At 37.0% G+C, this 72,089-nt stretch overlaps 3 protein-coding genes across 3 annotated transcripts; 1 reads left to right on the top strand and 2 right to left on the bottom strand.

Moving 5' to 3' along the window:
• Window positions 1–12,755: 12,755 nt before the first annotated feature.
• On the top strand, window positions 12,756–18,352 carry LOC131537231 (GTPase IMAP family member 9-like). The gene is made up of 2 exons (XM_058770544.1): window positions 12,756–15,504; window positions 16,569–18,352. The coding sequence occupies exons 1-2, from the start codon at window positions 15,489–15,491 to the stop codon at window positions 17,312–17,314; spliced, it is 762 nt and encodes a 253-aa protein (XP_058626527.1). The 5' UTR covers window positions 12,756–15,488; the 3' UTR covers window positions 17,315–18,352.
• Window positions 18,353–22,001: 3,649 nt separating this feature from the next.
• LOC131537245 (GTPase IMAP family member 9-like) lies at window positions 22,002–37,904 on the bottom strand. Its single transcript, XM_058770566.1, has 3 exons — window positions 37,865–37,904; window positions 37,287–37,425; window positions 22,002–23,590 (listed from the first exon to the last, which is right to left on the bottom strand). Exons 2-3 carry the CDS (start codon window positions 37,303–37,305, stop codon window positions 22,998–23,000), a joined length of 612 nt encoding a protein of 203 aa, XP_058626549.1. The 5' UTR covers window positions 37,306–37,425; window positions 37,865–37,904; the 3' UTR covers window positions 22,002–22,997.
• Window positions 37,905–46,403: 8,499 nt separating this feature from the next.
• LOC131537186 (GTPase IMAP family member 4-like) lies at window positions 46,404–68,042 on the bottom strand. The gene is made up of 2 exons (XM_058770482.1): window positions 67,979–68,042; window positions 46,404–49,290 (listed from the first exon to the last, which is right to left on the bottom strand). The coding sequence occupies exons 1-2, from the start codon at window positions 67,992–67,994 to the stop codon at window positions 47,750–47,752; spliced, it is 1,557 nt and encodes a 518-aa protein (XP_058626465.1). The 5' UTR covers window positions 67,995–68,042; the 3' UTR covers window positions 46,404–47,749.
• Between the last annotated feature and the right edge of the window lie 4,047 nt (window positions 68,043–72,089).

The following is a 72,089-nucleotide window of genomic DNA, read 5'->3' as shown; positions in this document are numbered from 1 at the left end:
TGCATTTGTTTGTTAAACAGATTAGATGTTCAAGCATGCTCATCAATGCTACTTTTCAGTCCCTCTACCAGCTGGATCATCACACACCCATCTTGTATCAGAGCACATTTCTAAAAGCACGTGCATCAAGATGTGCTGTTCAGATTTCAATGACCAATTAGATTTGGTTGGGCGGGACTTTGTTCATCAGTATATAGAGCAGTATTTGAGACAGATCTGGCCATCATTCGGCCAGACGCTTTTCACAAACTCATGGTATGTGAGAAAATTCTTACTTATTTTCTTACAAATTTCTTACAAATTTGGGTCTTAAATTATTTGACAGGGCAGATATTCCTTGTCAGAGCCCTAAAATTGGGGTGTGACAAAATCTTGTGCCTACACAGTAATGAAACCTAATGGACAGTCAACTTTGGATGCTAAATTTGGGATGTGTGAACTAAAAAAAAAAAAAAAAAAGTACTAACTCAGGTTAGACTTACGGCACCAGAAAAAGATTGTGTGTGTTACATTATAGTTAAATATGCAGATGACGTAATGCTTAAGGCAGTATTGAATCTATTTAACCCTTTCATGCATGAATTATGGAAAATATTATCTAGATTTTTTTTTATGATTCTTTTTATTACTTTAATATGATGATCAAATTGAAATCCATTTTCATTTTTACAAAATTTAGTTTAAAAAAAAAAAATTATTTAACTGTCCACATATGTGGACACCATGCAACAAAGGCATAAAATGGGACATAAAGCCACAGCTGACAATATGGAATATTGTGTTTTTTTATATCAGCTCAGTTATTAAAAACAATACTATTACAATATATTAACAATAGAACACATTGTAGGAACAATAACAGTAGTTACATATATGCGGAAACCTATTAGCAATATGGGTAAATCATGGAAAACATTCACTGCTGTCACTGCCACTTCCACTGTCCTCTGGGATATTCTCTATTATTCTGTACTGACTACTTGACCTATGCTGTCCCTGTTTGGAAGGCAAAATGTGTGTAATATATGTGTAAAGCTGCCATTTAATGCTGTAATATGTCATTTTAAATGGTTATGTTGATATATTTGTTAAATGTCTGTTTTATTACAATATAAGACAATTCATAACATCTTTGAAAAAAATAGAATAGATATACTTGCAGGTTACAGAAATCAGACTTTATACAATCTGACTCCACTGTTGTATGACGTCCACATATGTGGACAGTTGGGTTTGGAGAAAATTACCATGATAAATAAACCCTAAATTTAATTAAATTAATTGTCCACAAATGTGGACACCATGCATGAAAGGGTTAAAAAGGTGTGGATGGAAGGCAAATTACCAAGGAAATGGAAACAAGCTGTAATAATACCTTTAGCTAAACCAGGGAAAACCCCATCAATAGCAGGTAACTACTGACCCATTACTTATAATTCATGTAAATTAATGGAAAGAATGATTGCAAGACATATATTAGTAAGAAAATAATGAAAGGAAGTGTAAAAGTATAACTTCACTAGGTGTTTAGTAGGACAGGGGTGCAGATAAACAGTTGTTGATGGGAATGGACCAGGCACAGCTCATCTGTAAGGGCAGGTGGGGCAGAGCCCCTCCAAAATATTCATCCAAAACATAGATCTCTATATAAACTGTAAATATGTTTAGCGTTCTGCGATAAACTTTTATTTTTCTGATTTTCTTGACAATTTTAAGTCTTCACAGTGTGCAGGATATATTAAAATTCGTTGCAAGCTTTGGCAGGCACGTAAAATGGGTTCGGGTCCTCCCGAACTCAACCACAACTCCACAATGCCCCACAAATTTTACAAAGGCTGTATCCGAAATCACCCCTACCCTTAAATAGGGCACTATTTGAGGGGACAGACATTTGTAGTGGTGTCTGAAACCATAGTGGACATTCTTGAGTGGACTCATTCAATCCCACAATGCACCGCAAAAACGGTGCACACTCAACGGCTAGAGAATACCCATAATGCGCTTGCATTGTGAGAGTCGCGCACCGAATGAATTCCTGCATCTCACTGGAAGAAGGCACCTGCAGCTGAATCATCCATCCATTCATTTTCAAAGTGCTCATCCACTGCATAATACAACACAGGTACAAATTCATTGTCAATTGATTATTAAATTGTTTAACCATTGTTCTATACATTATTTTCATGATTTAATCTTACTACTGGAGCTGCTAGTTTGCCTGATTAAAATGATTATTAAACAGATTATTAAATAACTGCTCTCGATGTCTGAATTCACTCACTCATTTTCTCTTTCAAGTAAACTGAATTAGTGACCTAATGTAGGGAATACAGTAAATGAGGATTTAGGGGGATGAGTTCGGATACAGCCAATGTAAATCTGTGGTGAAAAGTGGAACAGCAGCACACTCTAATTGAGAGCCATTTGGGCAGTTTTGAGACTGCCCCGCTTATTTTCTCATAAACTTGTCTCGCTTCAGACAAAGATGATGTTAGTCAGCTTCAGCTATATGTCTGCATCAGGTCAGAAACTAGCTGGCATGTCTGTTTTTCCTATGTGGAGTACTGTTTAAATGAATGAAAGTGTTAATCCTTTAGTTTAAATGTGCACATGCGAAAAGCTTTTATAGAGTTCTGTCTTGTTTGTTTTGAGATGAGACATGATACATTAATTTCCTCACTTAAATTCTTCTACAGCTTGTAAATTAACATTTGGAGACAATAATTCTATAGCATTGATGTGTGTGTAATTCGAGCCAGTCAATCAAAATTAGCGTGCCGTCCACAGGCTGAATAACTGAAGGACATTAGATATCCGCCAAACACGTGTGTGTATGTGTTCAGCGATTAGACTATAAAGACTAAGCTTTCTTGCATTTATTATAAACTAGCATTATGACACAGAATCTGTCCCACCCAAATTTACGGTCAGGAGCCGCTACTAGAATATACTATGCACTTGTCCGATGCATATTAGATTATGGATGCATTGTGTGTGGGTCTGCAACCCAACTGTTGCTTAAGAAACTGGATTTTATTAAATCTAGAGGATTAAGAAGTATTTTGGGAGCTGCTAAACATGTCAAAAATTACTTATGACATACTGTATAAATTTAAAAAGTCATAATAAAGGATAAACCCAGTTCGGTGCACATCTCTTTAAATGATAAAGAGCTCTTCCGTTCTTGCATTAAAGTCACCATTCTTATTCATGCAGTTATAACTGCTCAAAAACGATTTAAAATACATCTGTAAATGACTTATTAGTCATTAACAAACACCTTTATAAACCCTCTACAAAAGCAACTTTAACCCTTAAATGCACAAATGTTTCACCAATCATTATTACATATTTGGGTCGTTAGCGACCCGGACCTATATATCCAGCACGGATGGATCTCTAACTGCTGCAACAGCCAAAAACTCTCTTGATATTTTAAGAACAATTAGAGAAGAATAAAATAAAGCATATTTCATTACTTTTAAAACTTAAAAAGGTTAAATTTGAGCAGATGACTTCACCATCGCTGTCATCGTCAGAGCGCACTTCCACAGTACATTCAGCATCTGCCTCATATTCACGATCTCAACCATATTCTCAAAATGATCCTTTTCATTGACTTAATATTCAATATTTTGATCACTGATTTAGTCTTAGTCTTTATCTTGAGATGAAAATGCTTAATAGTCTTAGTCACATTTTAGTCATTTGAGTCTTTCATAGTTTTAGTCGACGAAAAGTCATTGCATTTTTGTCAACTTTTAGCCATTATTTTAGTCAAACTGCAGTTATCAACATTTATTTTGGTAGCTATTTTATATGTAGTATTCAAACAAAAATAGTCATCAATTCTTCTCTCTTTAGACCAAATCAATTAAGCTTATGAGAAATTTGAATCAAGGATTGAATTTGGAAAACTGGAATACATTAAAATTTTTGGTAGAAATACAAATTAAACTCATTTTTTAGATACAGTAGTTAACAAGTACACATTTATTTAAAATCTTTATCTAAAATCGCTGAGAACTGATCGCGCGCTGTATAAGAACTGAAGAAGTGGAGCGTGCGCGAGAGAGCACTTCTATCAGCGCGATTCCGCCTATCCCGCCTTCACTAACTTTAAGTTAATCGACAACGAACTGTGACTCCCGGGAAAAACGGGACGTCTGGTTACCCAGTCCCTAACCCTTCAGGTGCTGAGGCTATTGTTTCAGATCGCTAGTTCGCGTTTTGTTAGCCTATCTGTCCACTGCGGCCGCCATATTGAGACTAGATATAGACCAATTTCCTGTTAGTAAACTTTGTGACGTTTTTCTGTGGGCGGAGCTTCGGTGGTGGCAGAAAGATCCCCCTGACCGCTTCACTAACACTAGCTATGAAGTCTGTTAGCTTGTTTTTTTTTAACAATAACTTGAGAAATTCCGATTTTACCTGCATATGTAAGGGCTGCATACCCTGGACCGCTTTATTTGAAAAGGTTAACTTCAACGGACGAAATTGGCCGACCTGTACTCACACAAAGGATGGACGATCTGACAGAATTACCTCCGGTTGAGTGACTCACAACTAACATGTATAGTAAAGACAAACTCACGGTGTATCTATGAAGATGTAATATATATTTAAATTTCAGCAGGCAACTATTTTTACAGCTACATTATTATTCCAGCCACAATTACACATGATTAAGAATATAAATCGTCAGTTTGTTGTTTTACACACATACACACAGACATTATTTCATTCACGACATAAGAAATATTTAGACGTGCCCATAATAACAAAACACAATACTTTATTGAACCTTTTCTGATAAGAAGTGTGCGCCTGCAAACACGAGCTTTTCTGATGATTTTTCAGATTTTTTTTTTTGATGCAAATTGGTATAGGTTTAAATACTATTTCATGCTGTAACTGTAGGACAAATATAATATATTCCCTATGAACTTTATATGTGAATATTATGTTGACCAATTGTTTAAATCAAATTTAAGCTTTAAAAGTAGAGTACAGGTGCTGGTCATATAATTAGAATATCATCAAAAAGTTGATTTATTTCACTAATTCCATTCAAAAAGTGAAACTTGTATATTATATTCATTCATTACACACAGACTGATATATTTCAAATGTTTATTTCTTTTAATTTTGATGATTAGTGCTTACAGCTCATGAAAGTCAAAAATCAGTATCTCAGAATATTAGAATATTTACATTTGAGTTTGAATAAATGACCATCCCTACAGTATAAATTCTGGGTATCTCTTGTTCTTTGAAACCACAATAATGGGGAAGACTGCTGACTTGGCAATGATCCAGAAGACGAACATTGACACCCTCCACAAAGAGGGTAAGTCACAGAAGGTCATTACTGAAAGGTGTGGCTGTTTACAGAGTGCTGTATCAAAGCATATTAAATGCAAAGTTTACATTTACATTTATGCATTTAGCAGACGCTTTTATCCAAAGCGACTTACATTGCATTCAAGTTACAGTTTTTACATTTTATCAGCTCTTGCTTTCCCTGGGAAGTTGACTGGAAGGAAGAATTTGGGTAGGAAAAGTCAGAGATGACAGAGATGACCGCAAGCTTGAGAATATAGTCAAGCAAAACTGATTCAAACACTTGTGAAAGCTTCACAAGGAGAGAACTGAAACTGGAGTCAGTGCATCAAGAGTCACTACGCTCAGACGTCTTCAGGAAAAGGGCTACCAAGCCACTTCTGAACCAGAGACAACGTCAGAAGCATCTTACCTGGGCCATGGAGAAAAAGAACTGGACTGTTGCTCAGTGGTCCAAAGTCCTCTTTTCAGATGAAAGTGAATTTTACATTTCATTTGGAAATCAAGGTCCCAGAGTCTGAAGGAAGAGTGGAGAGGCACAGAATCCATGTTGCTTGAAGTCCAGTGTGAAGTTTCCACAGTCTGTGATGATTTGGGCTGCCATGTCATCTGCTGGTGTTGGTCCACTGTGTTTTCTGATGTCCACAGTCAACGCAGCCATCTACCAGGAAATTTTAGAGCACTTCATGCTTCCTTCTGTTGACAAGCTTTATGGAGATGCTGATTTCATTTTCCAGCAGGACTTGGCACCTGCCCACACTGCCAAAGGTACCAAAAGCTGGTTCAATGACCATAGTGTTACTGTGCTTGATTGGCCAGCAAACTCGCCTGACCTGAACCCCATAGAGAATCTATGGGGTATTGTCAAGAGGAAGATGAGAGACACCAGACCCAACAATGCAGATGAGCTGAAGGCCACTATCAGAGCAACCTGGGCTCTCATAACACCTGAGCAGTGCCACAGACTGATCGACTCCATGCCACGCCGCATTGCTGCAGTAAATCAGGCAAAAGGAGCCCCAACTAAGTATTGAGTGCGTTTTTGACGACAGTATTCTATAAAAAATTATTTTCATTCCGATTTTTTTTGCACAACAGTACATTTTATCTCTTATTCTGTGGATCTTTCCCGTTTCACTCCGCTTGTTACTGTGTGTTTCTGCCACCACAATGCGCACGCAGCTGCGAGTGATGTAACTGTGACGTCTACATGAAATTGGCCTATACAAACGCCCATTATCCGATGACCGAGACGCTCATTTTGAAAGACAAGACAGTTAACTTATAGGATATATTTTGAATGTCCGGTAGTCCTCAAATAACATTCTAGTCCCGTTTGATGCTGCATAAATTTCGTCATAGTTTTTATCATCAGATATTAGTTTTTAGCTCCTCAACGTCTCGTCTTAGTCACACAAAAAAGGTTCGTTGACGAATATTTTTCGTTGTCGTTTACGAAATTAACATTGGTCTCTAGGGACCCTATACACTTTTTACAAAAAATTTATCAGAAAACTGGTATTCTTTCGTATTTTCCTTTTTTTTTTCTTGTTATATTGTTTATAATGAATAGATTGAGGAATACTAAGAAAGTTGATGTCTAACTTTAAAAGATGAAGGAGGGAGAGGGTAGAGAATTATGAATTATATTACTACGCTGCTCGCGTCTGGTGTAGACCCGGTGTGAGACTGTTAACTTTAGCCGTATTCGTCATGGAACTTGCTAACTAGCTCATTATTAGGAAAGGCGATTTGCAAAGATTCATAAAGAAAAAAAACTCACTTCTGGTGGTGAAGCTGGATCACGAACAGTTAGTACTGATCCATCCTTCAGGAACAACTTTTTAGCAAAACCTGCTTTGTACTGACCCTCGATCATTTACAAAGCAGTCTGGTGAAATGATTCGCGCAAACATAAACACATTTAGGCAGATCGGTAGGTGCATTTCCTTCTAAAACAAAAGTAATTCAATGCGTCTTCAGCAGCTCAGATGTCGGGAGTAAATGACGACTGCTATGTTCATTATTACATCTAGTGAGAAGAAAAGTGGTGACCCCTTTTTGGAGAGGCCCACATCATTGTTCATAGTGTGCTAACAAAAACAGAATCAGCACTAAAATTGTCTGTCAGTCAGCCAGTTCTTGTCATTTTTGTCTGTGATGTATAATAAGGTCACTGAATGGACTGTAGGTTTTTTGGGGGGGGGTCTATCTTTGTTGAGACAAATGGAAAAAGAAAGTCTCACAAACAGCAAGTCACAAAATAATTACTAAAAAGATTAATACAATATGCTACATAATTTTGTACTATTAAGGTACTTATAACGTAAATGACTTTGAGAATGGAAAGCAAACCAACAAAATCCTGTATTTTAAGTTTGCGTTCTTAATTTTCTTTTTCTGTTTTACTAACAGCTATAAAATGAGTACTCCAAAACAAAACACTAAGCTGAAGACTGAAGAAGAGCACGTGAGTACTCCGTGTCATCAACAGTGAGAATCATCCTGCAGGTGTCTGAAGTGTTGTTGATCTTTTTTTGGTGTTATACAATTAGTGACCCAGGGGTGTATTCCAGAAAGCATGGTTAACTTACTGTCAGATAAACTCTGAACTTTCGGTTGATTAACCTCAAACCTTGCTTACTCGAGGTATGTGATTCCAAAAACGCGTCCGGGAGTAAGTTCATTCAACTCGGAGTATGTTCCTGGTTAAGACTCAAGACATTCTCAACAGAGCGACAAATTGACGAGTCACTATGGAAACGGACACTAAGAATAAGCGCACCATATTGCTTCTTTCTTCTTCTGTTCAAAGGTCATGTAGGCCTTATGCTTAGTGCATATCGCCACCTAATTGATGGTTTTGCAATTGATGGTTTTTTTTCCGTTTAATCTTTAATCCTTGAGAATAAGAATTATATTGTTTTTTTGATGCTAATTATATATTAAGTCATATCAGATATGTATTTTTATTATAGACATACATTATAGAAAATGCAATCCATGTGTGAGATGATAATATAAAATGTAATATATATTAGTAGGCTATATACATAACTGTATTGTAATATTATATAATACTGTGCGCTATCTGTCACGCCCACTGAAGGCTCGTCAGTAGATCATACATGCTCTGATAGCGCTGAAGTGAACTAACCCTGGAGCATAACCTGCTCCGGAGCAGGTTATCTTCAGAGAGCAAGTTGCTATGGTTACTTACATACCCTGAAGGTAACCTCCGATTTTGGAACCGAAAGCTGAGGTTATCCGCTCACTTATCCTCAAACATACCCGGGTATGTCACATAACCTGCTTTCTGGAATACACCCCAGAAAAGCACCAGCTCTCTGGCTATAAAGCGGAAATATTCGTAACACTTTACAATAATGGTACATGAATAATCATGTACTAATGCCTAAATTAATACTTAATTCATCAAATACTAATTATTATTAAACATCTTTATGAAAAGGTGAGTTAAAATATTTAATTATTTCATACATTTTCATGTACAAAATAAGTCTCCTAAAGGCAGAAAATGTTTCAGACACCAGCACACTTCTTTTCTTTTTTTTTCAGTGCATACAAATTATTGATGACTTTAATGCAGCTCGAAATGAACTGAGAACCCTGGCTGAAGGTTTGGAGACGGTCCACTTCGAGAAAACCAAAAGGCAGAAAGACCGATTTAGGTTAGAATGTATAAATAACCTTAAAATAGCACATATCTCAAGCATCACATTTAAAAAATATATATTTTTAAATTTTTAAATATTATTTTGTTAATCTTATAATTCATAATAATGAATTAATCGTCTTGTTATCAGTCGTTTAAGTTAATTATATTACTCATGTATTTCTCCTTTGTCCAGTTTGTGTTGTGGTTGCCTGCTTTCCTCCAGTATCTCATAGTACTGCTCATTTGTTACCGACCTTATGTTGCCTGTCTCATGATTCGGAATTGGTTGCTTCTCAACTGACTTGGACTTCGACCTCTGCCTGTCTGCCCTGAGTTCTGGTGTTGCTGTGTGCTGTTCATCAAACAAAACCAATATTAAGCATCCTTCTGCATTCTCCTCCTCGAGAGATCCTAACAAATGCAGAAAGTATTTTAAGTACTTTATCACTTCTTTTATGCTAAGCCTACTTGTAATAATTAAACAACTGGTGTGCAGTTGATGGTGTTAAAGGAATAATTCACCCGAAATAATAATTATCCCATCATTTACTTACCCTCAAGTCATTCTAGGTGTATATGACTTTCTTCTTTCAGACAAACACAAACACTATATTAAATAAAATAAGCTCTTCCAAGCTTTGTAATGGTGGTGAATGGTGCCTGAAAAGTGCATCCATTCATCATAAACATAATCCATGACTTCAGTGGGTTAATGAATGCATTCTGAAGACGCCTTGGGGTTTTGAGAAAAAAATATCCATAATTAAAAATGTATGAACTATTATCACTGGCTTTCTGTCATGAGCCGGGTTTTATTTTACTCCTCGTTTCACTTTCTCCTCTCATTACATCTACTTAGACTCAGCTGTTCCCCATTGCAATTGGTGCTTGTGCTGATTGCCTTCAGACCTGCTCTCTTTTTACCTTGATTCTCTCTTTACTTTACTCTGTTGTTCCTTTAGTTTCTTTGCCAGATTATTGTTTGCATTTGCATGCCTTAAACTATAGTCTGTGCTTAGCACTGTTCTTGTAGAGTTGAGTTCTGGAGCCTCGTTTATAATTGTTGCATACGCACAAAAACTGCCCTGAAAGAGCAGTTTTCTACGCAAAAGGTGGGATTTATAAAAACAAACTTGACAGGAAAATTTGCGCACCTGCACGCAAGCTCTGACCCATGCGTAAACCCATGTTTGGAGACAGCAGTTTGGTGACACCTGATGGTGAGTCGAGGGACTGACGCCAGATGATGGAAATTTAACCTATTGAACTTGAAAAGTTGTTAATAAGTCCCTAATACCATAAACAGACAAATCAATTTGAATAGTCATTATGTGTGCTAATAATAAATACATGCATGTTCACAATACCAATTTGAAATAAAAAGCAATAAATAATAAAAGTACATCAATTGAATTTCCTTAACTTTAATTTTCTAATGATCTCAAGGTGTATGGGTTTACCAGTGCACAACAAGCAGTTGATCATGTATATACTGTTTATATATTGTCGCTATCAGACAGAAACCTTGTATGTCAAAAAACATTGCTTTTCAGGATCACTGACCGACCATAAAGGGTGACCAATAGTATGGAATACCAATCCTGCCATAATTATAAATAATATATATTTACAAGGAAATGTAAAAAAACCCAAATATAAATAAATAAATATACAAAGAAAAGTAAAAAAACGAAAATAAATAATTAATTATTTTTTTACACATTTATTTATTTCTACATTTCTTTGTCTGTAGGGTAATGAGGAGGGCGTGTTTTACCTCAGGAATAGCAATCGAGCCAGAGTAGGCGAGGGGTAAGCTTTGAGGCCACAGTGACACCTTGTGGTGCCCAAACGAAATACAAGAAATGTAGCCTACATAACGTGCCTGTTGATAGTTTGTGATGAATGACTTAGATGGGCAATATGGCCAAAATCCTATATCACGGGTCAGTGGCGCAACTACAGACATTGCAGCCGCACGAAGTGACTATGTTAATATACATATAAATATTAATAATACAATATAATTAGTGTCAAGATTCTTCACAGGAGTGAATAAATACATAAATTCACATATTTCACTCGTGTGCTTTGATAGTCTAGCAGTAGAACTTCTGTCAAGCATTTCAAAGGTCTTGTGTTCGAATACACCCTCATATGGATTTCATTTATTTATTTATTTCCCATTAAAACCAAAAGTGTTCATCAGTGATTGTATATCAAGAGCAGGGACACGTTTGTGTGCATTTTGGTTTGGTTTTGTGCTTTTACCAGAACGAAGCACTCGATCGTCTGTGTTGTGCACGAGCGCCAAGAGAGAACTGATAACAGCGGCAACAAGCGCTCGCCATGATTTAAAAAACAACACATTCCAGTGATAGATCTCCTGTTATTTGACACACACCAATGAATTTCTTATTGAATGGAGATGTTTCTTTCTTTAGGTAGGCTACATCCATGCATCACCGCAATATGTTGCAAAAAGTGATTGGGTCATGGGGACACGTCCCACCTGCAAATTACGCCTATTTAATAGGCTAGTACTTGGAGGAAACTATTTAAAATATTCCACAGAATGAACAGTCTTGTTTTATTTGTTATATGTCATTTCCATATACATATGATAAATTGATAATTATTCGTTGAGTTTCAGTTCATCTTTGAGACGTGTTTCAGAAAGAGTCTCAGAGACGGCTGAAAGCGCACCCTGTTTATAAATTCATTTTATTTTTACTTTACAAAAGCACAAGGTTTTGTTTTTATTGTGAGTGTACACAAATAAAAGTAGACAATTTAGTTTATAATGATGTCTTGCACTAATCTGTATGGCCAAAAATGACGGAGTAGGCTATTTTAAGTTGTTTCCTATTTAGTTTCATAGGCCTATTTATGTTTAAATATTAGGCTATATATATATATATATATATATATATATATATATTTATTTTTTCATATATGTTGATTGTGATAAGTGAACAGCATGACCAAGATAGGCTCATAAGATGCACAATATGTCGGGAGACATGGAGTGGGTCAGACATGATTTTGACCACTTCATTGAGTTTTGCCAGGGTTTCAGTCTCTGATTGATTGCTTCAGTCTGTTGTGCTGCTGAGAGGTTTGTGATTGTAGCTCCATGTACCTTCGCTTTTCGTTGAATCTCTACCTTACTTTCACTCCCTTTTGTCTAAAGTGATAATATTTTTCACGAGCTCATCAAACAACAGTGGTAAGTTAAGTTGGTATCATTCATCAATCACGGTGAGTAATGGCTTCTTCTCCTGCTATTGTTGTTTGCACTGTTTGCCACATGTATAGTTTATCTGTCTCTGTCAGCAGCGAGGATTCACATGTGATAAATGCAGGGAAATAGTTAGGCTGACAGAGAAGGTTTTAGAACTAGAGACACGCATCCAAACTTTAGTTGAGGATAGTAAGAATGTGAGGGCTGTAGATACTGCTTTGGATGCGACTAGCTCAGGAGTCCTGTACATTGTTCGGTTTCGGTTGAGCCCGTGCAGCAGGGCAGCTGGGTGACTGTGAGGCGGCCTGGTCGCGGGTCAAAACACCACTCTTCCGTTCGATCAAAACATCAAACAGGTTCTCCCACTCAGTGAAGCACCCACTGAGAAACCTGATGAAAGTGCTCTAGTTATTGGCGATTCTATTATGCGGAACGTGAAAATAGAGACACCAGCCACCATAGTCCATTGTTTACCAGGAGCCAGAGCGCCTGACATCTTGGCAAATTTAAAAGTGCTGACTAATGCTAAACGTAAATTCAGTAAGATTGTTATCCACGTCGGCACTAATGATGTTCAACTTCGCCAGTCAGAGATCACTAAAAATAATGTTAAAGAGGTGTGTGAACTTGCAAGTACGATGTCAGACACTGTAATATGCTCTGGTCCGCTCCCTGCTTACCGTGGTGATGAGATTCATTGCAGACTGTCGTCACTCAATGGCTGGATGTCTAAGTGGTGCCCGCAAAATAACATAGGCTTTATAGACAATTGGAAGAATTTTTGGGGCAGACCTGACCTGTTGAAAATAGATGGTGTTCATCCCTCCTGGGGTGGTGCCGCTCTTCTCTCTAGAAATATGGCACATAGTCTTAGAGTTCGTACTTGACTAACTGGAGCCCAGGTCAGGAAGCAGACAGACTGGCTAAACCGACCGTCTGCTAGCCGCCTCGCGTCACAGAAGTCAGTTAACTCTCAGCACATAGAAACTTTTTCACCTAGATATCACGCTATAGAGACTGTGTCTGTTCTCCAAACTAGAAAATACAGAAAACATCCAAACCAAAGTAATAGTAACAATTTAATTGATGTTCAACAAATAAAAAAACGATATAATACAGATAAACACATGATAAAGCTTGGCTTATTGAATATTAGATCCCTTTCTTCAAAAGCACTTTTTGTAAATGATATGTTCACTGACCATAAACTAGATGTGCTTTGTCTGACAGAAACCTGGCTAAAACCAGATGATTACATTACTTTAAACGAGTCTACACCCCAAGATTACGGTTACAAACATGATCCGCATCCAAAAGGTAAAGGGGGAGGTGGTGCTACAGTTTATAGCAATATTTTCAGTATCTCTCAGAGGTCGGGTTTCAAGTATAATTCGTTTGAAGTAATGGTGCTTCATATAACGTTATCCAAAGAAACAAGTGTTAATGATAAATCCCCTGTGATGTTTGTACTGGCTACTGTATACAGGCCACCATGGCATCATACATTATTAAAGAATTTTCTGCGCAGTGAAAGCACCCTTATAGGAGAAGGGACAGAGCGGTGTGGAATAAAGGTAAATTATGTGAAAAATAATGCGTTTATTTAAAAACAAAGCATTAACACATGTTAGACTGCACCCCATAAACACAATCAAGCCTAGAAAAAAAAACGGTAAACCACCCCTTTAATTTGTGTTCCGAAGATGAACGAAGGTCTCATGGGTTTGGAACAGCATGAGGGTGAGTAATTAATGATAGAATTTTCTTTTTTGGGTGAACTATCCATTTAAATAGTAAAAATCAAGTTCAATAATTAAAATGTCATGTAAATGCAGAAAATATTTAAACAGGAAACAACTATTCAATCCATTAAAAAAAAAAATCATGTTACAGACAGCATTAAAAAGGTCAGTCTTGTTAAATGTATAATAAAAACTGGATGACTGCAACTGAAAACCCATGAAGACTGAATTATTAAAAAATAACTAATTCATTTTTTATTTTTAATATTATTATTTATTTAAATTTTTTATTTTGGAGGGTAACATTTAAAAATGTGATTCTAAATAACAGTTGTAAAAAGATAAATAAATATAAACATTTATAACACAAAAGTGTTGTAACAGTGGTGGCTGCCCTAGTCTCTTTTAAAGAAAATGTTCGGGCACCAGCCAAGATGAATCCTGACAAAATTTAAATTAACCCAAGATAGCCAAAAAAAAAAAAAAAAAATAGAAACTGTTATAATATTAAGCACAAAAACAGTCCAAGGAAATCTCTGTTCAAAAGGGATGATTTATTGAATAATGTTCATGAAAAAAAAAAACTTGTTTGAAAATAGGGAACAAGCAATAACAATCAAAATAAAACAGTTCAGCACTTTGGACTTTGGTTCAATTCATATTTGAAATCTGTTTAGTAATTGCGTCACGCTAATTCAAGTTTCAAAAACAGGCAGATTCACAATCGTTCATAAATTGTACATTGAAAAAAAAAGGATAAAAAAGAAACATTGAATAAACATTTTGTTCATTTCGTAATTAAGAAACAACATTTAAACAACAATCTTAGAAAGCAAAAATAACCATTAAACAATCATGAAAATACAATAAGCACACGGAATGTGTGGATGTGAATGTTATGCTTGTGTGCATAGTAGTGAGTGAATGAGTTTGTGTAATGACGGTGTAGAGGTACTTACCAAGTTTAAAGGCACATTACTGATTTCTGTTTACTGTTTTTAACCAACAGAGGTCTCCATTGCCCCAGTTTATTATTAGGTTTCCTTTTTACCAGTGTATCTGTTTAAAATAATGCATTTTAGTTAATTTTATTCTTCAACCAGGCTAAATCTGATATTGTGTAACAAAATTATGTAACTAATAATTCTCTTTTAAGTTGTTAAATAGCACAAACACATTTATCAGCTTTACACTAGTTGAATTGCTCTTACCAGCAAAAATCCACAAACCAGAAACTTTTATTGATAAAGATAAATCAGTATGAAATATCACAATTAAATAAATTGAGAAAAGAACATTTCAAAAATATGGATGAAAAAATATCAATATGCATCAGTGTTATAGCAGATTTGCAGCTTCAGTCATGTGATCACATGTAAAAGGAGGTATTCACTGAGAAAGAAAGAGAAAGAGAGAGCACTGAAAATTAGCGGAGAGATTCTAGAGCTGACTATACAACAATACAAGGCTTTGTGTAGAAATGGCAACTATTACAGGTCAGTTCAATTTAATCAAGATATCAGCAAATAACAAAACACTATCATAACAGCTAAATGGAAAGATACTGTTATTTTTTCACATATTTTTTTCAGTTCTTGGGTGATATAAGAAAGATTTAGATGATTTAAACCTACTTAAATACACAAATAAAATGTCTAGATTTGTGCTTTTAATAAGTGACCTTGGACCACAAAAGTCGCTGGGGTATATTTGTAGCAATAGCCAAAAATACATTGTATGAGTCAAAATTATCCATTTTTATTTTATGCCAACAATCATTAGGATATTAAGTAAAGATCTTGTTCCATGAAGATATTTTGTAAATTTATTACTGTAAATATATAAAAACTTAATTTTTGATTAGTAATATGCATTGCTAAGAACTTAATTTGGACAACTTTAAAGGCTTTTTTCTCAATATTTAGATTTTTTTGCACCCTCAGATTCCAGATTTTCAAATAGTTGTATCTCGGCCAAATATTGTCCTATCATAACAAACCATACATCAATGGAAAGCTTATTTATTCAGCTTCCATGTGCTGTATAAATCTCAATTTCGATAAATTGACACTTAATACTGGTTTTGTGGTTCAGGGTCACATATATGTAACAGTGTAGGAAGCAGAAAGAAATTTATTGAAGTATTATGTAACATTAAGCAATATATTGAATCAAAATCATAAGAATTTTACTGTCACAAATATGGTTGGTTGGTTGGTTGTTTTGTTTGTTTCTTCAAAGTCCCACTTATAGAAATTTGTGAGTGGGTATTGAATCCTATCATTTGTTACCTGGAACATTTTACCTGTTACCTGACCCAGTACATACTCAGTAATTTATATTTGTAAATACAACCAGTTGAATTAATATTATTAAAATTTAAAACATGGCACCTGCTACGACATAAGTGTTGCACTTAAGACAATTGTAGATACATTGATTTTAAACTATTCTAAAATGTACATTTATATGGATATTTCAATCAAAGCACAACTGTGCAGTTGCAGACTGCATACTAAAATATATGATTTAATAAAACAAGTCTCTATCTTAACTTCAGGAAATCTAAGGATTGTGCTTTTGGGTAAAACTGGATCAGGAAAGAGTGCAACAGGAAACACCATCCTGGGCAAAAAATTTTTTTTGGAGGACTTCAGTCCAGAATCAGTTACTCAAGAATGTGAGATTAAAACCATAAGAAGAGTTTCAAGGACCGTCGCCATAATTGACACTCCAGGACTGTTTGACACATGGATGGGTGAGAAGAAGGATATGGAATCTGACATGATGAAAGAAGAAAAACTGAAAGCTGAAATAGAGAAGTGTCTGGAGATGTCTGCTCCTGGTCCTCACGTGTTCCTGCTGGTCATCAGACTGGATCAGAGGTACACCGATGAAGAGAAGAACGCAGTAAAATGGGTTCAGAAGAACTTTGGAGAAGAAGCCTCACATTACGTATTCGCTCTCTTCACTCATGCTGATTATCTGAAGAATAAAACACTGAAGGATCATATAGAAGAGAATGAAGATCTGCGACAGTTTATTATCAGCTGTGCTGGCAAATATCATTCATTAGAAAATGACAACAGAGCAAATCAGTCTCAGGTCACAGAACTACTGGAAAAGATAGATAAAATGGTGGAGAGGAATGCAGGAAAGTACTACACTCGTTCAGTGTATACACATGTCCAGAGAAAATTAACCTATGAAAAATTAACCAATGGTTTATGCAGTTACATTGGAATATTAGCATTAATGGTAGCACTAGCAGCTCTATTACTAGCAGCTATGATCAAAATGGTTTAAAAAAGAGGTTGAAAATTATTAGAAGCCTGTCACTTTTATTCAAATATGTACTTGTTTTTACCGATGTGTCAATTTGACAAATATTGAGCTTGCCATATACAATCAGGAGTGTTTCAAAAGAAAATGTCTTTTAATAGCATTGTTTGTTCACCCCATCCTCACTGAAGGCATTTATCTACGTTAAAAAAAAAAACTATCTTTGCTTTATAACAATTCTTCTGTAAAATGTTAAAACATTTATTTACAATAGAAATAATGAAACAAAAGTAATTAATTTGTGTTAATTTCACAATAACATGCAAAATGTAAACAGTTCTTATAATGCACAAATAACTTGTTTATAAAGTCTAAACAAATGAACATTTTAAAAAAGATCTTGAACGTGTTGCTTCCGGTGAGAAGACGTACAAGAAGTTGAGCTTGTGAGGTGCAAACAAAAGCATTCACTGCACTGATTATATATTGTTTTTACAAAGCAACACTGATATATTAACTTTTTTTTGTGTGTGTATTTAAATTAAAATGATGTTCTGATCTATTATTATATTATCCTTTCTGTAGATATATTATTTAAGGTTTAAAGCGATTTAAGCATTAAATTTCATGTATATTGATAGTGACAGCTGGTGGCCAAGGTTGGTACCGCATGCTAATGTTAGCTAGCTCTCATTTTTTTTCACGTGTAAAAAGGAGGAAAAGTAAAAGTTTTAAAGACAAATCAAAGTTTTTCAAGAGAGAGAGAGAGAGAAAAGTTATTCGGACTAGCGCTCAGGAAGGATCTTTTTTCTCTCCACGTTGAATTTGTATTTTATTTTTTTCCCACATTACAGTACAGGTTTTCTGTACAATTCTGTTAAGCTTATGAATGCAATGGCCAATCAGAGGCATTCAGATTAGTCATTCTAAAACGCTGAAGTTTTGCTCAGTGTGTTCTTGCTGACTGAATTCTGTACTTTCACAAATTCTCTGTTTATTTGCTGTTTTAATGGAAATAAAATATAATAATGAAATAATTAGTAACTTACAATGTTTTTTATTAAATTGTGATCATTTAAATACAATAGATTATACTAACATTACATGCCTGTAGACCTAGGGTGTTTTGGGTAGTTAGAACAACCCACTCCCCACTGCCAAAGTGGTTATTTTGTAATAAACAAGTGCTCTTTCTTGCAGTTGGGCTACCAAAATGTATAAGTGCCCTTAAAAAGTCTTAAATTTAGTTGCATCAAATTTGAAGCCACGAAAAATATTTAAATAAAAGTATTAATTATAATTTCAAGAGGTCTTACATTTGGAGATGGAAAAACGCATTATGGAATTATGAAAAAGATGGAAAATCGCATTATGGATTAATGTGACGATTAAGGCTGATTTAATTGAATAAATAAGAGCGCTGCATGTTTCAAAGTCAAAATGCCGTGTGGGTGTTTTTATATGAATGTACTTTGAAGGGAAGTGTCTTCAGAAAAATTTAGATGGCATTTTCATTTAATCTTTCCTATAATAACTGAGGTAGCACTTTATTTTACAGTATGTGTACTTCCCTGGTACATACATGGTAAATATCTTGTACCTACAGACAAATGAGTGGTAACACAAGGTACTTACCTGAAGTCTATGTACATGGTAACAAATAAGAAACACGGCTGTACTTATCAGTCGTACATGCATGGTAATTAGTTTGTACATGGTAACTAATTAGATAATTTACTGTACTTAGTAATGTATATGGTAAATATGTAGTACTTAAGGACAAGTGGGTACAAACAGGCACGTCCTTACAGTATCTGTATATGATAACTAATAATACACATTATTGTACATACTAATGATATGCACATGTAAATGTGTAGCACCTGCGGAAAAATGTGGGGTTACACTTTATTTCGATAATCCACTTTAGACATTCTACTAACTATAAGTAACTTTTTAACTACATGTCAACTAATTCTCATTAATTTGCAACTACATGTCTACTAACTCTCAGTAGGGTAGGTTTAGGGTTAGTAGAATAAGTTGAAATATACTTGCAAAGTTTCTAATAGTCAGTATGTACAGGTGCATCTCAATAAATTAGAATGTCGTGAAAAAGTTCATTTTTTCTTGTAAGTTATTTCAAAAAGTGAAACTTTCATATATTTTAGATTCATTGCATGTAAAGTAAAACATTTAAAAAGTTTTTTTTTTTTTAATTTTGATGATTAGAGCTTACAGCTCATGAAAGTATTAGAAATACTTTCAAAATATTAGAATATTTACATTTGAGTTTCAATAAATGACCATCCCTACAGTATAAATTCCGGGTATCTCTTGTTCTTTGAAACCACAATAATGGAGAAGACTGCTGACTTGGCAATGATCCAGAAGACGAACATTGACGCCCTCCACAAAGAGGGTAAGTCACAGAGGTCATTACTGAAAGGTGTGGCTGCTTACAGAGTGCTGTATCAAAGCATATTAAATGCAAAGTTGACTGGAAGGAATAATTTGGGTAGGAAAAGGTGCACATGCAACAGGGATGACTGCAAGCTTGAGAATACAGTCAATTATTCAGTCTTATTTAAACCTCAGTTAAAAAATACTCCTATGACTTGTTTTGTGGTCCATAGTCACATTTATAAAGTAACAAAAGTAAAGATATGTAAACCATATGTAGTCATGGATTTGAAATGGTGAAAGAAATTTGGTTTCACTTTATTTTGATGGTCCCTTTAACACATTCTATTGACTATTAGTAATGTTGCACCTACATTTCTACTAACTCTCATTAGATTGTTAGTAGTGTATTAGTTGACTGGTAGGGTTAGGGTTAGATTAAGTTGACACGTTCTTGCAAAGTTACTTATAGTCAGTAGAATATCTGTTGGGAGACCAACACAATAAAGAGTTAGTAGATATGAAGCAGACAGTCTACTAATACTCTTATGAGAGTTTGTTGACATGTAGTTGCAACATTACTTAGTGTCAACAGAATGTTCAAAAGGGACCATCAAAATAAAGTGTTACCAGAAATTCACTTGATTGACAAATGATCAGAAGGTTTATTACTATAGTATATTCTCAATATACTCCAATGCACCTGTACCAAGTTTTTTTCCATTAATGATTCTTTAATGTCCCGTACAGACGACAACGTTGCACTTGGAAATGTGGACTTCAGCCCTTTGGGCTGTCAATTATGAATGATTAAACAAATTATTAAAATTATCCTGACCAGCCCTCATAACTACACAAAAAGGTTCAAATGTCAAATAAATTTAGAGATGTTAACTACATAAAAAGTAACAAAATGTATTAAAATAATTTAAATTCATAAGTCGCTGCGAGACCGTCAAACCGCTAAAACATTTCATTGCATTTTACATTAACATTTGTGCAGTGCATTGAGAGTTGAAGCATGCACAGACAGTGGGCAGAGATGTTACTGATGGGTTTATTCCTTCCGCGTGCACTGAACATAGCAGTACATTCTTCCACCAGCTAACGGAACTGTCTGTGTATTAGTGCATGTACAAGAATAAAACTAATGTTATGCTGGTTTATCATGTCAGGTAAAAGGTAAGCAAAACATTCTGCAGATGATATTAATGTTGTGTCTGCTGACTTTAACAGCTTCAAGTTTAACGCACTTTAGTGTTCTATACGGTGTAGGTCATTCCCACAAATTCATACGAATTGTGCAACTCGTAAAATTCGTATGATTTAGCAAAAATGTTACGAATTTGTACGAGTGAGATCGTACGAATTCGTACAAATTAGCCACCTCGTAAAATATGTACGAATTGCTGTGAGATGGGGATAATATTACGATTTTTCGGCGATTCAGTCTTTAAGTTCATATAATTTGTGCTGTCATTGATGGAAAAAAACCCTGTTTACTTATAGTAGTATTTGTAACGGTATAGAACGACTACAAAGTAACCGCAGTTTATCACAACGCATGTCTGCATTGGTGGCACATGTGTGGCAGCGACCCGGGTTCGAATCCAGTGTTTCCATCAGCCAATGTTCAAATGTCTGTATCTGATGTTCTCTGGATAATTGAGTTCACTGGTATGCTGGGGGAGTTAGTAAATGGCAGTTTCTTAAGCTGTGCCATTATTTATAAAGGTTAATTTATTGCACTAAAAGCACACAATAATTGTGCTATTAGCACACTTCAAGTTTACGTGTGCAATGCATTTTAAAGTCACCAAAAGTAATGGATAGTATGACCTCAGTTTGTTATTAGTACAATATTAATGTATGTTCAACACTCTTACAGTGTAATTGAATTGCAATTGTAATGTCACCAAAATACATTTGAAGTTTATGCTGAATGATTTCTGCATTTCAAAAATTAAATAAAAGAGTGGATATTTAAAGTACACTTAAGTATACTTGGAATAGTTCCATTTTAGCACAAAAAAATATATTTAATACAACATTAGTTGAACTTTAGCACTGCTTTTGCGCAACTAAAATGCATTTAGTACAAAATTAGTTGTTCCAATTTAGCAGACTTTAAGTATACCAATTTATAGTGTGCCACAAATATATTTAGTTATATTAAAGTACATACGAATAAATTGTACTTAAGTATACTATTTTTTCACTAGGGTAGTGAATTATAACTATACTTAATACTACTAAAAATACCCAAGATGGCTTAAAGAACACAGATAATACTATATATTGTTGCAGTCAAGTGTTTATTGTCCTCATGTTTCATCATTCAAAATGTTTTATACGTAATTTACTTCATACAGTAGATCCTTTATTGTATAATTCTGCTTTCCTTTTTACTTAAGTTAACATCGTTCTGTTTCTATTTGTTGCATGGACCTGTTTATTAATGAGAGAGAGGGAATTCATTCACAAATTAAGAGTTATAAGTACATAAAGTATACATATTATCAGTCAATCTGTACCTGTAATTGTATGGTGTAACCTGTTTTTGTGCAATAAACAAAAATAAAGTGAGGGAATAAATTATCTATTGACAGCCCTAAAAATAGCAGTTAATTCCTGCACATTGATAAGGTAATGCCCGAGTAATTAAAGACAGGCTAACATGTTTTTCACTTTAAAATAATCGTCTTGATCACTAGTAGTTCTGCACAGTCACAAGGTAACGCTTGAGTAATCAATGAAGGGTTAACATACGTCATTATTTAATACCTTATTTAATCAAATACATGATAATATTGTGGTTAATAATTGATTGGTTTTTCTTTAAAATAGGTCAAAGTTAGTAAGTAGTTGTTAATGAGACTATTCTGATCCAGTAATTATAGATGGCCTAATAAGGGACTACCTTCGTCATAAATTTGCTGTTACTTAATATAAGTCTTGTGACTGAATAATTATCTTTGACTCTTTTTCCCATATTGAATTTATTTCAAACAAGACATGTTTGAATGTAAGAAGAAAAATAAAGGACAACAAAGCTACTAAAATATCGGTATTATTTGAAAGCATTTTTATAAACAAAATGAATATGCACTGTATATTATGTGCTATATGATGTAGTATAGGCAGCAAATCTAAAATAATTCAACCAAATTCTGTCTGTTTATCTAAACTACAGGAGGATAGTTTTACGGTCACAAAACCTCCCACAACTGATACAATGCTTCCTGGTACATTTGTACAACTGTACATTTGTTCAATGTCTTTGAGCTTTTAGCTTTTCCTAGGTTTATTCATACATCTGAAAAGCATAGTGCTTCCCTCCATTAAAAAGGACCATTTTGTGTATCATTTGCAGCAGTTCTGTGACCTGATCTCGATTATTTATGTTCTCATTGTTGAATGAGTGATATCTGCCCCAACAGGTCTTGATCAATTGCTTTAGCTCATTGCTTTTACTGATATATGTCTCTACAGGCTTGCCCTTCAGCACATCAACATGAGTGAACAGAATGATGGTGTAATTTATGGCATCTTCTCCAAAGTTCTGCTGAATCCATTTCATAACGTTCTTCTCCACTTCTGTGAATTTCACACCCAGTTTCATCACCAACAGAAATGCATGAGGCCCAGGATAAGACAGGTTCAAGCACTGCGCTGTTACACTCTGCAGTATTTCTTTACTCTGATCTCGAGTGTCAAACAGACCTGGACAGTCAATAACTGATATGGTGCATCCATTCACATTCGCTTCTTGTTTGTTACAGTTCAATGTAACTGATCCTGGAGAGTGTTTCACGTCAAAAAGGTCTTCATTCAGGATGGTGTTTCCTGATGCACTTTTTCCTGATCCAGTGTTGCCCAACAGCACAATCCTCATATCTGTTACAATGAGAAGACACTGTTATTGTGTTGTTTTTCCTTTAGTTATTATAAGTATGTGTCACCACTTGAAGGCTGCTGTAATACACCAAGAATGTTTATGGAATTAATCATTCTTGGTCTGTTAAATGCAATATGTCATAATGATCACAGCGCAACAAATATGTAAGGAATAAGGTGCATTATTTAATAATAATTCAATGAATTATCCCACTTACAGTATGGTTAACACTGCTCATGACACTGTATTTAAAGATATATGTTAGGTTTTTAATGCAGTTATTAGAGAGATGAGAGAGAGAGAGAGAAAGAGGGGGATTAAGTGTGCATGAACTACCCAAGTCTGTGCGTCTCTAAATAGTGTTATGCAACAGCATCTCTACTAAAAGCTAAACTATAAGTTTATCTGCTTTAAGAAAAGCTGTTATAACCTTACTAGTGAGAATGTCATGTAGCTGAACTATTTTATTGATAAAAATGTCACAGAAGCTCTTTACTGTATGTGTGTGCATTTGTATGGGAGAGAGAGCAGGATAATTGTGCTGTCCATACATGGAAATAATTTGTAATTAAAAAAAAAAAATCTTATTGTTTACTATATTTATTGGTCAGTGACATTGTGGGTTTTGGTTCTTTTGCTGTTGTAGGCTGTCAAAGACCTTTGAAATAACTGAAATAATTTTGAGAAGTAACATGGACATGCTGTCAAGACCCGCCTAGAACTACTTTAGCTGAAAGTAATTGCACACCTTAGAACATTTGTCAACCAATCAGATTCAAGCATTCAACACCCCATAGTATAAACTGTTACATTCATTGTTCATGAAGTCAGTGTAAATGTAAACTTCCTGAGACTATAGAGCAGTGCTTCTCAAAGTCCGGACTCCGGTTCGGATCCGGACCCGGAGGGAATTCAATCTGGACCCGCCTCCATTTCATATCTCAAGAGCACTAATTATATTTCCTGCTTTGATAAACACGTTAAACTTTTAAATCATATGTTTAGTTTTTTTTAATGTCTTTTTGGAGATGGTCCAAAATGAAAGTAAAGGTAAGATATTCAAACTTTTCCTTAGTGACTTTCGTTGTCATGACATCCAGTGAGCATATGACGTTTGACGTAATCGGGTGACATTTCACAGCGAATATGAGTAATTTACTGAGTAACTTATATGGCCATTTGACTTAAAGCAGCGTTCAAGTGTTTCCCACAAATTGAGTTATTTGTGGTGGCCCGTCACTATATCAAAACGGACCGGCACAAATAGCTAGATTTTTCAAAAGGCTTATACCTCATTGAAACATGAGCATTGCACGTTTCAAAATAAAAATGCGGCGCAGGGGTTTTTATATGAATGTATCTTTGAAAAGAACTGACCATTTTCAGAAAAGCTCGATATCGTTTTCATTTCGTCTTTCCTGTAATATAGCGTTTGTGAGCGCAGTGCTTATTTGGTTATAGCCTTTACTGGAGAAACCATTATATCTGTGCTCCAACAGCGCCTCCAGCTGGCAGAGAATCAATTTGCATTTGCAAGTCTGTGGGAAACACTGGTGTCTGTCAGCAAACATAAACAAAAATCTTCAGAACTGTTTTGAGAAGGTGCTTAAGTTTTGAGCTATGTATTATTACTATGAATTAGGCTACTACTACTACCATCTTGTGCCCTGCAATAAACAATTTCTCTACTCTCTTTTATGAGATGAAGGGAGGAAAAAAGAAAATAGGCCAAATATATCGACCAAAAAAAATTGGCATCATATATTGGCCATCGATCGCTCGAAATCCCATATCGGTCGACCTCTAATGCTGACACTTAAATGAATTGTTTTGCCAATTTTGCACTTGTTATTAATGTATTTTGAATGAAAAGGCCACTTTATTATTTCCAAAAATTAGTGTTGATTTATTATGCATGTTTATTAAAAACAAGTTTTGTAATAACCAATTGTTCTGGTCTGGACCTTTGACGCTGATGTAGCATTTGGACCAATCAGACAAAATTTTTCATTAGATTTAACAAATCAATTATTCATTAGATTAACGAATAATCACAGACCCCTCACCCAATACACATACTGGGTGCCAGTATGTCTGTGAATGACTCCAGGCCCCCCGGTTACCATGGTAACCAGAACACCTCAGCCAGATCAGATAAACTTTACGACCTAAAAGTATGTAGAGAGAATCTCCCTCCCTACTTAATTCTCTCTAAAACAGACACATACTGCTATAAGAAATTAATTCTTTCATTAATTCATATATAAATTTGTCCATGACTTTCCTATCATGCATATCCCCAGGTCATTGTGTATATTATTACTGTTCTTGTATATTGACTTTTGTGTTGTATACTGTTATGCATGCTTATGATAGATCATTAGTTAATATCACCTCACTTATACCATGTTTGGTCTCTATCAATTCGTCTTCGGATGATCTAATTGAGAGTGTATATTATATGTTGATACCTATGCAACATATTAGTGTTCTAAGGATCTTTAATAGTTTGTATATCAACATCCAATCCAGTTCATATGCAAATTACCATGCTCGGAGACAAAGAGTCATAAACTTAAGATATGGGATGTGATCAGCATGAGTAGAGGCATCACTTACACTTTTTTATTTTCTTTCTACATCAAAATTAAAACAATTACAATAGGGGCTACAGCACCTTCGGTGCTAGGCCCGTAACTAATACATAGAGTTAGCTAAATATAAAAAATCAACAATTACTGAATTCCGGGTGGGTGCTGACTGCCACAAAGCACTTTTTAAAATAGTTGTCATCAGGCCTGTGTAATCCAGATGGAAGATATCACGTTCTTGTCAATTTAATTCATGTGCATTATATTAAGTGTTTATTCACTCATGGAATGTGTTTTTTTTTTGGTTATGATAATTGTTCTCAGAGATGTTGAGTGGCAGCTGGCACCAAAGTTTCATGCACACACTCAAACACAAGTTTTTTTTTTTCACAGATTAATCAACCAAGCAAAATGCAAAAAGATTTGTCCCCATTCATGATTTACATGATAAGCTGCAGTGGTCTTAATTACGTGACAATTTACGTGACAGGTTTTTATAGCAAGCTCAATTCTGGAAGATAATGACTGAAAAGGGAAGAACTGAGCATGTGAACAGAGACAAGGCACCAATGGCCTCATATTCAATCTTTTTCCACTCCAAGGAGTGACCTTATTTTAACCCTTTAGGCGCCAGGTTTTTTTTTTTAAAAATGCTGGATTTTGACATTGATTTCAAAAGCTTGTGGCTTGAAAGGGCTTAAAGATATAGATCTACTGTAAATTAGAAAAATGTTGGGCATGACTGTGGGTTGTATCATTGTGACCACCGTGGCGGAGTGAATCTCCATAATCTCTAACCGCTGTGCCGTGCAACACAGCCGGAAAGTGACTCATCCTTACTGAAGATGGCTCTCATCAACGCATGCTCCTTGGTAAATAAAACCTTCATATTAAACGACTTTTTTACTGTGCAAGCTTTGGATTTCAATTTGTGTTACAGAGACATAGATTATGCCTGGCGAATTATGTTCGCTTGCTGAACTGCTGTAGGACTGTAGTTTTTTTAAACACTCCGCATTTATTCAGTTGCGGTGGGGGCCTCGTGACTGATTTTAAGAACGCATTTCCCTGTCGATCTCTCTCTACTGCTCTGAACAGCAGTTTTGAGGTGCAACTGTTTCAAATACTGCTACCAAACCCCGTCACTGCTGCGTTGGTGTATCGCCCTCCAAAACAAAACATGGAATTTCTTAATGAATTTGCTGCATTTGTGGGGGATCTCGTTACTGCTCATGATAAAATTCTGCTGTTGGGGGATTTTAATATTCATGTATGTTGTGTTTCCAAAACCTTATCCATGGAGTTTTTAAATCTAATTGAGTCATTTGACTTTGTTCAGTGGGTATCTGGCCCAACGCATTCACAGGGCCATACACTGGACTTGATTTTAACTCATGGACTTTCTGTATTGGACATTACAATTAGCAATGCAACCTTCTCTGATCACATGCCTTCATCTTTTTCTTGCTCTCCTAGAAATCATCCCATTGAGCATATGTCTCGTATTTTCACTACACGCTCCAGTGAAAAGTTCATTGCAGCATATCATGAGGTATGGGATTCCACAGAAATGGAATCTATATTGCACAACTTGGATGCTAATGAACATCTCAGTTACTTCAACTCTACTTGTGCCTCCATTTTGAACAGTATTGCACCATTGAAGCTTAGAAGTCATAATTCGGCGCCAGTGTTCTGGCATAATGAAACAACGCATTCTCTCAGACAGGCTTGTAGACAAGCCAAGCATAAATGGAAAAAGGATAAATTGCAGGTTTCATATGAGATCATGAGAAATTCTCTTACCATGTTCCAAAGGGCAGCTAAGGCTGCTAAGTGCAAATACTTCTCTGATCTGATCACTAAAAACCGGCATAAATCTTGTGTCCTTTTTTTCCACCATTGACTCTGCATTAAATCCCCATCAAACTCTTCCCTGAGCCCTCTGTTTTCCTTTGTGAGAGTTTTGGAAAGTTTTTCACAAGCAAGGTTATGGCTATTAGATCTCAGGTATCTCATACTGGTTATACTTTGTTTGATGCTCCTTTATACTCCTCCACATGGTCTGTGTTTGAGCCACTCAACTTGCACTCCTGTAAGGAAACTGGATCATCTCAAGCTTACATCATGTCCACAAGATATAGTTCCTCTGTTTTTTCTTAAACAAATTATGAATGCAGTTGGCCCAAGTCTGTTATCAGTAATTAATAAATGCTTACAAACTGGTACTGTTCCAGTCTGCCTTAAGCAGGCTACTGTAACACCATATCTTAAAAAAAACGAACCTTGATCCTACATCTCTTTCCAATTTTCGGCCCATCTCAAATCTTCCTTTTATATTAAAGATTATGGAGAAAGTTGTACTGGCTCAACTACAGTCTTTCTTTTTAGAAAACTCCATTAATAAAGTATTTCAATCAGGTTTTAAAGCTTTTTTAAGCTCCCAGGTTTCAGGGAAACCCATGGCTCTTGTCCTCTTAGACTTAAGCGCTGCATTTGACTTTGTCGACCACAACATTCTTCTGTCATGTCTGGAGTCTTGTGTAGGACTTCATGGTATGGTTTTACAGTGGTTTCGTTCTTATTTGTTAAATAGGTGTTTTACTGTTCAAATAGGGCATTGCGTTTCTACTGACATTCCTCAACTCCCCTTGGCCTCCATTTTTAAAAAAATATGGTGTCACCTTTCATCTATATGTTGATGATACCCAGCTTTATCTTCCCCTACAGCGTAATAATAAGTATTCTCTTCAACCATTGTTAGATTGCCTAAACAAACTTAAGCTATGGCTTTTGAGCAATTTTTTTACACCTGAATGAAAACAAAACAGAAATTATTTTGTTTGGTCCTAGGGAAAATTTTGATTTTGGTTTCCCTACTCCATATAATACACAGTGTGCTAGGAACTTGGGCATTTTATTTGACTCCAGTTTAAAGTTTGATAAACAGATTTCAGCTGTAGTTAAGTCATGTTTTTATCAACTTCACCTTCTCAGTAAAGTTAAGCCCTTCCTATCTAGGAAAAATTTTGAAACAGCTATATATGCCTTTATAACATCTCGGCTTGATTATTGTAACTCTTTGTATTCTGGTATTTCTCAGTCTTCAATTTCTCGTCTTCAGTTAGTTCAGAACGCAGCCGCTAGACTGCTTGAAGGGAAGCGAAAATATGAACATATTACGCCTATTTTAATGTCCCTACACTGGTTTCCTGTCAAGTATAGGATTGTTATTATTTAAAATGTTATTATTTGTTTACAAAGCCCTCAATAATCTGGCTCCTCAATACTTAACCGATTTGTTGCTTCCGTATACCCCGTCTAGAACCTTGAGATCTTGTGACCTTGGCCTACTCATAGTCCCTAGAGTTAAACTTAAAAAATTGTGGTGATCGCGCCTTCGCTACTGCGGGACCAAAGCTTTGGAGTAGCCTTCCTCCCTTTATCAGACGTGCCCCATCTATTAGTATTTTTTCACCCTGGCTGATAACATTCCTTAGTATGTTTCCTGGGTTTTCTACTATACTCTGTTGATTTTATTTGTCTGTTTATTTCCTTGTTACTCATATTTTATTTGTGTTTTATTCTTTGTAAAGCACTTTGGTCAACCTCGGTTGTGTTTAAATGTGCTCTATAAATAAACGTTGTTGTTGTTCCTCATCTTCATAGAGAACGCGGTTCATGGTTGCTCAGAGTCAGAGCGCTTTAGGAAAGAAGCTGGAAATGGCGCAGCCGCGATTTCAACGCATTTTTAGACGCTGTGAGCAGGGAAATCTATTTAGAGCACCTTATTGTATTAAAGGAACACTCCACTTTTTTTGGAAATAGGCTCATTCTCCAACTCCCCCAGAGTTAATAAGTCGAGTTTTACCGTTTTGGAATCCATTCAGCCGATCTCCGGATCTGGCGATAGCACTTTTAGCATAGCTTAGTGTAGCAGAGTGGCGTTGCACAACAGAAACACTAGAGAGATGACTACGCCACCCTGGGGCTTGCACCCAGGGAAATATTACGCACCCTCAGGTGCTACAAGGAAACAGGTTCAAGTCTACCAAATAAACGAGCAAGAGACGTGGGTACAAAAGTATAAATTGTTTTATTGAATCTATTAAATTTGGTTAAGAGAGTTACATGAGCAACAACAACTCAAAATGATAATGCTTACTCCAAAATACACAAACACCACAAAGAATACACAGGGCTGTGACCAAATGGTATCAACTCCTAAAGAAGCATAAATTTCAATTAACACACTATCAGTGCACACACACACTCAATACCCAGTGAGATTACTGTTGGTGATCGACACGGCACAACACTGCACACGGTGACAAGACAGCACCACCACCGCACAAGTGCGGAAAATCTGCCTCCCTCCTTTATTTAGTTGGACACACAGAACCTGTAGTCAAAAACCAAAATCAACCAAACACAAAAATACACAGGTCAAAAGAAAAGAAACAATCAGATAATAAAATGAATGAGGTCACCAGGCATTAGGCCTATAACATACAGAGGCCGATGGGGACTTATATAAACAGATGTATAAAGCCAAGATGAACCATCCAACAGAAAAAAAAACACACAAACTACTAATACATAAAAGCAAAATTAAACTAATACAAAATACACAAATCAACAAGGAACAAGACAGCAGCGTATTTCTGGGTACTGATGTTCAATTAAACACACGCACTGTAGCAGGAACCCTCCAACACATTACGGACACTGCAGCAGTCAATCACGTCAGATTAACGAAGCCGGTGTGAGCGCTGAAAAGTATAAAAATTAACAGAACCAGACAAACTGGAAACTGCAGCCAACCGCCACACCAAAGCAGAGCCAGCACCGATACAGAACAGCGTAGAAGCAAGGGACTGAACGCAGCGGGAGTACACTGGATAATACCGCTATCTGCCACCCCAAGCGAAAGTGGTGCAGGCGTAAAGCAGTACACAAGCAACAGGATGCAGAATAGGCAGTCCGACCAAACACATGTCGCGAACATTAACCAGTTGACATCTCATACAGCCTTCCAATAGATGCACGAAATCAAGCCAAAGCGAGCCATGACTAAATTAGCCACACCGCTAATGAGCACCCAACATCAAACGCCGTGCTAGAAAAGGGGCGGGGGCACCTGAGAGTGACACAACCAACTGACACCAATCAGCCCTTTATAAACCCACCCATGCCTGCTGATAGGCTAACAATATTCTATACAGGGAGAATCCAACTACCCTGCCACATTAGCATAGATCATTGAATCCGATTAGACCAGTAGCATCACGTTCAAAAATGACCAAAGAGTTTCGATATTTGTCCTATTTAAAACTTGACTCTTCTGTAGTTATATCGTGTACTAAGACCGGCAGAAAATGAAAAGTTGCGATTTTCTAGGCCAATTTGGCTAGGAACTATACTCTCATTCCGGCGTAATAATCAAGGAACTTTGCTGCCGTACCATGGCGCAGTGATATTACGTAGCGCCTGAAAGTAGTCCCCAGCTATATTATAACTAGGTACCAAGCTGGGGACTACTTTCAGGCACAGCGTAATATCACTGCACCTGCTGCGGCCAAGTATGAAATAATGTCTGGCTGTGTGTAAAACAACAAACTGATGATTTATATGCTTAATCATCTGTAATATACATTGTTGTGATTGATAGTGGCTGGAATTTCTAAGAACTTGGTAAGAAAGAATAATCAAACACAGAAAGTTCAAAATTCTAGAAAATATTCACATTTTACTTTAAATGTACTGTATGTAAAGTATTGTAAAGGTACTGTAATGTTACAGTAACTCAACTTACATAATTTACAGGAATAAATTTATTTTAATTTTAAAATAACTATTTGGCATGATACATACATGTTCAAATAATGTATCCATCACATTGAATGTTTAACTTACTTTTTTGTATTTTGGCCCAGTTCACTCTCATGTATCTGTAAAAATAGTTGCCTGCTGAAATTGAAATACATCTTCATGACTAGATAGACACAGGTGAGTTTCTCTTTACTACACGTTAGAGGGTGACACGGGAGTGGATTTTCAAACCTCTCCCGTCCCACTCCCACAAAAAAAAAAAAAATCTTGTACCGTCCCAATCCCATGAAAAAAACGGGGAAAATCCTGTCCCGTTCCAGTCCCGGAAGAATGACTCCCATTCCCTCTCACTCCCTTTTTTTTTTTTTTTTGTACAGTAAACATACAGTACAGATCACAGCGTGCCCACCTTAGTTGAATAAAACTCCAAAATGTAGTTTTTTGTTATTATATTGAACTGAAAGCTAGCTTAAACAATGCACTGTGTGCATTGCACACACATTAAATTTAATGTAAATCATCCATGCTAACATACATGTTTTCTATTTGAATTTTTTTTTTCTTCATTTGAAAGTAGACATTTCACTCTTTATAGATATATTTTTTATAGACGGAGTTTCGAAGTTTCTCGCTCAAGTTCACAGAGACCTAGACGGCAGAAAGCGCATCCTGTTTGCTTTAATTACTTTACAGAATCTTATCGTACCTCATTCACTTAACCAGCCACACCAAAGCAAACAGGAGGAGAGCATAAAGAGACAGGGCAACTAGAATTGAGTTCAGAATTAAAATATACAGTTTATAGATTATTTATATAAAAGGTATATTTGTGTATAAAGTTGGGTATCATTACTATTCCCGGTCCCGCCAATCTCCCGCTGACATTTTTTCCTGTCCCGTCCCAATCACGTGATTCGTAGCGATTTTGTTTCCCATCCCGCGGGATTCCTGTGGGATTCCCGTGACCCGTGAGATTCCCGAAAAAATGTCAGCCTCTACTACACATTAGGTTTCTCTATAGATGTGAGTCATTCAACTGGAGGTAATCCTGTCAGATCGTCCATCCTTTCAGTGAGTACAGGTTGGCCAATCTAGTTTCATCCGTTAAAGTTAACTTATTTAAATAACAGTCATGGTCCTGCACAGTGAGTGATTTTACATATGAAGGTAAAATCAGATTTTCTCCACTAATTGTTAAAAAAAACAAGCTAACAAACTTCATAGTGTAGAACCTGGTCGAAAAGAACGCACACACATGAGTAACTTAGGAACATTCCACTGGAACTAATCTAACTTCATCAGCTCGTAAAATGAGCAAATGACCAACACAACGCTTCAATTCTTTGACTAGCGTCCGGCCATACTCTCCTTACCACCTCGAGAGACTCGTAAAACATGATAAGGTGAGGATGAACGGTCCGCGCTACATCTGTTTGGGGTTTAACAACCCATAATTACTCCTTTGGAGAATTTTCAGAATCAGAGCATTCGCGATACTGCGACCCCGCTTACCATAAACTACCTTCCGATAAACAAAAATTGACTGACTTACAACTTCGTCTCAGCAAAGAAGATCATCAGAGACACACAACTGATACTCCTCATGACCTCACGACCTCAGCTCTGGTCTCCTGCATTCCAAAAGGAAGGCGCCTTTTTCCTCTTCTTCTCCAAAAGGAAAAGAACACCCAAACTGTTATGGACAAAGGATCTTCAAAAGGACAATCCAGAAAAGACTGCTGCTATTAAAGCAATATACTCAAGAGATGATATATTTATATGAATGTGGTATTTTATGTTTCATTTATCTGACTGTAATTATCAGGACTTAGGATATTTTAATCTATGACTTAACCCATTTAGTAGGTAAAATTATAGGTATTCAATACAAGTACCTCATGTTTGATATTGATTTAAACCTTATTTTGATTCCAATAAGATGAAAAGGATGAATGTTGACTTTTAGCATCATAAGGTATGATTATAACACTTTATAGAAATCTGCTAGGATATTTGGCATGTGACATATTTATTAGCAGATAATGTATGCACGAAAAAGAAGTCGTGTTGGGCGGGGCTCCGCCCCACAGAGACAATGTGATTGGGTCAGACAGTCAATAGGATGGATTTAATTCTGTCCGATAAAAACAGACACCCCAACTTTAAACTCAGAACAGAGAAAAAGAACGGGTTGGAACAACTGGTGAAACTGCAAGAAACTTGGCTGAAAGTCTGGGCGTTGCCCCCCCCGATCGTGCTGCAAACATCTGGCTAATCATCTAAAAGACTTCAACACCCTGGCCACGTCTGACCAAAGAAAACTTGCAAAGCTGCTGCGTAAGAACTTCAAACTCGCTATTCGCGCGCTACCAGAAAGCCATCAAATCCAAAGGAGGAATCCCGAGTGACGTCACGCTACAACAACACGTCAGCAGGAAAAGTCCAGGGCTTCCCTCCAGCAACCCCTAAGTACAGCCTTCAACTCAACTTCAACTCACAGCAAGTAAACAAACAAATCTCTTATTCGCTGAAGCTGAATTGAATTGAATGAATCGTTAAAAGATAACAATAACTGAGTCTTCTGTTTGTGACATCCCCAAGGTCGTCCTTATTCTCAAGAAAAGAGAATAGTTAACTTCCTTCAAACTGCTTTGATCTTGCCATAATGTGTGTATGTGTGTGTATGTGTTTTGGTTATTTGTATTGTACCCTAGAATAGTAAATAAACGCTTGATTCATTTTTTTAATGAATAGTCTGGTGCCTTGATTTTCAAATCTTAAATTATTTGCCATAGATCGTGTTACCTGTTGCTCAAGCAAAATTTCCCAATCAATTCTGTATTCTTATCAACAATAAGAAGCATTGCTGAATTATACTGTATTAATACTCGCTGGAAGAGTCGTTAATAAGGTATAAATTATACAATTTTGATTAATATCAATTAATCAGATCAAAACCGAATTTCTACGATTTGGTTCCCTAAAGCTAAAATTTATAAATGAAGGATAAAATCTAATATTACATATCCTACATTAGTAGAATAGCAAATAAACTCTTGTTTCATTTATAAAGAGTTGTGTCTGGTGCTGTGTGATTTTCAAGTTTGAAACTATTTGCCAAAGATCGCATTACCTCACTCAAAATTTTGATAAAGTACTATTTTGTTTGTTTTATCATTGGCCACGAAGTAAGATAAACAAAATAGTTAAGATATACTGATTTTAACGCTTGCTGGACAAGTCGTTAATAAAGTATAAATTATACGTTTTGATTAATATCAATGAATCAAATCAATATCGAATCTCTACGATTTCCTAAAGCTAAAATTCAAAATAAAAGCTTAAATGAAGAGCTAATTTACAGGGTGATTGTGCTTTCTCTATGGCTGGCCCAAGACTTTGGAATAACCTGCCCTTGTAGGTTAGATCTTTCTCAAAGTTCAACTCTTGAATGCTTCTCAAGGCCGTCTAAAGCCATATCTCTGCTCACTGGTGTTTTAACATTTTATTAATAGGGTGTCTGTCTTGCTGTACCTTGTTTATATATGTATATTATTTATAATATACAACACTTTGGAGCTTCTGTGTAGCCTGTAAGGTTCTATATAAATAAACAAATGAATGAAACAAACAGAACTAATCCCTTGACAAACCCCAAGCACAGGGCTAAGTGTTTTCACACTGTCCACATTATTGTACACTTTATCTCTGATGATAGTTCATTTTATTTTGCAGTTTCCTGACACAACACTACAACTTGACAGAGCATTATTTATGTTTTCAAAAGTTAAAATGTGATTATATTAATAATAGGGTTGTTCCGATTCCGATACTAGTATCAGAAATTCCACTGATACCACAAAAAATTTTGGCATCGGTATCGGCAAGTACTTGAACCCATGTACTGACCCGATAACATTTTCTTAAACAATACCTGTAGTTATGTGCACTGGCTTTGCTTAACGCTGCAAATCGGAAATCAATTCTTCTTCGCTGCTCAGAATGCAAACACAGGAAGTTGTGCTGTGTTGCCACAAGCAACCACTATTTAGAGCAGCGAGGAAGTACAAACGTGCTAGCACATTGCCAGTAAATCACTCGCATATGTGACTAAATCTTCACCCTGGGCGACTAAATGATGTCTAATATTAGCCACTGGCTAATAAATAATCAGATTTTACTCGCCAGTGTGATTACTCGCCAGTTGGAGGTTATGAATAAGTTTAGCACAGATATAATGTCACTCGCCGAACACGCTGACTGAGCGCTTCAGAGCTTCACTCTCCATCAAGCGATCTATTTTTCAAATAATCTGAATGAATGCGCAGCGCACCTGTATTTGATGTACCGTAAGCTCTAGTGTGAAGCGCATGACTCGCCGTCGCTTTGCTTTTTTCTCACACGCAGAGAGAAAGAGAGTCTTACATGTAGCGCATCAATTCCGAATGGTATGTAAACGATATTCTTTGTTGTATTTTCCTGTCAGAATAATGGAGTTCCTTTGGAATTCTTCAGCTTAACTGCCGGGTTCTCCGGTAGTAGGCGGAGCTAATGCGCAAACGACAATCTCATTGGCTGGCGCTCACCTATTATCGTCCCTGTTTTGATTTCAGCAAATCAGTTCGAGCTAATGCAGACAACGTGATTAATATTCATGAATCCAGCAGCTCATTAATCCTTAGTGCATTTATATTGTTCTTAGTAGAATTCATAGTATGATTTTTTATCTTATCAGTATTATTGATAGGTTTTTCCCCCATTGTGCGTGTGTGTGTGTGTGTGTGTGTGTGTGTGTGTGGTGTGACTTGGGGGGTAGGACTGAACAGAAAATGAGTGGATTCTAAAAGTTGTGTACTTTAGCTTATAAACTTATAAGAATAAGAAATGTTAGAAAGTTTTTATTAAAAATTGTAACTGTACTGGAAAATTGTTATTTGTTACTATATTTATCAGCTGCAAGCCTTCAGCATACCATCAAGTAAAGACAATTTTTTATTACACAAAGCTATGTCATTAACATTTCATAGTCATGTATATTAATTATTTTTATAATGGAGAGAAATATTTAAAAACAAATCGAAAGGGGAAAAAAATAGTTTAATTACATCAGGAAATTTTAATATATTACATGCAAGGCTCTTTGTTTTCAATTACAAAGTACACAATCTTAAAGAGTTACCTCAAGCCTATTTAGATTAATATGAGATTTCAAGCATATATATAAGCAATATACAAACTAATGTATTTGACATACAGAAAGTAATAAGCTTACCAGAAAGTCTATCTGCCATTTTCAGTTTGTCTTTAGTTTCAGTCTTCACCTGCGGAATACCTGAATGAAATGAGAAGAATGGTTCCTGAAAGCTCTGCTGTCATTTCAGTTCTGATGTAATGCCAAATGCTTGACAGACCTGTTGTGGAAATACAGACATTTACTCAATTAATATAAGCTATTATCAATCACATATATATTACAGGTAGTCACATGTGAAGGAAAGTTAACATATTTATTTACATATTCATGTTAACTTATTTATTACAGTTTATTAATAAAACTACAACTATTCATTGTTAGTTCATGACCATTCAGATCTATTCCGCCAAGACCAAATACATTAACATTGTCATAACCATTACTATGCTAAAATCTTCAGACAGTTGTCATGATTTAAATTATATATATATATATATATATATATATATATATATATATATAAAATTAGTGTTAGCAAACACTAACACTAAAGCTAAATTTATAGCAATTTTTTTTTTTTTATGAATTGACATTTAGTAAAAGTCATTCCTAAACTTATTTTACATAATTAAAACTATCCAGGCATACCCACTAACCTAAACCAACTTGATGGTAGGACTCCAGCCTCCACAAAAATTGTGGTTGAGCTCTTCTGTCAGAACTTATTTGAATAGTCAAATTATGGTCACATGATAAACATTTCAAAGTCAAATTTAAGAATTTGGCTGCACATTTAAATACTTTACTGACGACAGTGCTTAATAATTGATTATAATGTGTACTCATTCCTTGAAATAAAACGTACTGCCCTGGATTGTTATTGCTCTTAAGCCTTAAATGCATACATTGGGTCTTTAGCGACTCGGGTCATACTTCACTAACCTCTCCCTCCTTCATTTTTAAAGTTAGACACCAACTTTCTTAGTATTCCTCAATCTATTCATTATAAACCATATAAAAATTAAAAATAAAAATAATAAAATATAAAAGAATGTCTGATTTCTGATTAATTTTTTTGTAGAAAGAGTATAGGGTCACTAGAGACCCAAGGTTAATGTGCAAGTATATTTTTCTGTGCAACTATATTTACATATCTGATGACTCAAGTGTTTCATGAACAATGATGATGTGATGTTTCACAATTTACTGCAGGCATAAAACAAAAGAATATCATCTGCAAAAAAACTGAACTGGTTTGAATGGCTTTACTGCAGAGCAATTACTGTACGCAATGAAAGATACATGTAACTGTCATTTGATGGTGAATGTGATGAATGAATTGCCAGTGATCAAAATATTGATTTTGAAGCCATTGAAAATGATATTTTTGAGAATATGGTTGAGATCGTGAATATGAGGCAGATGCTGAATGTACTGTTGCGCTCTGACAATGACAGCGATGGTAAAATCATCTGCTCATATTGAACCCTTCTAAGATTCAAAAGGTAATGAAATATACTTTATCTCATTATTCTTCTGTAATTGTTCTTAAAATATCAAGAGAGTTTTTTGCTAGTGCAGCAGTTAGAGATCAATCCGTGCTGGATATATAGGTCTGGGTCCCTAAAGAGCCGAATGTGTAATAATGATTGGCAAAACATTCATGCATTTAAGGGTTAATAAGCCACTACTTTTGTGAATAAATGATATACACCCAGCATAAATGAATATACTCCCTCCAATTAAATCTAAAATATGTATTTTCTTAATGATCACTAATATAATTCATAGAAAGATGGCGAAATTGAAATGTATTAATCATATTCTTAATAAAAACAGAGAAATATATGCCATTAATATTTGTAAAATAATGAACTTAGCCAATTTTGTTTAAATGACGGATTGCAGAAATGAATACACCCTAGATAGGAATGTCTTTAAATTTTAACGTTAATCAAGGACAAATCATATCTTCTGTTGTCTTCTTTTTAAAGAAGTCTTCTTGTTACAGTACCAAGTTCTGATTGGCCAATCGCCCTTATTTAGTTCATAAATTATAAGTAGTAAATAATTTTAACATTTAATTTGCACGATAAGATTTACATAACATTATTAATCTAAATGGGATGGTTGTTTTACAGAGGACATGCTTTTTGTCATTTTTTTCAACCAGGGTGATGCCATCCCCCCGCATCCCCCCTCAATTCAAGCCCTGCTTTTGCTATATTTTCACACTTAAAACGATAATTTGGTATTCTTCTTGTACCATTGTCCTCTTTTATGCTGAGAAATAAATCTCCTAACAGTTCTCTCTCAAGCGGTTTCATTGTTGTCAACATTAAGTCTGAGTATGATTCAGTGGACTGTATAACACTTTTAATTGTCAAGAAATTACTTATCTTTAATAGTTTTGGTTCAACATACTTACATGTTGATCAAAACTTGCCTTAAATTTACACCAGAAATTTTTATTTAGTAGCTTTCAGGAAGGTGTACTCATTTTTGCAACACAACATTGTATCACTTTGATAAGAAAACTGTATTTTCCAGAATAATTTTAACATTCTTCTGTGGTAACTGATCAAACAGACTTGCTAGAATATTGTATCTCTAAAGAACCCTAACATGTCTTCTAAGTTAAGAGTAATTTCTGAATTTGTTAAGTTTCAGAGGGGGTGTACTCATTTATGCTGTGCACTGTATTTATGTATTTAACACTTTAGCTTAATAAACTGATGGTTGGACAGGCATTATATGCTCTGTTTTGCTTTGATATGATATTTCACAAGGGAAAGGACCTTTATTGTTGTTAAAGTTGAAATTTTATAACCTGTTACAAACCTTTAAGGTCTTCATCTGTAAAGCACCTGACATTTACAGCAACGTAAGATAATCAGTCTTCTGGACGTTTCAACAATCAGAAAGACATTGATGTAAATAGGTACATCAGTACTAATCTGGAACTAAAATTTCACGTTTTCCAGTTAAAATGGTTTGATACGTTAAGAGTCATATTTTCATTTTCCATGTGAAAGGTTAATTGACAACATGCCTTTGAAAATACTTTCAGTTTAAAGAACAATAATGAAATCCCAGTAATGTTAATACTCCCCCCTCTGCACATCCTACTGCCTTTACAGTAACAGGGAGTGTCAGGGAATCTGGATAAACAAATCCTCCCAAATCATTCTTTCAATGAGACTCTTTGTTCCACTAACAACTGGGAGCTTAAAGGAACACTCCACTTTTTTTGAAAATATGCTCATTTTCCAACTCCCCAAGAGTTAAACAGTTGAGTTTTACCATTTTCGAATCCATTTAGCCGATCTCCGGGTCTGTCAGTAGCACTTTTAGCATAGCTTAGCATAGATCATTGAATCTGATTAGACCAGTAGCATCTCGCTCAAAAATGACCAAAGAGTTTCGACACTTTTCCTATTTAAAACTTGACTCTTCTGTAGTTACATCGTGTACTAAGACTGACGGAAAATGAAAAGTAGCGATTTTACTCTCATTCCGACGTAATAATCAAGGAACTTTGCTGTCGTACCATGGGTGCAGCAGGCACAATGATATTACGCAGCGCCTGAAAATAGTCCACAGCTAGGTAACTAGTTATGATATAGCTGGGAACCGGAATGAGAGTAAAATTCCAACTTTTGTGGTTGAGGTGTTCTGTCAGGACAAAATAACTTATTTGAATAGTCAAATTATGGTCACATGATAAACATTTTAAAGTCAAATTTAAGAATTTGGCTGCACATTTAAATACTTTAATGATGACAGTGCTTAATAATTTATTGTAATGTGTACTCATTCCCTGAAATGAAACTTAAGCAAAAATAAATTATAAAATTAAACTTTATAAATCAATACTGCCCTGGATCACTAGTGCTCTGAATACACCACTGCTTTTGTGAATATATTTGTGCATGTAACATTGATTTAGTTCCCTGATAGCACACGTACATCTAGGAGACGTCTATTTGACATCTGCATTTACATCTGCAAGACGTATTTTTTAGAGTGTTTGCTCATCTGCAATACGTCTATTGGACGTCTCCTTTTAGATGTCAAATAGACATCTATTAGATGTCTTTAAGATGTTTATGATTTAGAATGTATGTAAAATTGACATCTTACAGACGTCTGTCAGACGTTTGTAGACAGCAGATGCTTTCCTTTTTCAGATGCAGCAGATCCTTAACAGACATCTTGCAGACGTACGTGTGCTATCTGGGTTTAATAAACTGATATTTGGACAGGCATTATATGTTCTGTTTTGCTTTGATATGATATTTCACATGAGAAAATACCTTTATTACTGTTAAGGTTAAAAAAAATTATAGCCTGTTATGAACTTTTATTGTCTTCATCTGTAAAGCACCTGACATTTACAGGAACATAAGATAATCAGTCTTCTGGACGTTTCAACAATTGGAATTGGAAGTAAATACGTACTAATCATCATATTTTCCTTGATTTGAGATTTGCCTTGATAGCACATGTATAACTCAGTCTTCTATTTGATTTGTGTGCTCACATCTGAAAGACAATTTATTAGGTTGTTTGCTCATCCACAAGTCATGTATAATAAACTATATTTTTTTACATAAACAAGTTCATAATAATATCCAGTGCACCAAGTCAAGACATTGTGGGCCTCATTTATAAAGTGTGCAGACACACAGATTTGATCTTAGAGTGTACGTGCGCTTAAATTCACGCCAACATTCATATTTGTAAAAACTGCCTTTGATGTGGAAAGGTGCTTAGCGTCACATCAGGGTCTGAGCAGACGTACACACTTTTTCTTGTCAGAGTACTGCAGGTTTTTGGAAATGTAAGCTGTTCTTGCAGCTTGCTGTTCTAAATGAAAGGATTTGGACAATGACTGGTGATCTTTTATATGTTAATGACATTAATTAGGAGTCGTTTACAAGGCAGAGAGCTGAAACCATTCAGTTGCGTGGAAGTTCAAGATAATTTACGATTCATAGATTTCACATCTGAAAGACAGGCATACATGAATTTTCTGTGCGTAAGTTCATTCTATGAATCACACACACACGCATATTTGAGAGATGATCGTAAGATCAAATTTAGGATGGTATTGCACAAGATTTTATAAATGAGGTATATCAGAAGCATTAACAGATTCTAAATGTCTCTTGTATCAATTCTATTCTTGTATCAATACTACATATATCATCCAAGTAGCCTAACTTGTATTTTCTAAGTCACAAGTTTAAGAGCAATACAATATTTTGAATTTTTTAACAACACAATATCAAAGAACCGAGAATAGATGTGTTGCCAACAATGTATGAGTTTATTTTACTAACAGAGGTGACGATGCCTGTATGGATGTTACAGAAGGTCACACCTAGCAACTATATAATGTAGCAACATCTTAGCAACTGGATACAAGAGCATAGCAACCACACAGAATATCCTAGCAACTAGAGCTGCACAGTACAAACAAACCATGAATTGACATTTAGTAAAAGTAAGTCTTAGGCTTATTTTACATTATTAAAACTATCCAGGCAAACCCACTATAACCTAAACTACCTGGATGGTAGGGACTCTAGCCTCCTCAAAATTTGTGGTTGAGCTGTTTCCCAAAACTGTTATTTATATATTTGATTTGTGTTCTCACATCCGGAAGACATTTTATTAATGTCACATGTGCCAATGTCACAGATAATAGATACATGCTGTCAAGGCAAATCTCAAAAGAAGGAAAATATGAATCTTATTGTCCTGTGTCAAACCATTTTAACTGTAAAACATAAAGTTAAACATAAAGTTTTAGTTTCAGATTAGTATTAATGTACATATTTGTCAAATGTCTTTCCGATTTTTGAAATGTCCAGATGACTGATTCTTATGTTACTGTAAATGTCAAGTGCTTTACAGACAAAGACCTTAAAGTGTCGTGAAACCCCATGTTTCAGCAACAGTCTTTCACACCTTAGATCTGAAAAAGACTCCAGAAATGGGCATGTAAAGCTGTCGAAAAATGGGAGTGTAGAGGGTGGGAAGAGGGGAGAAAACAACTAATAAAACACAGACCTACAACACACTCATTATACAGACAAATGAATATTCAAATATCTTTTAAACAGAAAGAATAGTCACTTGTTGTTGGTCTATATGATTGTTTGCTGTGTATCACAATAATCCATCGTGTCATTGCGTTCATGATCAGATGTGCCAGTGTATCAGCACCCTTATTCGCACATATTTGAAGAAGTCATGATATGTGCACGTATACAGTGCTGGTTCATGTTTGGAGCACGAGAGCATATAAAATATGAATAAAACACATTTGCTCCAGTCCATGCAGAAACCGCTCTCTTATGTGCGCTCCACGTGCTGTTGCATATTAAATATTGTTATGGTTATGTTTACAGAGATGTAAAGTGTACTCTCCAACCACGACAGCCAATCACAACTCCAAATTAACGCATACGTCACTTTTCGTGACGTAGGTTCAACTTTTCTTTTTGAACCGGAAGAACGAAATTGCTCCAAAAAATAAAAAAATAACCACTTTTCCCTTAATAATAGACATAATGAGTGCTATTGTTGTTTTCACTGATGTGCAGCCTGTTCATGTATGTTTACATCTCAAAACATGTGTTTTTGGGTTTCATGATACTTTAAAAGATTATATCAGGCTATACAATTTAATTTTTTTAAACTTTAACAGCAATAAAGGTAATTTCCCTTGTGAAATATCGTATCAAAGGAAAGCAGAGAATATAATGCCTGTCCAACTATCAGTTTCTTAAACTAAATCAGTATTAAATGCATGAATATATTCACAAAAGTGATCCAGGGCAGTAGTAATTTATAAAGTTTCACTTTTGTTTTTTGTTTTTTGCTTAAGTTTCATTTCAAGGAATAAGTACACATTATAATAAATTATGAAGCACTGTCATCAGTAAGGTATTTAAATGTGCAGCCAAATTCTTAAATTTGACTTTGAAATGTTTATCATGTGACCATAATTTGACTATTCAAATAAGTTATTTTGTCCTGACAGAACACCTCAACCACAAATTTTGTGGAGGCTCAAGTCCTACCATCCAGCTGATTTAGGTTATAGTGGGTTTGCCTGGATAGTTTTAATAATGTAAAATAAGCTTAGGACATACTGTTACTAAATATCAGTTCATTAAATAAATTCAGTTGAGAGATATAAACTTAACTTTATTGTTAGTTGTTGTACACAGATAATATTTAGGGTCTGACTTTAATCTGAATTTTATCATGCTTTGTATGTATGTGTGTATGTATGCATGCGTGTGTGTGTATATATATATATATATATATATATATATATATATATGGGCACAAATACATCGAAATGTATTTAAAATAAAAATACAAAATACTGTGTGGGAACATGTATTTAAATACAAAATACACAAAATACATTTGAAATTGGCCATCCAGTAAAGTAACACTATTAAGGCCTGTTTACACCAAGAACAATAATTATAAAGATAACTATATTAGTGTATTGTAAGTATACAATGCAGTTGTGTCATCTGTCACTTTAAATGTTCAAGCTCTTTAAAGCAGAAATGATTCCAAATGGCTGTCAAAGTTTTTATCATTCATTATTTTTTGTGCTGTTATGGTTATAGTTGTGGTGTGCTATCTGCTATTCACTTTTCGATTTAGGATGTACTCACACTAGGGGATCTGATCCATGCTTGAGCGAGATTGACCCCCAAAGTCCAGTTTATTTCACAAGTGTGACTGCTCTGTACCATGTCCAGTGCGGTTCGTTTAACTTTGCCCTGGCCCGCTTGAAGAGGTGGCTCAGGTGCGGTACACATGTAGTGTGATTGCTAACTGCGCCGGAGCATGGAACAGTTCATTTACTATTTATGTATGCGCTATTGTTATCATTATGAGAGCAAAAATCTTTATTACTACTTGGATACCACAATTAATTTAATTTCGAGTACATTCAGATTTATAATGGATGGGTCTGGTTCTCATCTTATTGTTGAACAGGTGTAGTTTGTGAGTAAAGCTGCAAATTCCACCATTGACCTCAACTGCCTCTGTAATAATCCTGTGATATCTGTCTGTTAGCAAAAGGACAATCGTGCTTGGGCTTCAGTACAAGGCAACTGTGCCTAGTGCAAGTATGCCCTTAGAACTATTTTTGAACTTTGTCGTTATTATTAGCATTATTATAAGATTGGATCTGTGTACATAACAGTGGCTGATTCCTGACAAGCCTTAAAGGGGTCCTCAGATGCAAAATTCATTTTACAAGTTATTTGAACATAAATGTGTGTCGGAAGTGTGTGTACACATCCATCCTATAATGATAAAAATCCACCCAGTGTTTTTATTTTTTTAAATCCCTATTTTAAAATCCCCTTTCTCAAATCAGGCTGTTCTGCGATTCCTGTCAGAATAACGTAGTTCTGTACAGGCCCCTCCCATGATAGTTGATTGACAAGACCGTCTTACCTGATTCGCCCTGAGTGAGCTGTAAACAGTCCGACCACCATTGTGTCGACTCCGGTGCAGGGGAAGACAAGATGTCTCCGATTAAGGTGTTTTGTTGTTGGATGTAATAATGAACATAGCAGTCGTCATTAACTCTCGACATCTGAGCCGCTGAAGACGCAGAGGATTAACGTTACTTTCGCTTTGAAGGGAATGCGCCGATCCCCGATCTGCCTAAATGCATCTATGTTCGCCCGGATCATTCGTGATCCAGCTTTATCTACAGAAGTGAGTATAAGGTTTTTTTTATGAATCTTTGCAAATCGCCTTTACTAATAATGTGCTAGTTAGCCAGTTTCGCAGCTGAAGTAAACAGTATTGCACATCACTCCATGGAAGAGAGGGGCGGAGTCAGCAGAGCTCATTTACATTTAAAGCAACATGGACTAGAATGGCTTACTAAAAACAGAGCTGATTTTGACAGGGTAAAAAAGGTGTTTTTTACACTACCATTGAGAAATTTTAACCAAAGTATGTTATAGACTTTTCATTAAGACCCTAAAGAATCATATCAACTTGTGGAAAATGGGCATCCGATGACCGCTTTAAAGGACCAACCCCAAAAAAAATTGGTCGTTTTAGAGAGAATGAGGGTTGAAAATAAGCTTTCAATCGTTTTTCCAGTTTTTTTAATTTGTTATTTTGCAAAAAAACTTTATTGATATTATAAGTAAACCTCAAGGAACATAAAATAATTTTAAAAAATCCATGTCATGACCCCTTTAAAACTCCAATAATCACAGAAACATGACATCCCTAAACTACAATATATTCAGTATACAGTACAGAGAAACATAATTTCATAATGAATATAAAGTCACTGGTCTATGAAATTGTATGTAGGAAACATTTTACATTTAAATAAACAATGCAAAAATAGTAAGTCCTTTCAGTTCTGATATTAATGTTACTGCTGTTCCTCCTGCTCCTGCTTATGCAGTTACTATTGCTAATCTAATCAAGGACTGTGTTTACATGCACACTCATAATGTGATTATAATGAATTTCAGCAATATTGCAATTTAACTTTACCTAATGTAATACTTTAAGCTCATAATCGCATTAACCATAATTGCATAATTGCAAAACTATGCGGCTTATACCAATTATAATTTTAATTTTTAACGGGCATGTAAACACCTTAATCACATTACATATTACTGCTCTGACCAAAGTGTGCATGTGCTCAGACATACAGCTATACTGTTTGTTGTTCACACAATTTTGTGAATAAACTCCTTGACATTATTCCCAAGCAGGTTCAGCTCTACGGGAGTCAAGCGAAAGCAAGAGCACTCTCAGTGGAAGCTGTAAAAATCTGATTGGCAAAACAGTCTGGCAAATGATCCAGTGAGCACAAAGAGCTTCAAAGAGTTATGTTTACAACACGTTTTGCAACATTTAGCGATGTAGTCAATCAGACATATATGTTGATTTCTTATACACAACAGCCAATCAGAGGCAATTGCTCAAAAACGCTGGAGTTTTTGTTCAGTGCTGAGTTAAGCAAGCTTGCAGATCCTCATTATCACAAAGCATAGACAATAATAGATTCATTGTGAGGTATAGATAGATTCATAATTATAAGAGAACTTTGAGAGTGTATGATATTGCGATATTCACTGCAGTACCTAATCTATAGACATGTATTGCATTTGATGTAAGTGGACAGTGGGCAGTAACTCGCCTGCTGTATGTGAGTTCATCATTTGTGCTGTAGGTATGCGAATACTGGTGAAAAACAACCACACTTCTTAGTGAATAACCATAAATGAAAATTGCATGTAAACAGGAGTGAAGTGGTTTACTTGGGTTCATGTACATCTTAATGTGTTTGTTAATGTCTTTAATTATTGGAAATAACTGCATTATTGGTGCACATGTAAACGTAGTGAATATGGCTATATTTCCTGCTGCTGGTATTAATGTTGCTTCATCTGTAGATCTCCCTGTTGCTGCTTCTGTTCCTTTAGCTGTTCTTCCTGATGCTCCTCCTGCTATTGCACCTTTTTTATATACTGTAGGAGCTTCTTTTCCAGCTGCTGCTTTTCTTGTTGCTTCTGTTGGAAATCCTTTTCCAGCTCCTGAGTCTCTTGCTCATTCTTTTGGAGTTCCTTTTTCAGATTCTCCTTGTCCTGTTTCTTCTGCTTGAGCTCCTTTATTATCTTATGCTTCTCCTGTTTTATCTGAAGCAGCTCCTTTTTTAGCTCCAACTCCACCTGTTCCTTATCTATCAGCTTCTTTTTTAGCTGATGCTTCTCCTGTTCCTTCTGTAGCAGCTCCTTTTTTAGCTGTAACTCCTCTTGTTCCTTCTGTTGTAGCTGCTTATTTAGCTGATGCTTCTGTTCTTTCTGTTGGAGCTCCTCTTCTAGCTGCAGCTGCTCCTGTTCTGACTGTATTTCATTTTTCAGCCATACCTCTTCCTGTTCCTTCTGTGGGAGCTCATTTCTCAGCTGCTTCTCATCCTGTGCCTTTTGTAAGAGTTCATTTTTCAGTTGACTTTCCCTTTCCTTCAGTAGGAGCTCATTTCTCAGCTGCTCTTGTTCCTTCTCTTCTATCTTGTTTTTCAGGTTCTTCTCATCCTCTACCTTTCGCGAGAGCTCATTTCTCAGCTGATTCTCCATTTGTTCATTCTCTTGTATCTTTTTTTTCAGGACTTTCTCATGCTCTATTTTTTGTGAGAGCTCATTTCTCAGCTGATTCTCCTCTCGTTCATTCTGTTCTATCTTGCTTGTCAGGTCCTTCTCATTCTCTACCTTTAGTGAGAGCTTATTTCTCACCTGCTGCATCTCCTTTTCCATTAGTAGAATGTCATTTTTCAGTTTGTCTTCCTCCTTTTGAAGCCTATTGTTCCACTGCTGTGTTCCTAGAAAAATAACTCCTATCACTATGATAATGCTCAAAATATGTGTAACGTTTAGCAGCTTCATTCTGTCTTTCCCTGTAATCTCTGTCTGGATTGTTCTAAACATCTCAGGAGTGTAATGTCTCATTCCATTTGCTCTCCTCAATACATTAATCTTTTGCAGCAGTTCTGTGATCTGATGTCGATGGTTTCTATCTTCATTGTTGAATGAGTGATATCTGCCACCACAACTATCCACTATTTTTGGTAAATAGTGGCTTTCCCTGATGTACGCCTCCAAAGATTTACCCCTCAGCAGATCAGTGTGAGTAAACAGAATGATGGTACGAAGCAAAGCCTCTTTTCCAAAGTTCTCCTGAATCCATTGCACTGAGTTCCTCTCCTCTTCTGTGAATCTCACTCCCAGTTTGATCACCAGCAGGAACACATGAGGACCAGGAGAAGACATCTCTACACACCTCTCTATTTCTGCCTTCACTTGCTCTTTTGTGATAGATGCATTGAACAGTCCTGGAGTATCAAATACAACAATGTTTTTCCCATCCACATATCCTTTCTGTTTCTCACATATTTCACTGGTCTCTTTAAATGCATTTTTTCCCAGGATGGTGTTTCCTGTTGTACTTTTTCCTGCTCCAGTTTTACCCAGGAGAATAATCCTCAGATCACCTTCTGACCAAAAAAAAAAAAAAAAAAAAGATATATAAAAGTAATAATATGTTAAAACCTGACACAAACATACAGACAAAATGTAAACACACACACAAAAGGTTATGATTAAAAAGGCTAAGTGGTGTAAATATATACAAATCCACAAATCCTCATAAAAAAAGTAATTTTGTCTAAAAACAACTAGGGAATTTACAAGCCTTTTATATAGATCTATACATGAATATAGAGTGTTTCTTTACTCCCATCAGAGGGCACTAATCTACCTTAAAAAATCAGATTAAAGGCCTCATCTCAGATTTAACTTGAAATATTGCATTAATAGAGAAAAAAAATATTTTCAATGGTAAAAATATATTATTTCATAAATATTCATTAGTACCATACAATTATCTCAAACTACAAAAGAAAAAGGATGAGACTTGATAATTACTTTCATTAATAAATCATTAACATTCATTATATAATGCTTAATGGATCATTACATAATATAAGAAAAATGAGATGATGTGCTTGTTAATGTGTACTAGCAAACTTATTAAACCTAATGATCAACAGATAATGATTTCATGTGAAATAAAATGCATCAAATACATCATGTAATACAAATGTCATTAAACATTCATTCATATGATCATGCACTTGTAAATCTACAAATGATCTACAATTATACAAATGATAAATCTACAAATGATAAATCTACAAATGATCTACAATTATATAATGGTTAAAACTTATGTTAATGCACAAAACGTTTGCTGCTTATTGAGGTGTAATATGGGTAAGGTTTGGTGGTACGGGTAAGTTTAAGGGTTGGTTAGGGGGTTAACAGTGTAGAGGGGTCAGTTTCATTACTATAAGAGAACATGGTTTAATCTGTTTATATTTCATTGTTCTGATAAATGAACAAGTATTTTCTCATGCTGATGTATGATTCAAGGAATATTCTTCTTAATGATATTGATTAAGAAATTATTCAGAATTAATTAATATACCAATGCAAGTGTTGAGGCAAAATAAATAAATAAAACATGTTGGATACTGCAAAAACATGAACAAATGATTAATACATGATTTGTAAAGATGTGTAAATAGGGTGAATTCAGATCATTTGGGACACATTCTACCATCAAGATGACCAATCATAAAGGTAATGATTAGTAAATGTTTTTACTCATTTACAAATAATAAATAGTTTCAACTTTAGATTGGGTGCTGCAAAAACTTTAACAAATAATTAATACATTTGTTAAGATGTGTAAATAGTAGATGTCTACACAACAAACGCAAACCAAATATGTGACCTTTACTGACTGTGATTATGAGTTAATGAATAATGTTAACATGAACAGTTCAGTGAATAGTGAAGTGCTTGATTACTAAATGTGACCCTGGACCACAAAACCAGTGTCAATAAGTGTCAATTTTTCAAAATTGAGATTTATACATCATCTGAAAGCTGAATAAATAAGCTTTCCATTGATGTATGGTTAGGTTAGGATAGGACAGTATTTGGCTGAGATACAACTATTTGAAAATCTAGAGTCTGAGGAGTCTGAGTTCTTAGCAGTGCATATTACTAATCAAAAATTAAGTTTTGATATATTTACAGTAGGAAACTTACAAAATATCTTCATGGAACATGATCTTTACTTAATGTCCTAATGATTTTTGGCATAAAAGAAAAATCAATAATTTTGACCCATACAATGTATTTTTGGCTATTGCTACAAATATACCCCAGCGACTTAAGACTGGTTTTGTGATCCTGGGTCACAAATAAGCTATTTTTTTCTAGTATAAGTATAAAAGGTGTGTCCGTTTAGGAAGGTGCGCGCACAGTCAGTGGAGGCTTGCGGAGCCGGGCGAGAGTATAAATCCCGCTGTAGTCTTCTCTCATCACCTTCCTGTCTTCTGCTTCATCTTCTGGTTGCCAAGTCCCAGTGCTGGAGCATCTGTGCATAGCAGGCCATAACTACAGCCATGTCTTCACTTTCCATCTTAGGGAAAACTCTCCCTGAGTCAGAATAACATCTTTGGAGTTCATCACACTTCAAACCCAGAGGAACATGATCGCAATTCCAATTACACCAAACCTTCAAACCATCAAGACTTTCATCTGAGACTGCATCTGGATGCTCATTCAATGACCAAGGCAATGCATGTATCATACATTTAACTAAACGAAACAGAGATTTAGTATAAGCTGTAGACACCATTGCAAAACAGCGCTGATGTTTCACTCAGGTGGTAAACTGACTCATTTTCTGTAGCTGCATTCTCTGGTTTCTCTAATGGTTTCATTCATTCAGTCTCTCATCTCGGGCCTGTTCGTGCAGAACAGTTGTGCCTTTACATCGTACACCCGTTGTGAGCTTTTGGATATCGGTTTGCGAATTTCCGACATTTTTATGGACAATCTTGACTCCTTCCTGAGATCGCTAGGACACCGAGGCTATGCACCCTACCGGCCGGGCGGAAATGCTCGCAGGCGGCGTCGAGATCGTAAACAAAGGCGGGGGAAGCGCGGAGGACTAAGAGCTAAGCTAAGGCTAACACCACACCGGCTCTCTTTACCCAGCATTTTCCTTGCCAATGTACGGTCGCTAGTGAACAAAATGGAGGAGATTCGACTCAGCATCACACACAGCAAGAAACTTTTGAACTGTAACGTCCTAATCTTCACGGAAACCTGGTTAAACAGCGGAATACGGACACCGCTATTGAGCTAGCGGACGCCACACACTCGGGCGGATAGAACATTAGATGGCTCCGGTAAGACCAGAGGTGGTGGATTGTGCATTTACATTAACAAAGCTTGGTGCACAAACTCTGCTATTGTTGGGAGTCATTGTTCAGCTAACCTTGAGTTTCTCATGGTTAAATGTAGACCGTTTATCTACCGCGGAGTTCACTTCCACCATTATAACTGCAGCCTATATTCCCCGGATGCTAATGCCAAGCTTGCTATGAAAGAACTTCACGCAGCCATCAGTAAACAACAGACTGATCACCGGGCGGCTTTTATTGTTGCAGGTGACTTTAATCACTCAAACTTAAAGTCAGTGCTACCCAAGTTTCACCAGCATGTTTCCTGTCACACCAGAGGAAACAAAACCTTAGACCATGTTTACACAAACATGGCTGGAGCTTACGTTGCGACACCCCTCCCCACCTGGGACAGTCAGATCACCTTTCTTTGTTCCTCACCCCAAATATGCACCCCTCATCAACCGTGTGAAGCCATCAGTGAAGACCATCAAGGTGTGGCCTCCGGGGGCAGATTCCACACTCCAGGAAAGGTTTCTACACACAGACTGGAGTATGTTTGCTTCTCAAGTCACCAGTGGCGCTCACACAGACATTGACTCTTACACCTCCTCTGTATTGGATCATATCAATATCACCATTGACAGTGTTACAACCCAGAAACAGATCACCACATATCCAAATCAGAAGCCTTGGATGAACAAGGAAGTGCGACTCCTGTTGAAGTCACGCAACACTGCCTTCAGATCAGGAGATGCACAAGCCTACAGCACATCCAGAGCAAACCTGAAGAGGGGCATCAAAAAGGCCAAGCACTGCTACAAGCTAAAGATAGAGGGACACTTTTCCAACTCTGACCCTCGACGCATGTGGCCGGGCATTCAGGCCATCAGTGACTACAAACCCACCCACTCCACCCCCGCAGCCACTGATGTCAACTTCCTGAACGAGCTAAATTACTTTTATGCTCGCTTTGAAAGAGACAACAGAGAAACTGCCACCAAGCTCAATCCCTCAACTGACCACCCACCAATCATACTCTCCTCCACAGATGTCTGCAAGGCACTGAGCCGGATCAGCGCGCACAAGGCTGCTGGACCAGACAACATCCCTGGTCGTGTTCTCAGGGCATGTGCGGAGCAGCTCGCTGGGGTTTTACAGACATTTTCAATCTGTCTCTTGCCCAAGCAGCCGTACCAACATGCTTTAAATGCACTTCCATTGTGCCAGTGCCAAAACACTCTAGTCCGAGGTGCCCTAATGACTACCGCCCTGTAGCACTCACACCCATCGTTATGAAGTGCTTTGGCTGGTCCTGGAACACCTAAAGACTCTCTACCATCCACATTGGACTCACACCAGTTTGCCTACCGTAGCAATAGGAGCACAGAGGATGCAGTTCCATGGCACTGCACTCTGTGCTCACTCACCTGGACAATAAGAACACTTATGCACGTATGCTGTTTGTTGACTTCAGCTTAGCATTCAACACTGTCATCCCAACCTCAATGTGCAACTGGATTTTGGACTTCCTGACCAACAGACCCCAGAATGTTCGATCAGGATTCACCTGCTCCACATCCATCACACTTAACACTGGTGTACCACAAGGCTGTGTGCTAAGCCCGTTTCTCTACTCCCTCTTCACCTCCGACTGCAAGCCTGTGTATGGATCTAATTCCATCGTCAAGTTTGCAGACGACACCACGGTGATTGGCCTCATCAGTAACAACGATGAGACTGCCTATAGGGAGGAGATCCAGCACCTGGCCACATGGTGCACTGAAAATAACCTGCTCCTCAACACCACCAAAACGAAGGAGCTCATCGTGGACTTCAGGAACTTCAACTTCAACTTCAACTTTTATTTATTTGTATAGCACATTTTAACGCAATTTTATTGCCCAAAGTGCTTCACAATTTAAAGAAAGCATATACAAAGATTAAAACAATGACATCTAACATAATTAATAAGAATAAACCACTTGATGAACCAACCCACATTTGACAAATACCCTTTATCGGATGTTGATCCTCTACGAAAGATCTCTATGAAGGTCTTTTCTCTACGAAAGCTAATGTAATAAGATGAGTTTTCAACTGAGACTTAAAAACTTCTAAGGATGGAGCCTGGCGAATATAAAGTGGAAGACTATTCCACAATTTGGGAGCCACAACCATAAATGCTCTATCACCTTTAGACTTTTTTTTAGAACGAGGAACTGCCAGTAACAGTTTATCTGCTGATCTCAGTGTCCTAGCTGATGTGTGATACTCTAAAAGATTAGTGATATAACTTGGGGACATGTTATGAAGTGCTTTAAAAACCATCAATAAAATCTTAAAATCGATCCTGTACTGAACTGGTAGCCAATGGAGAGAGGATAATATTGGAGTAATATGATCTCTTTTCTTTGTGCCTGTCAAAAGCCTGGCTGCAGCATTCTGTACAATTTGCAGACGAGATAGTTGTCGCTGACAGATCCCAACATAGAGAGAATTGCAATAGTCCAATCTTGAGGTAATAAATGCATGGACAACGGTCTCTAAATCTTTAAAACTAAGAATCGGTTTTAACCTGGAAACTACTTTTTACTACCGATTTTATCTGATTGTCAAAGCTAAGAGTTGAGTCGATTATGACACCCAGGTTTCTTACACTGTTTTTTACAATTATTTCTAAAGGAGCAATAGTACTAGAAATCATCTCTTTAGATTTTGGTTGACCAAAAATAATTAATTCTGATTTCTTTTCATTTAGCTGAAGAAAATTTTTAGACAACCAAATTTTAACTTCTTCCAGACAAAGTATTAGGGACTGTAGCGAGTGCTCGTTCCCAACTTTATGTGGTAGATATATCTGAGTGTCATCGGCATACATATGATATGAAATGTCGTAGCGATGACATATAGATCCAAGTGGGCACATGTACAATGAAAATAATGTAGGGCCCAGAATAGAACCTTGAGGAAGACCATATTTTAAAGGAGCCACAGAAGATGAAGTATTTGCGAAGTTAACAAAAAATGTTCTATCATGCAAATATGATTGAAACCATTTTAAAGCTGTTCCTTTGATGCCTACATCACACTCCAAACGTTTTAAAAGGATCGAGTGATCAACAGTGTCGAATGCGGCACTGAGATCCAGCATAATTAAAACAACCCCCAACCCAGAGTCAACTGCCATCAGTAAATCGTTCACAACTTTTAGCAAAGCGGTCTCTGTACTATGACCAGCTCTAAATCCAGATTGGAATTTATCCAGAATATCATTTTCAGTTAAAAAAGGAGTAATTTGAGAAAGAACAACCTTTTCTAAAACTTTAGATAAACATGGTAATTTAGAAATTGGGCGGAAATTATTCAGCTCTGTAGGGTCAAGGCCTGATTTTTTAAGTAAGGGAGAGACCACTGCTTGCTTGAGACAGGGTGGAACAACACCATTAATTAAAGAGCTATTCACAATAGATAATATACAAGGACCCATAATTTCGAGCAGATCCTTTAAAAAAAAAGGAGGAATGGGATCTAAAGGAGTATGTGACAGTTTCATATGTTTAACAATGCCCTCCAGAGCTGGAAGAGACAAGATCAAAGCAATCAAATATACAAGAACTTGGCATAGAGACTGCTAGAACACTGTGAGAGGATACAATATCTTCTCTGATTGACTCAATCTTTCTTATAAAAAAGTGCAAAAAATCCTCACAGGTATGTGAAATTGAGTCAATAGGGGATCCTATAACTGGGTTTAGCACAGTGTTTATTGTGCTAAACAAAGCTCTAGGACAGTGAGCAGTTTACTAATTAAATCAGAAAAGTATTTTGTTCTAGCAGCTTTAACTGCATACTGATATTTATTAAGAGATTCCTGTAACATTGCAAAGGAAATTTGTAATTTGTCTCTCTTCCATCTACGTTCTGCTTTTCTGCATGCTTGTCTGAGAGCTCGTGTTTCATTATTAAACCATGGCTGAACCAAGGACTTAGACTTTTTTAGTCTGATTGGAGCAACATCATTAATAATTTCCAGACATATAGAATTAAAAACAACAGTCAACTCCTCTGTGTGCAATGAGGGTCCAGAAGCCTCTATAATAGAGGAAACTGGGCTTTTAACATATGCTTCGGCAAACCGATTTGCTGTCAACTCATTTATAGGACGAAAATAACAATTAGCAGATTGGCTTTTAGATACAGAAGCAGGCAGATCAAAATTAAAAAAGACAGGTCTATGGTCAGATATATAGTTATCCTCTGTGACCACATCACTAATTGACAAGCCCATAGATAAAACCAGATCGAGAGTATGTCCATGCCTGTGTGTGACATCACAAACAAACTGTGTTAAATTAAAAGAATCGATGAGATCAGAGAACTGCTTTCCTAAAGAGTCAGATGGGCAACACACGTGGATATTAAAGTCCCCAATAATTAAAAGGTTATCAGTGGTCGAAACGATAGAAGAGATGAAGTCAGAAAAGTCCTGAATAAAGTCCTTATTATATTTAGGAGGACGATAGATAAGTGCACAATATACAGTGTAGGTCAGTTCTAATTTAATCAACTGTAATTCAAAAGTTGAATATTTCTCCACTGATACGAGGCTGCATTTAAATCTGTCCTTAAAGAGCGTGGCCACACCCCCACCTCGACCAGTGTCTCTGGGGGTATTTAAAACATTATAGTTCGCAGGCAACAGCTCGGCAAGAAAACAGGTATCCACAGGATCAAGCCAAGTTTCAGTTAGGAACAGGAAATCCAAATCCTTAGATGCCACAAAGTCGCGAAGTATGAATGTTTTGTTTCTCACTGACCTCACATTCAGAAGTGCAGCTTTAGCTCCAATGAGGTCCAAGGACTGTGATTGAGCTAATGCAGAATACTTTAGTGCCTTTAAATAACAATGAGCCGTCGGTCTACTCTGCCTGTGAGTCTTTAACAATGGAGGCCGAAGAATAGGTGCAGGCTGGTCAGGATACACCGGCAGGATCCACGTCTGAAGAAGCAAAGCGTCATTAGCCCGGTCCGCACGTGCATTCCTCGCATTCTTCGCCAACCATCCGCCGCGCTTTCCTCGTCTTTTGCGGCGCTTCTTTTTAAAGTAGAAGCCGCAATACTGACGACATATCTCCGGTGGTATGGACAACAGGTGCTTGGAGAGGTTAAGAGTTTGGCCAACATTTATAAAATAGCTATCCTCAAAGTTAACTAAAGCTTTAATTTCTAACAGTGTTGCTCGCTCATATCTCAGCACGGATGAGGCAACAAGCGGAACCAATAGCATTATAATCATAAAAACATAAACAAATTCTAAAATGCTCAAGACGCGACGGCTTGCCGTGCAACATGCAGGCGCCATCTGTCATCAAGCTTGAGAATACTCAAGGAGTCAAGAGGCACACACGACACCATCCGCATCAATGGAATGGCTGTTGAGCGTGTCTCCACTTTCAAGTTCCTGGGGATCCACATCTCGGCGGACATGTTGTGGAAAACCAACACCTCCAGCCTGGTCAAGAAGGCTCACCAGCGCCTCTTCTTTCTGAGGACACTGAGGAAGAATCAGCTCTCCTCGGCAATCCTGGTGAACTTCTATCGCTGCGCAATAGAAAGCATCCTGACCAACTGTGTCACAGTATGGTATGGGAGCTGCTCTGTTGCGGAGCGCAAGGCACTGCAGCGGGTGGTGAAAACTGCCCAGCGCATCACAGGGACTCCACTACCTGCCATCGAACACATCCAGAGGAAACGCTGTCTGCATCGAGCTCGCAGCATCCTTAAGGACTCCTCTCACCCAGCCCACAGACTGTTTTCTCTCCTGCCCTCCGGCAGGCGTTTCAGGTGCCTCCGGACCAGGACCAGCAGATTAAAGAACAGTTTCTTCCCCAGAGCTGTCTCTTTACTGAACTCTAACCCCCGTTGAGCCACTTCCTCATATATTGTTAACTCTTCTCTCCTACCTCACGTCGGCCTTATTTGCACTACTGAATGTAAATTTTTATTACAGTAACAACCGTTTACTTTTGTATCTTGCACTACCATACCTAATTTGGATTATGCTCATTTGCACTGCCGAATGTTGTTTACATTATCAATGTTTACATTAGCATTTTGCACCGTATGTCTAATTGTAATATGCAATCACTTCCACTGCACTTTTACACCTTGTTTATAGTAATAGCCATCTGTATATATATTATATTGATAGTACATATCACCTGTAAATTCTGTTTATAGTAATAGCCATCTGTATATTTATTCACTATACATATTCACCTGTAAATTCTGTTTATAGTAATAACCATCTTTCTATATATATTTATACATATATTCAGTACATATCCTTGTCCTGCACTTATTCAACCATTGTATATCCTGCACTTGCTGCTATTGCACTTCTGGTTAGACCTAAACTGCATTTCGTTGCCCTGTACCTGTACTTGTGTAATGACAATAAAGTTGAATCTAATCTAATCTAATCTATATATATATATATATATATATATATATATATATATATATATATCTTCTTCTTCTAGCCATTTAGTCCTGTCCGAATCTGTCCGAATCTTGGCTACTTCATAGGCCTGCATCCTCCACGACTTTTACCACTTCCTTGAGGACACTCATTTTCATGCCGGTGTCCATCTGGATGGTGTCCAACCAGCGTGTCTTTGGGCGGCCTTTCCTGCGTGTTCTGCTGACCAGTCCCAGCATGATAGATTTTTCCAATGATGAATCGGCTCGCATGACATGTCCTAAGAATGTTAACCGTTGCATGGTAATTTTGGCTTCAAGCAGCATATCTGGCTTGATTCAATTTAGGACTTCCACATTGGTGTTCATCGCCATCCAAAGAATTCGCAGCAGCCTTCTCCAACACCAAAGTTCGAACGCATCAATACAATATACAGTATATGAAGAGTTTGGTTCCAAAACGCTATAAATCCATTTTGATTAATTTGAGTAAAAATGTTTTCTTTACCAAGAAAATGGCAAGATGAAAACCACTATTTTCTGTTTCAAACTTTCACATAGCATCTTTAGGTTATAATAACATTAAAAATTCAAATCCAGATTTATATTTTCAAAGATTTATTATAAAAACTGGTTATTTTTCCCCAAAATGCAATAAATCCATGACATGTTTTTTTTTTTTTTTTTCTCATTAAAAAAACACAACTTGACCCCAAAGATCTAGTTAATTACAGACTGATCTCAAATCTCCCTTTTCTGTCAAAGATACTAGAAAATGTAGTATCCTCACAATTATATTCCTTCTTAGAGAAAAATGTTATCTGTGAGGAATTCCAGTCGGGATTTAGACCGTATCATAGTACTGAGACTGCTCTCATTAGAGTTACAAATTACCTGCTTCTATCATCTGATCGTGGTTGTCTCTCTTTATTAGTACTTCTGGATCTTAGCGCTGCGTTCGACACAATCGACCACAACAATCTTTTGAATAGACTAGAAAACTTTGTTGGCATTAGTGTAAGTGCCTTAGCATGGTTCAAATCGTACTTATCTGACCGCCATCAGTTCGTAGCAGTGAATGAAGAGGTATCATATCAATCACAAGTGCAGTATGGAGTACCTCAAGGCTCAGTACTACGGCCGTTACTTTTTTTTTACGCTTTACATGTTACCCTTGGGAGATATTATCAGGAGACATGGTGTTAGCTTTCACTGTTATGCTGATGATACTCAGCTCTATATTTCTTCGCGGCCCGGTGAAACACACCAAATTGAGAAACTAACGGAATGCATAGTCGATATAAAAAACTGGATGACGAGTAATTTCTTACTGCTAAATTCTGAAAAAACAGAGGTGTTAATTATCGGACCTAAAAACCCCACATGTAATAACCTAGAACACTATCTAACACTTGACGGCTGCTCTGTCAATTCTTTTTCATCAGTCAGGAACCTAGGTGTGCTATTTGATGGCTTTCAAATGAAAGATTGCTATGTTTCTAGCATCTGTAAAACTGTGTTTTTCCATCTCAAAAACATCTAAATTGCAACCTATGCTCTCAACGTCAAATGCAGAAATACTAATTCATGCGTTTATGACCTCGGGAGGCAGACACACTCTGTCAGTTTAAATCTAGATTAAAGACCCATCTCTTTAGCCTGGCTTACACATAACACACTAATACGCGTCTATTATTCAAATCCGTTAAAGGATTGTTAGGCTGCATTAATTAGATCAACCGGAACCGGGAACACTCCCCATAACACACGATGTACTCGTTACATCGTAAGTAGAATGGCATCTACGCTAATATTTGTCTGTTTCTCAGTCCGTATCCGATCAGACGGTGGATCAGCACCAAGAGATGATGTCTGCAGCCCTGATAGTCAGCGGAGAGCCCCTGAGGCATACATTTAAATGATAATAAACAAACATATATATATTATAAAAATACACCAAGAAACAATAAATGCATTAAACTATTGTGACAAAGTGACCTGTCCCTGTCGGTTAGCGCAGCACATACACACTGCATCTTACCTCACTCCTCCTCTGTAATTCCCTGCTGAGGCGATGTGGGTGCACACGCACGCCATTAGCATACTGGTTTCACATACACGCAAACATATCCTCTCCATCCCCGACAGTGATCCACGCTGCGCATAACCACACACACACATACATATATTTTGGAGTTATTTTTCGTTTTCTTTTGGTTTTGTTTTGTGTTGTAAACTTACCTGTGTTCAGTGTTTGTTTGTGTCTGTGTAGTCGGTCTTTCGCGTTGCTCTCCTTCTATCGGCCGGCTAACCTGAGCGCCACCCAGTGGCCTGGCTATGTAGTGCCAGAGTTTGTGGCGCTGGTGTGAAGCAACCGGAAGCCGACTCGTCCATTGTTTGTCTTAAAGGGGAAGTAGGAAATGTTGCGTTGTTGTTGCAATCTGTTTATTTCTGTTATTTTTGTATATATTCTTTTATTTAACATCTGAAAACATGCAGTGACTGATTCTGGCCTGACTAATGGTTTTCAACACGGCTGGTGAAAGGTCTCTAAATTCCTCCTGGTCGCGTCCAGGGACCAAACATGAAGGTTCCAGATATCCGGGAGCGGATGCCAAATTCGCCAAGGAGGAACTGATGCCATGAGCACGAGCTCTGAGAACCAGGTCCTGTTGGGCCAATAAGGGGCCACAAGCAGGAGCTGTTCTCTGTCTCCCCTGACTTTGCACAGTGTTTGTGTAATGAGGCTCACTAGGGGAAACGTATACTTGAGTAGGCCCCTGGGCCAGCTGTGAGCCAGTACATCGAAGGGAGCCTTGGTCAGGGAGTACCACAACTGGCAGTGGGTCGATTCCAACGAAGCAAACAGGTCCACTTGTGCCTGGCCGAACTGACTCCAAATCAGCTGAACCATCTTGGGGTGAAGCCTCCACTCACCTCTGAGCAAGACCTGTTGTGAGAGGAGATCGCTCAGGATATGAGTGGCATGCAGAGACCTGAGTCTGTGCTGGCTCCAAAGTAAGAGATGGTGGGCGAGTTGTGACATGTGATGGGAGCGAACACCATCCCGGTGGTTGATGTATGCCATACATTTCGACCATTGCTGTGCTTGCCTTGGATCAATGGTCGAAACCTCCTCAAGGCCAAAAGCACTGTCAACAGCTCCAGGCAACTGATATGCCAATGCAGCCGAGGGCCTGTCCAGACCCCTGTGCCCCAGCCTGTCTTGGAAGCATCTGTTGTAACAACGATGCGTCTGGACACCAGTTCTAAGGGCAGTCCTGCTTGTAGAAAAGAGATGTCCTCCCATGGACTGAAGGTACGGTGACACAACGGTGCCAATCTCGGGAACGAAGCCAGTGCTGAAGCGGTCTCATATGCATCAGTCCCAGTGGCATGACCGCGGCTGAGGACGCCATATGCCTCAGGAGCCTTAGAAAGTTTTTGAGAGGGACCGCCGTTCTCTGCTTGAGAGCCCTCAAGTATTTCAGCATTTCAGCACCAACTTAGCACGATCCTGAGAGAGGCGTGCAGTCATCGTAAACGAGTCCAATTCTATACTAAGAAAATACATACTCTGCACAGGGCTAGGTGGTCGAGGACCATGTCCCTGTGTGCGCAAACCAGTTCTCGCGAGTGAGCTAGGATCAGCCAGTCGTCGAGGTAATTTAGAATGTGAATGCCCACTTTTCTGGGAGGGGCAAGGGCAGCCTCTACGATCTTCATAAAGACATGAGGAGACAGGGACAGCCTGAAGGTAAGAACTTTGTACTGATATGCCTGTCCTTCGAAGGCAAACCAAAGAAACGGCCTGTGCCTAGGTAGGATTAAAACATGAGTGTTCGCATCCTTCAGGTCTATTGCCACAAACTAATCCTGATCTCTGACACATGTTAATATGTGCTTGAGGGTTAACATTCTGAATGGAAACTTGTGAAGGACCTGGAGGGCCAAATAGGAGGGTCAAAAACACTGTGTGTGTGACCCAGAGAAGAAGGAAATTGCTCTTTTATTGACCAGGTGGTGGCTATCTGCCAGGTGGCAAACAGCCGTGGTGGAGCCGAATCCAGGCTGGCCAAATGGTCCCTCAGCACTCCTCGCAGGTGGCTGTCCTTGGCGACGAGCAGACGGGGGCTGCTGACTCGGGGGTGCAGAAGCCCAGGCACGAGCTCTCAAACTCATCCGGAAACTCAACCGGTAAACATGAAGCAAGGGAAGAACGGGAAGCTCGCGGGGATTGCTCCGGCGAAACTGATCCCACTTCCCCATACTCTTCCGTGGCGCACATCTCTGCAGCCTCGTACCCGTAGGTAGAAGGACCAGAGCGGCAAGCAGCTGCAGTGACTCGGGGTCTTTTGACAAAGAACTCGAGCCGCGAGCGCATTGTGCCAATGGAAAGTGCCTTGCAAGCGGGGCACGAACCATCCACAAGCGCTGCCTCTACGTGAGCACGGCCCAAACACTGAATACAACGCTCGTGCCGGTTGTCTTTCGAGACGTGCCAACCGCAACCAGAAACACACGGACGGAAAGGCATGATGTAACACACAACTCCACCCGTGTAGCTCTCAGAGAAACTGTACTCTTATAGAAGAAATTTGCTCTTTTAGAGATCACCGTTGAAGCATCCAGGGGTACTCTCACAACACTTATCTGTGTATGAGTACTGAGAGACCACTGACCGTACTTTAGATCCAACGACGAGAAATCGGGAGGTGAATGATCACAACTTCTCAGAGAGACACTGCATTCGGCTAAGAAAAACAGAACGAGTGAGCAGATGCTACTCTGGCCTATTTATACCCGGATGTCTGGGGCATGGCCAGCCATGCAAATTCTGCACACCCAATTTCATTGGCCTTTTCTCAAAGATGTCACAGGTGTTTGGGCTCCCAAGAGCGACACTCGACACAACGTCAAAGTGAACGACAGAAAGGGAACAATGGGTTTGTGATCAGAGAAGGAAGCATCATCAATGAATACATCATCTACAGAAGAACCATATGACATAATAAGGTCAAGTGTGTGACCAAGGACATGAGTTGCTTGATTTATATGTTGAGAAAAACCAAACGAGTCCAAGATATTATAAAACTCAGCAACCAAAGGACGCCCCGGGCAGCAAAGATGTACAGTATATTAAAATATTGTCATGAACTTTATCATTTCACATGTTAGCTGAGGCCCGTAGAGTCTGCGGTGTAGTTCTTGGGTTGTCTGCCACACACCTGAAGGCTCCAGACCAGCAAGCTGCCAAAACGTCTGCTTTTATAGACATGCTCACACTTGCTGATGATCAGTTAATCAAAGGCTTTTGATTAGCAGTGCCTGACTGCTACTAACCCTCTTAATTTCTGTCTTAATAGTAATAGGGTGTCCTAACTTTGTCACAAATGGTTTCTCTATTTTGGCTTTATTTTTGTTAAATAAATAATGGCACGGTGCAATATGCCATGTGTTGTTGTTCATCTGAGGTTTTATTTTCCAAATTGTAAGACCTGTCAAGGACCAGATTTTTTTTTATTATTATGTCCTAATACGGAAAACCATGGAATTCAAGAGGGTGTCCTAACTTTTCACATGACTGTATATATATATATATATATATATATATATATATATATATATATATATATATATATATATATATATATGAAGAGTTTGGTTCCAAAATGCGATAAATGCCATTTAAAAAAAAAAAATTGAGTTAACACCATAATCAGTATTTTATCTGGTTGGTATTGAAAAGGCATCCGATTTTTCTTCATCTACTTTGTACTTTGTGATCAACAAACAATCAAAAAGGGCTGCACGATAAATGGCATGTGATTTTCATGCGCATCTTGTCAGTAAAGCTGGTTTTGTGAGCAAATCTTTTAGCAAATCTCCATGACGTGCTTTCAGATGGAGCGGCATTTAATAGACAGAGCTGTAGTTCACTGACAAACTACGCAATATCGCATTCATAATCTCAGATGAATGGCATTCGATTATAAACGCGATATTGCGTAGCTTGTCAGTGTAAGTGTTTTTATTAATGCAATTAATGTTTTTGTTAATACAGCGTATAGCACTACTCAATTAAATTAATGTAACATGGAAAAGATGAATGCACGTTTGGAAGTTGAATGTAAGGGAAATGTCATTTTGGAATTTCTGTGGTCTAATGTGATGTTGTTCATGTTCTTGTTCTTGTTCATGATGAAATTTTCTTTTATTGTTGTAATTAATTTATAGAATTAACAAGATGACCCGTTGAATTCATTTTAGGAGCGATGACTGGTTGAATGGCTATTTTTAGTCCAGTGCCTGTATATAAGATTAGTATTGACCAAGTTCAGAGGCTGTCATATGTGTATCAACTTGCTTTGTTGTGTATTTTCAACAAGTTTCAATATGAAAAAATAACTTTTATATTAATTCAATGGAATGCATTTTGAAGAAAAAAAAGTGTCATGGATTTATTGCATTTTGGGGAAAAAAAATATCTCTTTTTATAATAAAACTTTGAAAATCAAAATCTGGATTTGAATTTTTAATGTTATTATAACCTAAAGATGGTATGTGAAAGTTTGAAACAGAAAATAGTGGTTTTCATCTTGCCACTTTCTTGGTAAAGAAAACTAATTTTTACTCAAATTAATCAAAATGGATTTATAGCATTTTGGAACCAATCTCTTCATATATATGTATATGTACAGTATCTCACAGAAGTGAGTACACCCCTCACATTTTTGTAAATATTTTATTATATCCTTTCATGTGACAACACTGAAGAAATGACACTTTGCTACAATGTAAACTAGTGAGTGCACAGCTTGTATAACAGTGTAAATTTGCTGTCCCCTCAAAATAACTCAACACACAGCCTTTAATGTCTAAACCGCTGGCCACAAAAGTGAGTACACCCCTAAGTGAAAATGTCCAAATTGGGCCCAAAGTGTCAATATTTTGTGTGGACACCATTATTTCTAGCACTGCCTTAACCCTTTTGGGCATGGAGTTCACCAGAGCTTCACAGGTTGCCACTGCAGTCCTGTTCCACTCCATGACGACATCACCTTGCGCTCCTCCACCTTCCATTTGAGGATGCCCCACAGATGCTCAATAGGGTTTAGGTCTGGAGACATGCTTGGCCAGTCCATCACCTTTACCCTCAGCTTCTTTAGCAAGGCAGTGGTCGTCTTGGAGGTGTGTTTGGGGTCGTTATCATGTTGGAATAATGCCCTGCGGCCCAGTCTCCGAAAGGAGGGGATCATGCTCTGCTTCAGTATGTCACAGTACATGTTGGCAGAGCTCCCCAGTGCCGACAGCAGTCATGCAGCCCCAGACCATGACACTCCCACCACCGTGCTTGACTGTAGGCAAGACACACTTGTCTTTGTACTCCTCGCCTGGTTGCCGCCACACACGCTTGACACCATCTGAACCAAATAAGTTTATCTTGGTCTCATCAGACCACAGGACATGGTTCCAGTAATCCATGTCCTTAGTCTGCTTGTCTTCAGCAAACTGTTTGCGGGCTTTCTTGTGCGTCATCTTTAGAAGAGGCTTCCTTCTGGGACGACAGCCATGCAGACCAATTTGATGCAGTGTGCGGCGTATGTCTGAGCACTGACAGGCTGACCCCCCACCCCTTCAACCTCTGCAGCAATGCTGACAGCACTTATACGTCTATTTCACAAACACAACCTCTGGATATGACGCTGAGCACGTGCACTCAACTTCTTTGGTCAACCATGGCGAGGCCTGTTCTGAGTGGAACCTGTCCTGTTAAACCGCTGTATGGTCTTGGCCACCATGCTGCAGCTCAGTTTCAGGGTCTTGGCAATCTTCTTATAGCCTACGCCATCTTTATGTAGAGTAACAATTATTTTTTTCAGATCCTCAGAGAGTTCTTTGCCATGAGGTGCCATGTTGAACTTCCAGTCACCAGTATGAGAGAGTGAGAGCGATAACACCAAATTTAACACACCTGCTCCCCATTAACACCTCAGACCTTGTAACGCTAACGAGTCACATGACACCGGGGAGAGAAAATGGCTAATTGGGCCCAATTTGGACATTTTCACTTAGGGGTGTACTCACTTTTGTGGCCAGCGGTTTAGACATTAATGGCTGTGTTTTGAGTTATTTTGAGGGGACAGCAAACTTACACTGTTATACAAGCTGTACACTCACTAATTTACATTGTAGCAAAGTGTCATTTCTTCAGTGTTGTCACATGAAAATATATAATAAAATATTTGCAAAAATTTGACTTCACATATTTGCATCTAAGTTGAGGGAAGAACATATTAGAATATGGAAAAACGGTGGCATTTTCCTTTAACATTGTTCTGTGTGAATCTGGAGTATTCTAAATAAATGGCCAAGTGCACAAGGTCATTTTCATAAAACACACCCAGACCATCTCCATAAAAGGGGTTTCCGCACACACTTTCATTGCAGCCTTTCTTCACTCTCATCAACTCTCATCATTACAGTTTAAAAGCTTGCACAAACAATCACGCATCATCAGCATTGTTCCATGAGGCTATGCAATCAAGAATGGATGACAAACAACGAACTCACAAAACTGCTGTAAGTTCTAATAATAACCATAAAGCGTTTTTCCTTTAGAGTGGATAGAGTGTGTGCTTCACTTCTAAACAGAGACACATATTTCATATTTTTCAATCCTGTAATAAAGAGGGGACACTTTCTGAATTACTTGCCATCTTTTATTCTATTGTTGTTTATTTTTTTTAAACTGAAAAGAGACAGACACGTGATGATACTTCACATGCTGATGATGTTTTATGCAGGCACCCTTTTATAGCATGCTGGCATGCTTGTGACGTCATGTGACTGCCATAGCCAAGAAAAATAAATAGAGTCAAATCCTGTACAGAAAATTAAAGGGACAGTTTGCAGTGAAAAACAATAGAGAAATAATAATGGATAAATAAAAGACACAAACAAACACTTTTTTTGAAAATATTAAAACAAATGCTTAATTAACTGAAATCCTAGTTAAATACGTCACTTGCGTTATTTGGATTACAGTGTAGTACAGTGTAGGGTTGCCAAAATAACCAAAATTAGGTCATTTTAAATCCAGCAGTTTTTTAGTGTCAGGTATATTACTGTTTTTGCATTTATTGTGGGCATTCATGCAAGTCAACAGACATTGCATTATGCTAAACATAAATTCGATGTATACATAATTTTCAACGCATGCATTGGCATTTATCTTGGACTTTCTATTATGAAATTAACCAAAAAGGATTGGACTGTTCTTAACACGTATGTACTTGTTCATTCTATTTCATTTCATCATTCAGCATTTCAGCAAAAGTCCTTGTTATTTTTCCCTTGTAGTGTCTTCTAGTTTTATAGAGACAAATTTCTCTTATCTGTATAATATCAAAAGTATTTAAAAGAAGTTTATACTGACCTTGACCTGAAGTCATTATCACTGTGTGGAAATTTTCTCTGCGTCGTTTTGCTCAGGTGTTCTCTAATGTCTTTCAGACAGAATGAAACTGCCAGAGCTTCTTGTTGTGATAGTGAAAATCCGTCACTGTGATCATGTGACTGCCTCTCACGGACCTCTCTAAGCTATCCAATTGAATTTTTACAAACACACACATGAAATAGGCAAAGTCTTATGAAAATTTTATGTAATCTTGGATGTTTAAAATCTCCAGGACTGGTGTTTTCCTTTGAATAAACAGAACTGTTTAGTCCTATAAAGGGATTTGTCTTGATATTTTGCTGCAGTTTAATCACTATAACTGTAATCTCAAACATTAAAGAATCCACTACTTACATATATCCACAACTTGAAATGATTACACAAAAAGGACAGCTTTGTAGTCTTTGTAATCTTAGTCTTTTTCATCACATCTTTGCCAAATAATCAACTGCCACATGAGGGCACTATATACATGCACTAGGTTATGTAGTTTAAAGGGTTACTCCACCCCAAAATGAAAATTTTGTCATTAATCACTTACCCCCATGTCGTTTCAAACCCGTAAAAGCTTTGTTCGTCTTTGGAACACAATTTAAGATATTTTGGAGGCTTGTGACTGTCCCATTGACTGCCAAGTAAATAACACGGTCAAGGCCCAGAAAAGTATAAAAAACATAATCAGAATAGTCCATCTGCCATCAGTGGTTCAACTGTAACATTATGAAGCCTCGAGAATAGTTTTTGTACGCAAAGAAAAAAAAAAAGGCTTTATTTAACAATTCGTCTCCTCTGTGTCAACGTAGCGTCATTTTGGAGAATATCCGTTGGACACAAACTGCGTACACTGTTCTGTGTCAGCCGCACCACAAGGATATGCTGTTTTCGTTCAAATCAAAGCGTAAACAAACGTAGAAGACGTATCCGTTTTTATACTTTTCTGTGCCTTGACAATGTTAATTGTTTGGCAGTCAATAGACACTTTTGTGTTACTAAATCCCTAAAGGTTAAATAATCAAAACCTGATGTCACATGATGAAATAAGATGGCAGCAATTTCAGCGAATTGGCAATCATTAGGCTTGTTCGACTTCATGTGGTGCCGCAAAGATCGGTTGCCGCTTGACAAAAGCAATGCATTCTGGTTAGAAAATTTGTCCAACTTTGATCGGCACTGCAGCCACCTTACGATCAAATCAAAGTACCGCGAGAGCAAAACGAGACCAGCTGTTGGGCTTATTTATTAGTATTTAACCCCTTAACTGTCACTCACAGTTTTGAACACAGACATGATAGTGCACTATCCAAACTTATTTTTTTATAATTCATGAATGAAAACATTTTCCAATGTGATTTTGATGTACCATTTCCATGGTAATGCAATGTCTGATTTTAAAATGGGTTTCAAAGGATGAATTTTGAGATTAAGTTTTCAACTGATATATAATTTCTTATGATTTCTAAAGTGTAATAGAGAAAAAGGCAAAAAAAAAAGACTTTCTGTGACAAAGGTCAGAACTCCTGTTATGATGTAGATTTTTCAGGTGCACTCTTGTCATAAATTAATCTATTACTTTTCTTGCATAATTTTTTAACAAAAAAAGTGGTAAAATACCTATTTAGGAGTCTTAGACCTTTCCAACGATATATAGTTTGTCATGATTAGATTAGGATTTAATTGTAAAATAGTGAAGTAAATGTAGGCGTCCCACAGGGTGGACGGTGACAGTTAAGAGGTTAAATAGTATATGTTTAGGTAACACTTTATTTTAAGGTGTCATAATACAGAGTAATTACCTAATTAAGTACTTAGTAGTAGCCATTGTACTTACATGAAATAACATGTACTTACCATGTAACTAAGTTATGGAACAGCCTGTAATTACAGATTGTAATTATATAGATGTAATAGGCAGCTACCGTTACACATATGTAACAGGCCAAGTCTGTTACACAGCTACTAGTACACTTAAGTACAATGTTGATACACTTTATTTTAAGTAGCTTATGCCCGTGTATTATTCCATAATGTTATTGTAATTAGAAATGTATTACATGTACATTTAAGCTGTGTACTGGTGGGTTAAATCAAACTATGGTGCAGCTGGATAAGGTGTACAGTATAGATACACATGAAGTACACTTAAGTACAATCTTGATACACTTTATTTTAAGTAGCTTATGTCTGTGTACTTACATTTATAATTACATTGTATAAAGTCTTCAACACATGTAACAATCTTTTGGTTACATAAGTAGCTGTGTAACAGACTCGGTCTGTTACATATGTGTAACAGTAGCTGCCTATTATATGTACATAATTTCAAATTGTAATTACAGGCTATTCCATAACTTAGTTACATGGTGAGTACATTTTGTTTCATGTAAGTACAACGGCTACTACTAAGTACTTAATTAGGTAATAACTCTGTATTATGACACCTTAAAATAAAGTGTTACCTATGTTTATGTTGAACTGTATTCTTGAACAGATGGCTCTGTGTTAAACAGTATATGAAAAGTGTTTCTGTTGCTCATGAAAACGTTTCTGAAAAACATCTGTGTATTTGACAAACATTGCATTTATTTCACTTGATCTGTGATAGAGTATGTACACACCGTGAGAGCGTCACTACCGGGAGCAGAAAGTGTCCGACTTGACATCTCCGCTTTCAATTCCGCCCCAACTGCAAGTGGCTACTCTCGCCAGCCAGTGACAGTGTAGCTCATCTCATACAAGCCTACTTGTTGCATCCCAATTTAAAGGCTGCATTCTTCAAAGGCTGCAATCGAAGGGCAATTGCATCACTGCAGCGTGAAAAAGGTTGTCCCAATTTGCAGACTCCATCAAATGCAGCCTTGAAATGCACCCTTTGTTTTTTAGGCAATGAAGTTTACAACAGATTAACACATCACGCCCTACCCTACTCCAGAATTCAATGCGCCGGTCCCAACAGGCTTTTTTTTAATAATTATATAATAAGTAATTAAATAATATATGTGGCCTTTGAAGGATGCAGCCTTTGAATTGTTACACAGCTATTGGATAGGCTGACCTGATATTCAAATGCTGCCACACCAGTGACAACTGCCAATATTTTTTGGAAAGGGCAGTTTGTTGCCAAAGATAAAAAATTGAACATAAAAGTGAAATTATGTCCAAACTTTTTTATAGCTTTTTTATTTGTGTTATATACTTTTGTATCAAAGTAGAATTAAGAGAATCATCTGTATTATCAGTAAAGTCTTACATAGAATAGAAAAGTACATAGAATAGAGTGTTAAAGGGTCAAGTAATTTTTTTTAATAATACATAAAAAGAAAACAATATATAGAATAGAAGAAGAATAGAGAATGCTAGTTGTTATTGGGTCAATTTATATATACATATATTAAATAAAAAGAAAACAAGTAGATAGAGTAGAGTGCTAGTGTTAGAGGGTCAAGTGTAGATGGAAGAGGTGTGTCTTTAGCCATTTCTTGAAGATGGTTAAAGACTTCCACAAACAAGGAACAGTGAAGGTAAAAGTCTGTGAAAGTGATTTTGTGCCTCTTTGAGATGAATTTAGGTAAAGGGGTGCAGAGCCAGCGGTGGTTTTGTAGGAAAACATCAATGCCTTGAATTATATGCAAGAATTATTGAAGACTACTCTTGCTGCATGAATAACACTCCTGCAACTATAAAAACTTTAGAATAAAGCAAATGGGACATGAGGATATAAGGTCCACCCACTGGTCCAACGACGGCAGCCAATGGTTTGGCATGTGTGATGCTGTCTTTCCTTTTACACAACAATATTAGATTAAATATATTTTCCTAAACACATTTTCTTCTATGCATTACCTCTTTAATTCATCTGACTCCAAAAATGAAAAGGTTTTAAAAGATGCTGTTTATTAAATTTAGATGAATGTTCGATTATTCTATTTAACTCCTACTTTATATTTACTCTTTCATTAGGAATCAATGTCGCTCAGGGTGTATCATGCCGGCCGATGTACGTGTACCCCACGGTCACAAACTCTCCAGTCTGATCAGTAGTCAGAGATTATGACTAAATATTTCATAGATCGCCTCATGCTTGTCATTCTTT

Source organism: Onychostoma macrolepis, chromosome 03 (assembly GCF_012432095.1).
Source record: "Onychostoma macrolepis isolate SWU-2019 chromosome 03, ASM1243209v1, whole genome shotgun sequence".
NCBI lineage: Eukaryota > Metazoa > Chordata > Actinopteri > Cypriniformes > Cyprinidae > Onychostoma > Onychostoma macrolepis.
The sequence above is the reverse complement of the archived record's forward strand: the minus strand, read 5'-3'. Positions and strand labels throughout refer to the sequence as shown.